Below are 72,089 nucleotides of genomic sequence, written 5' to 3'. Positions count from 1 at the left end.
GCCAGAGGAAACAGTCAGGTGTGGTACCCCTACACCTTCTGATAGGGGCTGAGAGGAGTCATTACCAGAAAACTGCTTAAATGTCTAGGATATCTGATGACAAAAGGTGAATTTTAGATGGCTGCAGTGGACAAAGAATTCCTCTCTGAGCAACCCCTCCTACCACAGTCTCACCTCTTTGAGGAACTTTCTGCTTTTCCAGGACTGCTCTCTGATGAGATACCTTGCTTTGCTTCCCTGCACTTATCAGTTGTCTCTTTATTTTCATCATGAGGTGTCTCTAGTTTTGCAAAGGAATTGTAATGGATTCCTACAATGGTCACTCTAACACTTAGGCATTCATATCATGCCCCAAAAGCTATCCAATGTGGCATGTAGTTATTTAGAAATTAGCTGTGTCTACTTTGATTTCACACATTTTCAGGGTTGTAAAGACAACAAAATCCCAACAATGTTCAGGGAGGGATCCTACACAGGGAACATTGTACAGCAGATAGCAAGTTCTGAGGTAAATGGAAACAAAGTTAAACAGCATTATGAATTGAAAAGGCATGAAACAATATCCTGCGGCTGTCAGCAAGGGAGAGAACAGGAGAAAACAAGACGAAAACATTGTTCTAAGAAAACATACCGGTTTTATGACTGGTACACAGAGAGAATTTTAACTCTGATATACTGCAGTTCATTCAGAAGCTGGAAATCTTCTACCAAGAACATATTTAAGTAAAGGCATCAGTCCTGAGGGAAAGAAGAGCATTCCCAAGTATAATGGCACCTGTGGGTGCTGACCAGCTGCACTGCCCAAGCGACAGACAACCCATCTGTTGAGATTCTGCAGAAATCTCTACCCTTGAAACCACCAGCCCAGCAGAAACTCTTGCAAATAGAGGTAAGAAAAAAAAAAAAAAAAAAAAAAAAAAAAGAAAAAAGAAAAAAGAAAAAGAAAAGAAAAGAAAAGAAACATTTCCCACCTATTTGGCCGAAAGATGAAAAATACACAGAACATGGCCATTTTGGAGAGAATTTAAATAATACATAAGGGACCTGTTAGCATTTGTAGGCAAAATGAAGGAATGAAGGAATCAGAACGGTTATAGACTGAGGCTGAATGGATCTTAAAACACATGTGGCAAACAGCAGTTTCATTGTGGGCTCCTACTAAAGCAGCCAGTGACTGCAATTGCAGTGTGATACCTGCACAGGAGGTACAGAGGGTTCAAGCAGAAAACACAGCTCCCACCACTGGCGTGTCTTTAGTGTGGGAAACAGCCCCGAACTGCTGAAAGTTGTTATTCCTACAGCAAAGCCTGTAGAAATGTCAGGAAATCAAAGCTACAGTCACCTGCAGGCAACAGCAGGAAGTTCAACACTACTTTACGATGGCAACAAAATGGACTTTCTGACTCTCCAGATAAGAATTTACAGGTTAATAGCATAGAATCTCTAAAGTATTTAATTTGGAGGAAATAAGTGAAGTATTATTTTACCCTCTTTCTTTATAAGTGGAAGAAGTAGGACTGAAAATGGAGTTATAGACAAGAACATTTTGCAACAGGATTATCACAGGCTACTTAAAAAGGTGAATTTGAGGAAAACCTCAAGGCTTTTAAAGGCGCTTACTGTAGAACTGCTGATTTCCCTGAGCAGCAATAGTGACAAAATAACTTGTAATTACTTGTGACAAGTAATACACACTACTCCTCTCAGCCATGTGGTGATAAGGTCACGCTGCCCTCAGTGGAAAACGGCTGGGAGACTTTTGGCAGCATTGACAAAGCATAAAGTGTTTCCAAGCTAGACCATATTACAGCTTCAACCCAAACCAGAAATAAACTAAGCTCCTGTACGAGGCAGTGGAGGTATTTCAGGATGGCAATAAAAGGCAGGAAAGCAGAAATTTGCTTCAGAAGAGAGCAATCCCTACATTTTGCGAGAGCACAAAATGTGCCTGTGGAGCCTGTGATTAGCAAACTGTTACATCTGCTGCTGATGCTGGGAGAGAAATTACACACCCCAGCTGCTCATACCCCTTCTTTATCTCTCTCTCATTCCCCCTCTTCCCTCTCTGTTCTGCCTCTTTCACAGCTCTCTACATAATATGGTTCTGTAAAAGGAGGCCGTTAGGGAAAATTAAAAAAAAATACTACATTAGGCAAAGAGCAGCACCTCTCTAGAGAAGGAAGGATGGAAAGACAGGTGAGCAGCATGTCAACACCATTCCCTGCCTTATCCAGTTGTACCCACGGCCACCTACTGCAGCACCTCCTAGTAATTCATTCATAAGTTGTGGCTGGATTATTTTGCAGAACCAGGCTGGGGACAGACAAACATTTTGCAGACTGCTCAGTTATTAGAATCAACAGATGGCATCTACTCATAGCTGCAGTAGGGTGGATGACAAATAGGAACATCATCCAAAATATCTGATCACCTCCAGCAGTGCATAGAAGTGGATTCTGTCCTTCTGAGCTAACTGCAGTGAATGGATTGCCTTGTTCATGGCTGTACAAAAACAGAATAGGATTGTGCATGTCTAATGGGATTGAAGGGTTGCTCAGTGTTGCCACAAAAATTCCATCTATGATACAAGAGATGATGTTCTTGCTGCCTGGCAGCTTGCACTTCTACAGAGTCAGCACTGTTTAAAACTATCATAGTGTGGGACTAGAGATGGGAATAAAGATCCTCTTGAGAGAAGCAAGGATTGGTATCTTCACATTTGGATAAATGTGTTCATTGCTATATCACCAGATATTAGTGGTGCATTTCAGGTATAAAACTCTGCAAGGGTGAAATCCCCTCTTTTTTTACTACTTTGCTTTTCTTTTATCTTTAATCACAACTATATAACACAGATAGACAAATATGTAGATCTAATTCAAATATGGAGGCATAAGCAACCAATGTCGCAGTGTCTCATGCACCAGTATTTTGATGAACTTGCTCAGAGATTCTGTTTCTTCCCTCTGACCCAGAGGAGAGTCTGTTTGCCCTAAATGCTGGTACACACTGTCTCCTACTAAGCTGACAGCTAAGCTCAGCAGTCTCTGCTGAAGGGTATCATTCCATGTTCTGTTACTCCTAATGCAGGGCTGACTTCAAGTCTGTTTTTACTTAAACCTAAGATGACTAAGTGTTTACCAAAGCCATCTGTTGTTCATAGGATAGCTTGGTAATTTTATGATGGCCCTTTTCTAATAAATCACAGAGAGAGGAGGTAATGACAAGCTAACATATGTATGCTATCTCATAAAACAAACAAAATATAAACAACATAATAGTATCATCAGCACGATTCCAGACATGCTCATGCTGCCTTTCCTAAGCCCACATGCTAGGCAAGTTCCTACCAAGTCCACTCAACATCGCCAAGAGTCTGCCTAAAAGAAAATGAATCAGTGAGGGAATTACAAATGTAGCTGCTGTTGGAAAAAAGACAGAGACTCCACTTGCTCCTCTCTTTATTGGATCCTTGTCAGTAGGCTACCTGTGTTTCCATCATGTTCAAGGCCCCTTGTCTCTAATTCCAGGTATTTTATAGCCCTGAACTCTCCATGGGGGGCACCTGCATCTCTGCCATCCTGTCTCCCCTCTGACCTGTCATGAGAACAAGCTTCTCCTGTTCTGCTACACCTGTTGGCTCCCACAAACTCACTAGCAAAGCCTGCAAGGTCCTCTCCCTTCTCCAGCCCCGTGTTTCTACTGCAGAGGGCCTTGCACCTACTCCAGTCTCCAGGAGGTGCCAGTTCATTAACATGCCAGGGCTGATTCAGTTTACATTTATAAATAGTTTAGATGAGTATGTACTTTCACTGGGATAAGTAGGTCTCTACCACAAACTGCAGTGACAGCAGCATTCCAGAGATGACCCGTGGGTCTCACTCCAATGGGGCTTTTACAACAGATGTTTTCATTGATGTTTTGAAAAGTAAAAGAAGCCCTTAACTCAGATGCTCAAAATAACTAATCTTTTCTTATCAAAGTAATCATATAAAGAAGAAAACTTCTCTCCTGTTGAAACTCCTTTTTTTAAACCAGTCCAGCCTGATGTATAAGAAGGGCCTGTAATGACAATTTTTGTTGTCAGTCTTCTCTGGCAAGGAAGGTATTTTTCTCTTCAGTTAATGATTCTCTGGAAACAAGGTTGCACAATTTATATCCTTACAAAGCGACAGATCAGTCAGTTCAGCTGACTGAGCTTTACAAGATGTTCCTCTGCTGCTACTCAGCACAGACTGATATTTTTATAGTTTCCTTTGAAGGCTCAAATGCTTCTTGTCTATCTATGAAGTGGGGTTGCCTTAGGGTAACCAAGCTGAAAAGCACATGGTTTGCTGACCAGGCCATTCTGAGTAATATTGGCCACAGTGCTTTTTTTCTTCAAGATATGCTGTTTTCAGTAACACCTTCACACGATGTTTTTCCTCCTCAAAAAATTTAGAAAAACAAACTCAAGAACTAGTCTTTAAATGAATCAAAGAGTAAAGCCTGCATGTGACTTTTTGGCAGAAAAAAAATCAAGCAAAATGGAACAAGATATGAAAAGCAGCCTTTTTGGTTCACTGTGGTGAATTAAATACCAACATACTTTGTCAGAAGAAATTCTTTAATTTCCTTCCCCAAAAAAGAATATTCAAACTACCTTACAAAAACTTATTAGAGTCAAGAGAGTCCTTCATGAGATTTTGGTGTCTTTTCATCTGAACTTTAAAGAACATGATGAAATTCTCATTATGGTAACAGAGGCATTTTTTACCCAGGGAAGTTTACACAAGTCACAGCTCCAGTTACAGTAACCCTACCTCAGATCCCAGTTTAGAAGTCCCCTAGTCCTCACCAATGGAGAGAAATACCAGATAGGAAGAGCACACTTAAGATGTTCCTTGAAATAAAGAACAAACGTATGTACATGCCCTGACCCAAGGAGGCTTTTTACCAGTTCCACTAATCTCTAGACCCTGGTGCTCATATCACGACTGCTGCAACTTGATTCCCCCAGATAATTATAAATCCAGAAAAGATCATTGTAAAATTCATGGCCAGAACCCAAGACTCCTAAAGTCTGTCAATCTTTTTTATGTTCTTAGTTGTTATGTTTTACAGCTGCAAAGTAAAAATTAGGGAAAAAAATGAATGTCTGTATAACAAGTAGATTTTTCTATATTTTTTCCACATAATTTGCTCAGCTTGTTCTTATACTTTTTGCTTTTAGAGCACATTGGTTGTTCTTTCTTAAACGTCAACAAAATGACAAAGCTGAGCATGTAGCAGAATGTATCCGTAGCTTGCAATGATTCCTGGCAAGATGAAACACAAACCTGGGCTCACCTTTTCATTTTTCTTCTTAAGCAGATCACCAGCTGTTGTCTCCGAGAAAATGTGCATCCTAAAGGGATGTCCAGCTCCTGCCTTGCAAACTTTACGTTTTTTAACATGATGTTTTACACTTGAATTATGAATTATTAATGTTTTCACCCTTTCTACCAGAGGTCCTACAAGTTTCTGTAGTCCAGAAACACTTTGTTCAAGTCCATCTAGCCTTTTAACCTGCTGCTCAGCTTTCTTGTTTATATCAGAAAGAGATTTTTTCATTTTAAGGCAAAGTCTCTTCATTTCATTATTTCTCATTTTTTTGTTTCTTTCCGTCCTTGATCCAGGTTCAGATGTTTCCACCTTTACCATCTCCATGTCTTTTTCAATGAAACAGATTTCTTGGGAAAAACTGTTAAGCTTCTTAAGGACACTGTCTTGCAGAGTCAACAGTTTATCAATTTTCTCTTCAAGGGAGGCAAACTTCACATCCATGATGTTGAAACTTTCAGATGTGCTGACATCACTTCTCTCAACGTGAAGAATTTGAGGAGGTTCCATTCCATTACCTGGCCCTTGGTTTTGCAAAGTGTTTGGATCAAATCTTTTGGCCAAGTTATTGACCATAGACGTAGAAGAGCTCTGCCTGCTGGATGTGGTCATTTTGCTGGCTTGGGTATGGGAAGGAAATGCTCTGATGATCAGCTGCTTGAGGACAATATCACTTGCAAAGGCTTTCCATCCAGGCTGCTCAGATATACAGCCAAGTTTGGCAACTCCAGCTCAACTAATTTATAAACTACTCTCATGTATTTGACTAAAACAGAGAGAAGAGACACCCAAATTATTTAGCAGAAAAAAGCCTTTCATCCATTCTTTTCTTTACATATATATTTAACTATCTATTTCCAAATGAAGTGAATATAGAGATGCATATCCTAAATGCACTCAGTTCAGTGACATCAGCCCTAGCAAGGACCAAACTATTTGCACTCCAATGGCATTTGACAGCAAAAAGGCTACACGACACATGAGAAGCCATTAAGGATAGTGAGACTTTGGCAGTGGTGTTGCTGCTTTTCAAAAGCCTAGTATGTAATGTGATCCCTGCTCTGAAGAGAATAAGGGTCCTTACAGGGAACTTAAATGTGGCTGCTTGAAATTGCTGTTTTAAGATAAACTTTTGAGATGAAAATTTCTATTCCTTGAAAAGCCTGTTATGCCAGGCAGAAAGTCAAAAGACTTGTTAGAAAACAAATACATTAAAGAAAATAAAACAAGAAGGAGATGCTGGAATGCAAATATTTTGAAAAAAAAAATAGAGCCCTATCCTATGTCTCAGCTACCACATAGCCACTATATGCACAATTAGTTCCATAGCTAATATCTTCATTTTGTTCTGTATTTAGTTCTGTACTTATCAAGACCATTCTAATTTGTCACAAATTAGGAGGCTTATGTTTTACTATGATCTGGTCATCCAAATACAAAAATAGAACAATTGATAGAGACTCAGCTCTTTTCTTTGTTTGCCTGACAGTAAAAGTCTCATGATCAGTGATTAATATTCCTAGCTCAAATAGTACATTTAAGTTTTGCTTTTGCAAAAAAACCTTTGTTTCTTTCAGAAAGACAACATTGAACAGAAAAGAAAGTTCATTACTGGGAACAGGTTTCCCCTAAGGGTAGCTCAGAATTGTTGAACATCTTTCATGTTGGTTAGAAAAATAAAAACAGAATTTAAAAGACAGTGTAAAACCAGAATTTCCCAAGTCAGCTATACTCCACAGGAGCAAGAAGTAAATCAGTATGGATCAGCTTGATGGAGACAGGCTGCCTGTGAAACAAAGAAATAGCACCTTGGACAAATGACTATCATAGATTGACCACACATAGGTCACTCTGCACTGTTGCCACATCTTTTATAGAAATAAATGCAAGAAGTTGGCCAGCTGGTTGAAAAACAGCCAGACTGTTGCTCTGCTCAAAGGATCAAGAGCTTCTTTTGTGATCCCTGTGAACTATTTCTTTTGCCAACCTCAGTTTCTCCATCCTTTAAACAGGGAGCATGAGGGATAATTAGGTAAGGGACATAGTGAGTTCTGAATACCTAACACACTAGATAGTCTTTCAAAATTGCATGGTCTTCTCTTCAATTTTAGGTGGTAAACATATCTTTTAGAGTCAGTCACAGCCGCAATTTCCAAAAGCTTCCAAAGGCATTCTCCCATAACCATTTGTGACTCAACATTTAGTCAGTGTTGATAAGGATAAGCTAATTCAGGAGCTTCTTCTCTGGTTACTGCAGGTTCATAAGCACATTTGTCACCTTCTGGGATCAGCATGTTACTGCAAGTGAAAGTGAACTGTGTTCATGCATGACCCTAAAATATGGACTGAAATCTCTTCTTTAAATAACAGACATTACCAAGAGGTGGCCATCATGTGTTACAGTGCACAGCATATTCGCTGAGAAGGTTAACTATTTTTAAAATAGGAAACAGGATTAAAAAAAAAAACCAAAAGAGTTTAAAGATCTCTATTTCATGAAAAGAATAATACAGGATAGCAGTTAAAAAAGAGGAAGTAATAACAAAACAAAGAATATCACATCAGTACCAGCAAAGTAGTTATGTTTGAAGCCCTTTTTCTTACTCTGTTCATCTCTGCTAAAAACATGAACTAAACTCTCCTGACAGTTTCATATCTGCAGAAGACACAAACTTGCAGAAGAAGCACTTGCATGTTGGTTAACTGGCCAGGTTTGAAAAGCCATTTATCTTGGATGAAACATCCTGCAGGAGTTCACGGTCAGCTTCCCCCTGTCCCCTGCCCTCCCTGCACACACAAAAAAAAAAAGGTTAAAGGTTTATTAGACCTTGCCACCCATTCAGCAAGGACTCCTGGTCTGGGGAATTTCATAGGCAAAGACAGTCAGGCACATGGATCCTATTCAAAAGGAACACTTTGCTAAAGCAAGAAATTATTAAAAGAAAAAAGAAAATGACATAGAGATAACAATGGTAAAATCATGTGTTACATTACTGTGCACAGCCACATATGTTAAACATTAAAATCTCTCCTAACAGTTGCCCAGGGAAATACTATGTGAAATACCTCAAACCAGTACTATAAACACTAATAAAAATTTTAAGCTCTGTGAGGTAAGATCCTATTATCAAGTATCATCTATAAAGTCCTACTGATTTAATATTTTACCATGACATACACTGAAAGGGTAGAAAGCAAACTATAAAAAAATGCTTCATTAAAAGCTCATCAGTATGTTAGCACTTCTGCCTGAAGCTGAAGTGGAAGAGAGAACTCCTATGCAGATGCTTGAAAATAGGAATAAATGAAAGAAAACTAATATCAGCTTGCTTTCTAGGCTCAGAAAGCTCTTGTTCAGAAAGCTCCTTCAGAGCTGGGAATCTGTGATCTCTGCCTCTTGGACTGTAAACTGCAAATAACCTTACACATCCAGATGCTTTTCAAGAGTCCAGTAAGAATTAATTACTTAAGGGAAATTGTTCTGTAAAAAGTAGTGTGATTTAAAGTATTTGAATATTTCCTTCTTAGCGCTGTGAATTATTACTGCTACATTATGAAATTCAACAATACTATATGCAAATAATTTGAGCCATTTATAATAAATACCTGAATTTAGTTTTCCTAGTAACTAAGATAATCTCTCAGAACCTGTACCTATCATTAATGCACAAAATAAGCCCATATAAAAGCACTCTTATTTTTATCTCACAAGTTTTAGTGATGACTGATTACTGGATTTGCACAGCACCAAAGATGCTTAAAAGTCTGTTCGAAATTGAGAGTATAAGCTGCAGGAATATTTACTTTTCTGTAATTGAAAAATTTCCTGTGAATTGAAAACAAAGAAACACAACTGATTGAAATACATTAGAAAGAAAGCAATTCCACTAGTTTTAAAGATTACATGATTCCCCATGTTCCCAATATTGCATAATGCTACAATTCAGAATATTAATACTAAGTCGCTTCACCATGGCAGTGACAATGTCAGCTCAAAGGCTGACACTGAACCCTGGGAATTTTTGCATACAGGTGTAACAAACACCTGCAAATCAAATGAGAAAATGTATGGTTTTATTTTACTAAATCTGCCATACAGACTAATTCCATCTATAGAATTGCTGCCCTGTTGATGATGAATTCTTTTGAGTGGCTTTTACATAAAAGGAAATTAACCTGCAGCTCTCTTTTACTTCAAGGTCAGTTGGAAAAGGCCTTAAAGCAGCATATACAATTTTCCAAGTGTCATGGCACTGAAAATTTGAAAGAAATATCAATGAAGTACCAATGGATACATTGCTGTTACTGTGACTTTCACTTTTTTAACATGTCTGTGGACATGATACAATGAGCCTGTAAGAGATGCCATAAAACTCTGTACCTTACATAGACATAGTTAAACAGGCTGTAGGTGAAGATTCGACAGACCAGAGAAGTAAATTTTTCCTTCTGATTTCTCTCTTGAACTCAAATTTCAGCCAACGTTTTTTTCTCTGCACACACATATGTGGAAAGCTGGCTACCACTAGGAGATTATCGCAGCATCAAAGCTCTATTAGCTGTCTGCTTCTGAACAGTGATCCTCTAATTCAGAGATGCCCAGACCAAGCTTTTAGCACATTCTGCTCCAGAGCCTGTAAAAGGCAGGAGTGTAGCCTCATTTCTCTTCACAGAGAAAAGCAAGGCACAATTCATCCCAGGAATATTTCTGGGTTTCACATTCTCTGAACTGCAGAGAAAGAAAAAACAAATCTGATTTGCTGTGCCTGTGTTTGTGCCAAAGTAGAATGCATATGGAGATTGTTTACCCAAAGTGATGGTGTTTTGTTTCCTTGGCCTGTCAGGGCCAAGTGTGTGTGTGTGTCAGGACTGTCGGCTGACAGTCACAAGATGCTGTGCAGTTGTGTGAAGTTAAGTGCTTAGCAGATTCAGTTTAGATGTAATGTAATATAGTGTAATATAGCATAAAATAGTACAGTATAATAAAGTAGTTAATTAGCCTTGTAACAAGATGGAGTCAGATACAACGTTCTTCCTTCGTCAGAGGCAAAAATATCCACTATACAGGAGGACCTCAGTTCCACAGTGTTCGGCTCTCAGACTCATAGGCATTGGAGAATAAAACATTTGAAAAAAAATCATAACCCACAAAAAATGTAATATTTGTGGTTCTTTTAATTTCACATGACAACTTATCAGTCCAAAGAAAGCCTGCTTTCTGCCTAACAAAGTGGTTCAGTAAGTTTTGATCAATTCTTGGTCCTCTGATCCTACAGCTGAGCTGCTATCTACCCTGTCTTATCTTATCTTGTTCTGCTAGACCCAAGTTACCGGGAGTTACCCTCTCCCTCCATGCCTTTTTAGACTGAGTCTTCTCAATTTAGTTCAGTTCAGTTCTTCATTTTTCCTAACAATTAGAGGTCCAGACAGTGCACCTCATAAATTTATGTCTGCTGACATCAAACATTATAAACAAAAACACAAGTGGAAATGTTTTACTTGTAGACTCTGATTCCAACTTTTTTGGGCTGTAAGCCATGTATCAGGGTATGGCATATTTTGTGGGAGACTGCTACAACTGAACTTCATCTGGAGAACACGGTACACCTTCAAAAATATTGACTTGTTCTAAACAAGGTATCTCCAAAACTCCCATGTCCAGTTTAATATTTTATTGCAATGGAGGATTGGGGTGTTCTTCCCTCAGAAATAACATGGGGCCACCTGACATGCATGAGTTTGCAGCACGTGTGTGATGCATGCTCCACGTTCCAGCCATTCCTCACTCATGTTCTCCTCACATTTCTGTATCTGTGTCCTGGCAAGGATTGGGTTTACACAGGGAATATATTAAGGGGAGTGGGATGCAGGTATATGAACAATTAGCTCTGACTGACTTTTTGAGTTTTCAAAAAATATGATCTAAATTTCCCTTGGTGCAACTGAAGTTGATTTCTTCCTGTGCCTAGAATATCCTGTTCTCTTCTCTTTTACAAATACATTTAATGTATTTGAAGTTTATTATTACACCTCCTTCCCAGTGTTCTCTCAAATATATAGTTACATTGAACACAAAAACGTATTGCCATTTCCTAGAAGTGATCTGTATTGAGAAAAAATGGGGGGATTTTTTTCTTGAGTATTTTTCTGGAGAAGTTGCCTTCCTAAATGAAAAGAAATCAAAGATATTCTGTGTTTGTGGATTTTTAATAAATTGATTTGTGAAATTTGTACAAGTTAACATGCTATGCTGTATCTCAAAAAAAAGCTTAAATCTTTAAAATAAAACCTCAAAACAGAGAAGAGAAAAACCTCATAAACATACAGCAGGATGCTCTTCAGGACCCTACATAAAAAAATTATTATCCATTGTTTTACATTTCAATGAGTTAAAATAAGACCCTTGTAAGATCATCTACAATTATCTTACTTTTCTGCTGATTCCTCATTTACTTCTATTCTTTTAAGCGTCTACTTCATGCCTTATATATCCCTGCCCTACATATCTGGAATTTCCATATTCTTCCCTCCTTAAAATTAATTATCTTCTGCCATCCTGACCACTGTTTCGTCTTCAGCATTTATCCTATGGTTGATCTGAATTCACATTATGAAAACCCATTCATAAATTAATCAAGGTCAGTGAATATTTGGTATCCTACTTTTATAAAGTTCTAGTTCAAATTAACTATTCTAATGATCTATCTTCTACAAATTTTAAAAACAAATACCAAACACAACCAATTAACCACTCCTTTTTCTGAAACTCTGATCAAGAGAAATGCAGACCTGGTTCTTGGATTTTCTCCAGCAATGCAGTTTGTGGCTGGACTGACTACAGCACATACCAGAGGCATTCCAATAGTATCTTTTATACCTGAATCACCAATTTTGTTTTAGAGATAAATCATATCTTTGTATTTTTCCCTGTTGTGATAGTGGTCATAAATTGTAGACATCCCTAGCAAAAAAGTCTGTCTCCTTTAATCATTTGCAAATAAGGTGTCTTGAACAAGACCCTTATATCATGCACAGAATATTTGTGTAGAAGTCTCAGTAAGATCCATATCTCAGTAAGTCTCAAAGGAGGAACAACTTGAGACTTTGGGGAACAGGAAAGCCACTGTCCCAAATACTCAAAGATTTCCATGTGCTAGTGACAAAGCTGAGAATGCCTGTACACAGTAATGCACGTGAGAGCCAAAGCACGTCTGCTCTTTCTCTAGTGCACAAAAACATCTCCCCGAGAAACAGTATAAACTTACAGCTGCCCTGCTCTGAAACAGATTAGAAAGCAAGCATGAAAGCTATGAACCAGATTCAGAAAGTCATGCTGTTTACTGAAAGTTCACAGATGCCCCTGATGGTAGAAGAGAAAAATCATTCTCTTCCCTCTGCCCCCATTTCTCCCACCCTTCCCAATCAAAAAAGATCCATCGAGATAGATGAGGAAATTTATCCAAGAGGATGCATTTCTATAATCAGCAGTCATGTTGGACTCCTTCACCATGGGGGCTGAAATAACTGCATGCCTAAGATTAAGTGACATACTGTATCATAAGTGATATACTTTTATGGCTCCTCTGGGGCCTGCCCAAAACACTTGTCTGCAGCTCTGCTCACAGTCAGCAAAAGGAAACAGCTTCATACAGTGCAGGAGCATACAGCAGGAAAAGTCTGGCTCTGAACTTCATGAGGTAGGACTAGGGAATTTACTGCTCCACAGGGCTCTCTGCATGCAACTACTCTACGACCTGTTAATTAATTATGAATTCTGACTTCCTGTACTGTAATGACTCTGGTAACTAAGTACCCTGGAATATCCTAGGGATAAATGATGAGAGCAAGCCCCTGAAACAAACTACAGAGAGATCCCAACACAGTTCAGTGATCAATCTGCAGATGTCTGGTACTGGTCTTTCAGATACACTACCACCTTCAAATTTTGAGCCTTTAATGTAAGCATTTATGTGTCCTACTTTTGCAGAAAAATAAGTGTTAATTGACCTGTATATCCTTCTGTAGAAAATATCTCTGAAGATGAAAATGATAGCAGAAGGCACAATGCATGTTCTTGAGGTGACATCTCTTGTACCCTGTAACTCTGAAGATCTCCTTCATGTGGAAAAGCATTTTCACAGGAAACGTAGTGCAACTGCAAGTTGCATGGTGCAGCATGCAACATTTATCCAGGTGAAGAACAACTAACTCATACATGGCATCCCAGTGTAATGGGTTTCTTTGGATGAATAAGAACTGCACGGCAGATAAAAAAATGCCACCAAAATCAGCATCTGTCTGCTTAGCAGCAAAAGTTCAAAGCACTTCACCATCAAAGTGCACAGTGTTCTTTCACTGAGGCTTGGTCTCCACTATCATCTCCTGCTGTCAAGATATCACATCAAGAGTCTCACCTTTGCTTAGCTGTCCCCAATTAACTACACTAAAAACAAAACAAACCTCAAAACCCAGAGTTTCTTAAGGCTGAAAAATACTGTGTGATAAATTACCCATTAATAGCCTAAAACTCTATTTCCAGGAAGCCTGTTTAAAGGAAAATTCCTGACTTTCTGAGGCTAAAGCAGAGGTGTCATAACTCTGAAACAGAGCAATGAAAGAAGTACTGTCTCCAGGTGCAGCAGGAGCTATACCTCATTTCATCTGCTGGGTAGACTGGTTAAAATCTTTGGTTTCAGTCCAAAACTTTCTGGCAGCTAGCATCCTGTATTAAAATTTATAAACTACAAAAGGCCTTTTCTTACAAAAAAGTTAATTCAAGATGGACAGGCTGAAAAGACTTGAAAGGGACAGTCATCAGAAGTGGTTATATGGAAAATTGGATGTAAGTAACACCCTGTGCTTCATCAGAACATACTAAAAATACAGTGAATGCAATTTCAGTGAAAAAGGGAAAGTGTACTGATTAAAAGATCTCTAAAAGAGCTGCAGAGAAGAGTCCCATGTGTGCCTTGGGCTGTCACGCTGTGGTCAGCTGGCTTCACAAGCTAACCCTTACAATGCAGAGGCAATCATCTTCTGATTCCCTCAGAGTTAACCCATATTCTCTGCTATAAGAACACTCCAAAAGATAACACCAGCAGCCTAGTGGAGATCCCAGTGCAGCAAAGAGGGGAACGTAGTGCTCTTCTGGCGAATGGCTACTGATACATTTTCACTCGTGGTGGTTTGTTCCCTGCTGCCTTCTCCTGTGAGACCTGCTATGGCAGTGCAAAAGTGGGAAGGAAATTTTATGGATTTTTGCTTGTTTGTATCTTTAACATAACACTAAACACTACCCACTACTACTATTAGCCCAATTCTGTATCATACACTTACTGCGCCAAAAACCAGGAATTCACTCACTCTGTGAGCAAGCCAGGGCACTCATTATTTATCCAAGCAAACTCTGCTGAAGCAAACATATTTTTACCAGTATGACTGCAGCCAGATTTTGAATTAAACAGACTTTAACTAAGTAAATCAGCATAAAAAGCTGCATGCAGAAAATGCCTTGAATCATCTCCTGAAAATCTAGCATCAGAAAAAGTGAAATAAATGACACACTCATATTAGGCATGGATTTCAGAATTCAGGACTGTGTAGAAGAAAAAAGAAAAAGCACCATAAGATGCATATAGTGGTGACCAGAGTTTTCAGGAAAAGGGCAATTTGAGCTTATTTTGTCTCTAGGGTTGGCTTATTCTGGTCAATGTTGATATTTTAACAGATTGTAACCTGATCCTGGCAAGTTTCCATAGCATTACTTTATGCTTTAGGGATGAAGAATTCAAAGGAAGGGTGTTACCTAAAATTTAACTTCTGATCTATATTAAAAAGCTCTAAAATCCAGGAAGCTAAGTATTTAAGTATTTCTCCCCTTTGATCTATTTATATCAATACAAATTACCCATTCTGCTCAATTTCAGGACAGACTGAATGAACATGAGGTAAATAAAGGTCACAGAAATCTTTTGCCTTGTCTTTCTGTCCTGCCCAGGGTGCACATGCTAATACCATTTTTCACTAGTGGATATTTTCAGCAACAGAAATGTCTTTTAGCTACATGTCTTCTTTTTTAGCTATTTTCACCCCTAAATTGTTCATTCCAAAATGAAACATGGCAAGTTCCCAGCCTTACAGCTGAACTTTGAAAGCCATCAAAATCATCACCTATTTTTGTCTCCTTTAAACCCCACATATTTTGACTAAATGATCATTCCAGATGCCTGGCCACCTGGCTGCAAAGATTAGCCACATTCAGTGCCCAACCAAAGACATTCAGCAAAATAAGAATATCAATAGCTGTTAGAGAGACCCTGTGTGTCACTTCTTCAATTTTGCATTCCTTTCTGAGTTCTAAAAGGTTCTCTGGTAGCTGGTAGGACACTGATATATAAAGCAAGATGAGATTCACCAAATATCTTATATAATTAAGCTTTTTGATTTTAATTAGTCAGGTTTTGTTCAGCTTGAGAACTACCAAATAAGAATATGAGTCTTGGCCTTATTGTTCTGAGAAATTTCAAATTAAATTATATCCAACGATAAAAATTTAAAAGATGTTTTGTGTGTACTAAATATACTCTTATGATCATTTACACAAAATCCTAGGAGAGGACTCTTGCTGCCAAGTGTTTGCCTTTGCTAACAGAGGAGGACTTTCCTGGCAGATGCAGGGAGTTTGAGCAGGATTTACCTTGCAGATGCTTCTTTCACATTCAAAACCCACAGTGGCCCTGGCAAATGCATCCCTGAGCACTGCTATTTTTTCTTCCCATGCTTTCACTTCTGTCTGTGACACCTTTCAGGCATTCTAGGGTAAGTAAAGAACCTGTTTAAATGGAGAAGAGTGGGTATCACAGGGAAGGATGCACTAAATAAGAAGAAACAAAAGTTATGAAAGTCAAGTTGTTGTAAACAGGTTTCTGTTTACCATCCAGGAAGGTCCCCAAAAAAATAGTATGCTTCCAGATGTTAAGACAGTTCCTAAGAATTGGGGGAGAAACTCTGAGGCTGCACATTTGCCATTTTTCAACTTCAAGTGCTTTTCTTGGGAAGCAGTGTTCTCTAAGGCAGGCCAGAAATAAAGTAACAGCTGTGTCATTCAGGAAAGAAGAGCTAAGGTTTTAATTTGTGGTGATGCTGCAGGAAAACTGCTTTCAAAGGTCAGTTTGGACATCTGATGAGCACAGTGACCCAAAGCAAACAGAGCTGGATCACAGTGCCCACAACTGAAATGCTATTTCCCCACCTTAATGGACAGGTTAAGTAAAATAACGTAAGAATTAAAGCACTTGGCCTTTGGGCCAACTAGCTAAGCAAAACCAGCACTTCCCTTGGCCAGCTGTAGCTTTTCCCAGACAGAAGTTTCTTTTCACAGAAGTTTTATCAACGTGTAACACTGGATAAGTCTGCTGTTTGAGTAAATAATAAAGTACACCAGTGCTACAGAACCTGGCTAATTAAACAGAAGATGGTATTACTCATTTATTAATGTTCCTGAATATTAATGTGTTTCAGCCTGTGAATGCTGAGGAAATATTTGTTTTTTTCTTTTTAGGAAAAAAATATTTTATTAGTTCTGTGCTGCCTGATGAGAAGCCTCATCTTCCTACCACATTGTATCACTTCCACACTTGCATTCCTACCTCTTAAATCCCTGATCTCATGCAACTATCAGAGTTTAGTCTTTTTTCTTCCAGAAAGTCCGATGCAGTCTTTCATTAGACTTTCAAGAGCTCAGTAGCCAGTTTATTAAGCTAGAGTCCAAAACGAAAGCCTTGTGTTAACAGAATGGCTTAAGTTAGAGCACGAGTGCTGAGGGCCAGATATTTTCTGTCAGTGAATTCAGAAGAACCACACCAATGAACTCACCCTGTCTACCAAAGCTCAGCAGTTGCATTGCTTCTTTGCCAAAATGCACACATTGTGCTTTCCTGTTGACACCTGCTCCAAATTAAAACTCTCTCACAGTGCACACCTGCAGGCCACCAAAGTGGAGGCTTTAAGCCTTTGCTTGGTCCTTGCTGTGGGATTTACAATTGGTTTTATGAGGACAATTTTAAGCTACAGACACCAGAACTGAAGTATGAACCATTTAGGAGGGGCCATCTATGCAGGTTGTCAGAACAGGTGCAAGGTAACCTTTGCTGACAGAAGCTATATTTCAGTGTTTCACCATCTGATGTCATCAGGTGCATCCAGAAGCATTTCTGACTGCTCTTTGAAAAGCCTTTGGGGAGAAGCTCTGCTTACTGTTCATACTTACTTGTATGAACTTCTGAATTCTAAAGCCTTCTGGAGTGTTCAGGTGGAAACAACTGTACTGCTGTGTGATAGGGTGGGAACCCTTCAGAAGCTGAAGAAAGGAGCATTCTGAACAATTCATGCAGGACACCAGCCACATGCACTGGTAAACAGGCCTGGCTTCTTAGTGAAGCAGATGGTCAGAGCAGTGCTCTCCTAGAAACTTGACCAGCAAAAAGAAAGACAGGTGAGGAGTTTGTACCCTTATTTTTCCCCACTTGCTCCATGTAGTTGCCCAATTACTATGTGGATTTCTTATGCTATCTGAGAACACAAAAGGGGTGATGATGTTTAGACAGCACAGTTTTCTTGCACCTGTAACTTTCCCACTTCTGCATAAGAGGGGCTATAGACTCTCTAAATTCGAATGGTTAAAATGCAAAGAAACACCAGCCAGAAAAGTTTGGGCTCTTGCTGCATTGCACAATTGACCATGGTGAACATCCTATGTTATGTAGGAGTATAATAGTTAATAAACCTCACAAATAGGAAACTCTGACTTGAAAATACAGCGGGAGTAAGAAACATCATACCTATGCACTACAAGAAAACTAACATTTCCTAGGAGCCAGACCTATTGCATTTACTGAAGTGTTTTTAGGCTAATTTGTTACGTATTTTTGTACTGAAAAAAAGGAAACATAATATTGCTTAGAATAGGTTTGTTGTATTTATGTTAATGAAAGATCAGATCTGGATTCCTGAGTGTCTAGTGACTGCTTCTGGGACAGGGAAACACGAGAAGAGCAGTCATGTTATGAAACAAACTCTCCTCTTACCTCAAAGTCACTTTCCTCTCTTCTCCTGACCTATCCTCATCTGTTCTCTGCTTCTATTTACAGAACTCCATTAACGTTACACACTCTATTTTGATCACAAGTTTTTGGGTTCCATACAGAAACCCCCTGGCCAATTTCCATGGCCTCTACACCATGGAAGGGCAGACTGAAAGATAAAAATGGTCCTTTCTCATTTCATGCAACTGATGAAAGCCTATGTTATGGGCCTTTTTACCTGTTAAACTGTAATATTTTTGGGATCACAGATACAAGTAGCATCCTTTCTCTCTCCTATTTGAAGGGAAAGCAGAGATAGATAAAGCCCTACTGATACCTTATGTGGCTTTCCTCTTCTCCTGAGCAGAATAGCCAGCTATTACACGGGTTAAAGCTGAGTATAAGCACAAGGAAAATGAAGTTATAGAACCTCTAAACCCCATAATATAACTCTAGTCATCTAAAAGATGTTCAGCCTATGTTTAGCATTTTGTACAGTCAAGGCAGAGAAAAGGTGAGCAATGTCCAAGGACAGTTCAACCCCAGATTACGATGGAGGACAAATGGAAAATGTCCTAGGTGGTATTACTCTCCTTCCTGACTAAAGGGGGAGACCTGCTACTGTTGCAAGGACTAGAGGCAGAGAAGACCAATCTCCTCTTTTGTCCTCACTTCCACAAAGCTTAGAAAAATGTCTGTCATCACAGGAACTTGAATAATGGCTTTCAGCATTGTTTAAGTTTTGTCTCTCCCTATCCTGGGCAAGAGCCAACCTTGTAATCTTCCTTCTACTGCACTGTTGTGTTAGTCTGTAATGAGAGAGCACAAAGAAACAGAACAGTCATTCTGAGTTCTCATCTCAGAACATCAAATAGTGGGGGTTTGATTTGGTGAGAAGATTGGGCAGATGGTATTTTTATCGTGACTTCTATCATGTAACTCATGAATGTTGCTTAGAAAAATGTCATTGGCGGGAATCATGGATTAACTCTTTTCCTAAGCGTAGGAAATACATGAGAACTGATCAGAAACCAAACATTAATTCATCACTTTGCCTACACAATAAAGAGCAGCACTGCAAAAAGGATTGTTCTTCTCAAAATACCAATTTTTTCTCTTTGGAAAGGCAATTTTCACAAGCAGGAAAAAATCCACAGTCTTTGGAAAGGTGGGGTAATTTCACAGAGAAATCTCACTTCACAGTTACGTTATATTGTTCAGTTTTTTTATTAGTCTGCTTAGCTGGTTTAATAGCCTCATAAAATAGTTTGTTCTTCTCTCAGTTGCTCTTTCTTACCCCCTTTTTTATTAATAAATACACAGTTTCTAACTAATCTTTATGCCTTCACCTCAGTACTCACTGAAGAGTCATACATCCACCTGTAAGAAGTACCATAGCTCTAGAAAAATCATGATTGTAGTGACAAGATGGATAGGGACTGACTGACTGCTATTTCTCCCAGTGCAAGAGGATAAAGACACTCAAAACAAGTACTGCACATCAGTTTCAAATCAGAAACAGATTCTCACACTAATTAATTGTGGAGGAGTTTACCGATGCAGGATATTGATGGGGTGGCGGAATAAGGGCAGGTAAAAAGGAATTGAATAAAATTATGGAGGACAGTTGCATTAGGGGCAATAGCAAAGATTAACTTCTGGCCATGGTCTGATGTCTGACTGAAGCTCAGAAGGTCTCCCCAGGTAAGAATTTCATCTCATGTCCCCCAGTTTTAGACACTGCTACTAGTCACCTGCAGCTGGGATGCTAGCCAACCTCTAACTCAAAAATACCCACATGAAAACCCCTGCTTTATTGCTTGTAAGCCTTTCTTTCTGCCACTAGAACATAGTGCTTGCACCTGGAAACATTTGGAAGCCTTGCCATGACCTCACTCACCTTTCTGCCTCTGGGATTCAATTTCGTGACTGCTGCATTTGTTTTTACCTAAATTTTTCATCTGACACCATGGAAAATGAAGTGTGATTACCCAGAGCACAAGCCTCTATTCCCTGACCAATTCATATGATCCAATATGAGAATTAAAAATAGTTGTCACTGGAGCTAAGCAAAGAGTTTTGAAACAAAACACTGGAATGTGTTGGAAAATGATAGCTCATGAAAACAGAAGACTGATCAACACATGATGTGCTAAGTAAAATTAACTAGGGAAGAAGGCAGAACAATACTTGGAACCCTGCTGGAATGAAGCATGTCCATTTTTCATTTCAGTGCAGCTTTTCTTTTGCAGCCTTCTCTTCAAGGGTGTGAAATTATTACAATGAAATTCAAAACCTTATGAAATGAGCCAGATTATAAATTTCTTTGCAAACTAATAGATACTGCTAGTCTGAACACAGCATACAAAGACAGAGCATGAAGCCCTGACAACAGGCAGAATTGATGAGATCAGCACTGATTTTTTAATATTTCCTCTCCATTTTCTCCTTTTAACCTGCATCACTATTTCCTGCTATTTTCCTTAAAAGATGGCATTTCTTGAAATCAAGTTTCATCCATATTATCTGCAGAGCACAGCAAAATTCTTCAATTCTTTGGTTCTGCTGTACTTGCTGGTTTGAGTTTACTTTCAGTGGTAAACATGCCACAATGGGGAACATCACCATATATCAAGTAGCTGTAATCAGGCAGATCAGGTACCAGTAATTTTCCTAATAGAGACTCAGTGTCAGGGATCAAGCACGAAGGCTCAGATGTCTGCATTGCCACCATCCAGAATCAAGTGTCAGGGATCAGAACTGTAACTGCCAAGAATGAGGAGTCATGTGTGGCGGAGCAGAGAGCAGATCCCAGCCCAGATCTCAGTGGGAAGGCTGTGTCTCCAAAGCTTCACCACTGGGAGTTGAGGACTAATGCAGCAAAGGCAAGGGAGATTAAATGTTTGTCCTCCGAGGGGAACCCAATGCTTCTTTGCCAAGCATTGATTTGTTCATGCAGGTGTCTCTCTGGGCAGGCAGCCCCTGCAATTCTGTGTGTGCAGTTAGTCTTTTCAGACACTGCTCTTTGTATGCCCAATACTTGTATGTTTTCTTAAGGAATACACCCTGAATGCATGTACTGACAGGGAAACTTCCCAAACTAGCATAGCAGTGCACCTGAAGGCATCTGAAGAGGCATGATTTCTTGAAAAGGTCCATTTTCAATCTCAAGGACCTTTCAGTGCCCTCTACTCCTCTTGAACATATTATCAGTATGCCCAGTGCTGCAGGACTTAGCCAAAACTGTAGTAGAACATGAAATAAAAAAGAAAAATAGGAAGGAAAAAAAACCTAGGACTTTTTAAAAAATAAAATATTTCCTCTCATTTTTATTATGTTTCAAGTTCAGATTTTTGAGATAAAGAGAAAATAACATGGAACTAAAATTAGTCATTACTTACTTGCTTGCATCTCCCTAAGAAAGTTGTGTAATACCTTTCTGACTCAGTTTCTCCTTTTTTTCAAACAGAAACAATAATACAGAAATGTCATTCAGAGGACTCATGTTGAGAGCTTTGAGATTGGAAGGAGCATACAGCCATGAAAATGCACAGACTGTTACTCTGAAAGTTCTCCATGGGAGGAACTTTAACTGTCATGGACATAATTAGAGCTGGAGTGGAGTGGATAAGCATCACACCAACAGAAAGAATAATTATGCCTCTTTTGAGAAATGATAGTTAAAGTAAGCAACCTCTTGACCTTTCCATTTCCTGAGAAGTGCTCACATGTTTGCCTACTACTATGGACACAAAGCAATAAGACAAAGAGACACGACTCTTCGAAATTTCAAGACATGATTCTAACTTGAATATCAAGGACCAGTCAGCCATCTGCACCTCTCAAACACATCATCACTGTGTTCGTGTTGCTGTTTAGAAGTATTTTGTGCAAACCTGTTGAATCCTGTAACCTGGGTGTTTGGACATGACAGAACATCCACCAGCAGCATGCTCCCTGCCTCTCACTAACTCCATGCACAGCAACCCTCAGGTTCTCAAAGTACACAAAAACATTCAAAGAATCATTGACTTAATCCATGTCTTAATACTAAATATATGAAGATTAAGTAGGGAGATCCTAGTAGATTCTAAATCCACATCATTTCAGCGCACTAACACATGTTCACCTGCTTGAGCACACTAATTCAAATCAAGGAAAAATTTCACTGGGCAGGGGCACTGAGGGAGCATGCAAGAAGCAATTTACATGAACCTTGAATACCCTACTCCACTGTGAGGCACAATAATTTATATGTCCCAAACAGAGACTTAGAGGTGTGTTTTAATATGAATAAACAATGCAATTTGTTCCTTGGGGTTTCAGAATTCATTAGAAATTGGAGAGACAGAGTTAAACCTGGTAGCAAAGTAAAAGTTTCAGATGTTTAATTAGTTCTGCAGTCCCTCCCACGGCACTGTAAGTTGGTCTGCCTAAGTTCAGGACAGACTATTTGAGTACAATTGTTTTAAAATTTAGTTTGGTTTTTTAAATACTTAGCAAAAGAATCTGAGGCAACAATGTGCAAAGAAGAAAGACAGGTAGAATGAGAAAAAAAAATTAAAAAAAAAATTAATCTATTCCCTCTTTACTCTCTCCCCACCTCACCTCCCTAAACTAAGGGTAAATATAATTGTCATTTGAAACATGAAACACTGCAAATGGCTTCACATTGCAAACAGCTTCAGTGGCTTGCATCCCAGCTTTCCTTTATCCAAGGTGGGATAGATACAAGTTTCTAAGGAAGACATCAGAAATTCTGTTTAGAGTGATATTGTTCATTTCTTATCTGGAAGCACAAATCTTATTTCTGCCCTGCTTCATCTTGAGCTGGGAAGTAACATTGGTGCATGCAAGCAGCTTTACCTTTTTTTTCTTAAGCTAATACACAAAGCCACAGATCTGTGGATTTTAAGATAGGATGGGCAGCTTATAATTTTGTATTTTAATTAGTTTGCATTAGTTCTTAAAGATTATCTCGTGATTCTCAAGAATCACTCTGAAAACAATTCATTGTCAAGATGCCTACCAGTGCTGAACCAAAAGAGGAAACACCTTTGTCCTCAGGAAGCACTTCTGGAAAGTACTGGCACAAGTAGGTTCATGGAGAATATCCAAAAGTATGGTTTGAAGCTATGGCACATTTTCATAGTGCTCGGTATTAAGTCCTGGGCATATGAGCCATCTGTAAATCCCATCTATTATTAGCAGGGATAAAGAAATATGACTGGAACCATTTAAGGAACAGAAACAATTGAGGAGAGGTGGACTTGTTATAGTTAACATTCACAGCACTGAACACCACAATTAGAAAGTCTCATAAGGCCACAGGATTCATCACCATCTGCAGGTACTTCAGTTCCCAATTTGTTTGATGTAAATGATTTATAAGCCAGAAGAGGAGAGCCAGCTACAGCCATTGCACCACCACATTTCATGGCATAGGTCTGAACCTTTGTCAGTGCTACACCTGCTGTTCTGCTGACAACTAAGTCTTCTAACTTTTCAAGCTGCTGTGAAACCATCAGCATCTCTTCAACAGTCCATGGTCTCTCAGGAAGGCACGAAACCTGATGTCTGTGTTCCACTGCCCAGACATTACCAGTGAAACCTTACAGGGAAAGCAGCGCATGCCTGCCACAGCAGAACTGTCCATGATTATGTCTATCACCAATTCTTCATCTCAACTCCAATCTGAGCCTTGCTTTTTTGCTGGCCTGGACAATAAGATGAATGGACTATTTTTATACATGTTTACTTCATAGCTATGAGAAATGTGCACTCCAATTCTAGGCATTTACAGGGCACATGAGGAGCAGGCTACAGGGAGATTCCCAGGAAGCTAGGAAGAACCTTGACAGCATGACACCCAACCTCCTGCCCTACATGATTTAAATATTCCCATGTACACATGGGAATATTTAAACAACATGTGCATAGTTGCCCCCTTGCAGCCCAGAGTAAGGAGTGCAGAAATGTGGTCAACACACCCTTTTCTTTTAAAATAACAACAGGATCTTTCATTGTCAGTCACTGGGGTTGTGGCAAAGGTACAGCAAACTTCTGTAAAGGAAATACAACAGCACCCAACTGATCTGTTTGGGAAGGATTTAGAAAAGACCCAGCTCAAGCACAGTTTGTAGTAGAATATTTTGTGCTCTATCTTTCAGTGACCTGCTCTGCTGTTTTATTGTTTAGTTTGTTTTCCAAATTCTATCCTATCCAGAGAAAGACAAGGAACTCCAACAACATCTCAAATACCATCTCAGAGTTCCAAAGAAAGTCCATGAGAATAAACGATCAATAATAATCAGCAAAACTTAGTTCAGAAAATCAGCAAACAAGACTGTGCAAATTCTGAAACCTGATCTTCATGCCTGTTCGGGTTTTATTCTGTTTATATAGAAATTCCCAGGAAAAAGCAACTCCCAGTATAACCATATTGGCAACTCAGAATATGTCCACTCAGTAATGTACATGTGGATTTACATTCACTGCAGCTGTCTTAGGCCTACTGCAGTGATCCTGATTTCTGATCCCTTACATGTCTGGTAGGGAGCACATTTACTTGGCATACAAAGTGCAAAAGAATGGAAATCATCTGGGAAAGGCAAGGGATTCCTGTGTCATATTAACTCTAAAAATTTCTTCCCCACCCCTGTAAAACCACAAATTACCTGATATCTTGACTGCTCTTTGTAGAATCCAGCTCCATTTTCATTCCTGAATATAGCTGTCTATTTTCTACAGCGAAAGGTCAGTAATGCTGAGAAGCAGAAGTAAAGAATTCAGGTTATTCTGTGCTGCCCATAGTACAGAAGCCGGTGTAGGCAAAGACAAATATTCCTCTATTACAATTGCTATGAGGGACTCTAAAGCAAAAAGGTATATTCTGCCTTGAAAAATATGGAAATATTTTCCCTTCACTCTCAATGGCACATTCCAGCATCATCAATTCCAAAAATCTATTCCTTCATAGTATTTGTGGGGTCTAGGCTGTCCAGATGACTAAACCTTTGCAGAATCAACTCATAACAGACCACTGAAGAAACCACCTTACGCAAAATGGAAAAAGTCCTCAATGAATAACATATGTAAATACATGGAAAAGACAGAAAGAAAGATGTAGAAGAAGCTTTAAAGAAATTAAGTGCATTGAGAAGACTATTTAAAAAATCAAGATTTCTGAGGGAAAAAAGAACAGAACTGATCTCATGCCATTATACCAGGAGATACCTAATCAAGCAAAGCTTCACAGCTCATACACAATATGGCTCCAGTAGGACCATTGTCAACTACTGTCAACCCAAAAAGTAAAAAGATTCTGAAACAAGAAAGAGAAGAAGGAAGAAAAATCCAAGGTTATTTTTTTTTTAAAGCAACAACAGAAACACTGCATAAAACATGCTAAATCAGAATTTATTATGCTGTATAGAAGTTGCATCACCTAAACCCTCTGAAGAATGACTTTCTGACAAAATTGTGCATTAGCTCTGTTCTTCTTCCAGAAGAGGGTTTTCACCACTGGAGGTCACTGTGAACTGTAGTTGCTCTTTATCAGCCTCTCAAAAGAAAAAAATACTGCAGGCAAGTTATCTAGAATGCAGGACCTGAGGAGAGACAGAAATGGAAGATCACTTGTAGAGTATTTTAAAAACACCCATAGCTAATTGGTGAGGAGGACTTGTCCTTGCTGGAAACAAACTTAGCCTTGTTTCAACTCATTCCAAGCAGAGCAACTGGCAGGCTGCTGAGAGTTTAGACATGAGCCTGCCTACACACAAGAGCCTCATTTTGCATGTCAGCTTTCCTCTCTTACTGGTCTTGCAGACACTCCCTGAACACTGGCAAGCTAATAAAAGCTATGGTGACGAGCACACAATGGGAGACCTATTACTGCAACTCATGAAAATCCCAGGATTTTTTAGAAAACAAGGGTAGGATTACCTGCATTAGGATTAGGACCTGTTAAAAAAGACAAAGGTTTGGCAAGGGCTCCTAATAAAAACAAAAGCCTCTAGGTTTGAAGGCTCACATCCTATGTAATCCATAAATCACAGCTCATCTGAATGTAATTTTCTTCTCTCACTTCATTGCATTCAGAGAACCATTACTGGGAAAAATCTTTCAAACATTTTCTAGCCCACCACATTCAATCAGATAGCAGGGCATATATACTGTATTCACTGCTGATTTTAAACTGATGTTCAGACAGTGGAGGGATGTTTGTCTGAGTTCCTGTCTCCCATACTGTAGGAGTCCTACTGATATGAATATCAGAAGGAACAGCCAATGCTCACAAAACAGTGGTGGTGGGCCACTTTTGGGGGAAATAAGTATGAAAGCACTGGAAAAGAATAAAGATAAATGAGTTCAGCTAATTCCCAATGTATTACAAAAAATTTAGCAGCTTCATAAACTAAAGAATTTACATTTCAAGTACACATCTGAAACTCCCACTTGACCACAATTTTGACAAAGAATCAGTGACAGCTGGGCAAGTTTTTTCTGAAATACACCATTTTATACACTGAAGTCAGGTTATTTTGATATGGAAGGGGATTCATCCCAATGGAGGTTTCTGTATTTTCTGGTCAGTGAAACACAGCAGACCAATTCTTGGCTTGTGTCAACCACAATAATACCAAAGGAGTTTGGCCTTGGTTGACTCAAATTGAGAACTTCTGCAAAAGACAAGTAATATAAGTGTCTGAGAAATTGAAAATAAATTGAAAAGAGACCAGCTTTTCTTCACTCCTCTGATTTATCTTTTACTTTTCTCTTCATTCTTATGCACTTTAACCTATTTCAAGGAATCAGCAACTGAAGGCTTATCAACACAATCCATGGTACAGCAAAATCCTAACAAAGACCAAACCCTGCAGAATAAAGATTGAAAAACTCCTCTGATATGATTAAAGCATCACCCTTGTCAAGCACAGGCCAGCTACAAAAACAAGTTCACTGAACAATAATGTATTGCTGTGTTTGCCATTCTTTCATTTGCCTTTACACATAGAATATGAGCTCCTTGAAAATGTAACTTTTCTCTGGGTGTATGCTCAGACAACCTCAATGTACATGAATACATGATGCAGTTTTAATAAAGCATTTCAGCACATGCTTAACTTCAAGTATGTGAAGAGACTCACTGAAAATAATGTGTAATCTGAGACCACCCACTTAGTGAAGCATCTCTGGCTTTATCCTTCAGCATGTCATTTTAGCTTACTGGAAGGTAGAAAATCCCATCTTTCCTCTGGAACAAACAGTACTTGCTTATTGGCAATTATAATTGACAAACACAGAACAGGACATTAAATGTCTTACATAGTTCAGAAATCTATGCTTTAATTTCAGTTAGTTCTTTGTAATACCGGAGGAATCTTCCAAGCTACATGGAGTACCACAAATACCTAACAAAACATGCTTTTAAAAGTTGAGGGGAAAAGAAAATAAGGACAGATACTAAATAATGGATAAACAAATGCTCCAAGCAATGATTTTTGTAGGTTTTTTTTTTGCAGAAAACATTTTTTTGGCATAAACTTCAGTGCTTCTTTGACAAATTAACTCTCATTCCAAATTTATGATGATAAAAGTTGTAACACTATAGAATCGCATTTCTCTTCTTCTTCACTTCCCTGGCATTGATGAGTCTTTATAAATTATTATGATTTCCAAGGTAAAGGATAAAATGCAGTTTCTAAAGTCAAATGTTATCAAAAGATAATGCCAAGGGGTGGTTAATTTTGAGAGTCTATTTTTTTCTTTGGTGTTCGCTAAACATTTTGGAAAATTCATAGCTCCAGACACGGCATACATTAAAAGTATGATTCCAGATGCAGTATGATCCTGGGAACTATAGGAGGATTGGCAGACATGGAAATAGAACTTAAATCATTATTACCAACCCATGTTCCTTCAATACGCATTCCACTGATTCTGGAACTCAGAGACAGCTAAGAAGCCAATACTCTCTACCGCAGTCACATGACGCTGAAATGGAGATGACTGGATAATTCCTGGGGGAAAAAAGAATCTCCCACATACTTGGCAAATGCTAGCTGACAACAGGAAGGCTTTTATACAATGCGTCTCAGAGAATACAGCTCCAGATATAAGAAACAGGTGTGATAAACAAGACATTTCTTTTATTGCAAGGGGGTCCTGCTGCAGTAGCAGCATGACTTGGTCTGCAGTCTGGAAGTCAGAAAGTCTGACTTTCGGCCCTGCCTCTGTAACAGATCTGTTGGGTGACCTTGGATGCTTATTTCCAGCCTTCTAAGCCCCTGCTTCTCCACTCAGTTTCATAACAGCCTGTCTGCTTAGACTGTTGTGCTTCTGATGTGACAACTGTCACTCACAGTGTCCATAAATAATCTCTGATACATTTAAACTTTGTGTTGTCTGGGGACATAAGGAGCAAATTCTCATCCTGAGCTGGCTTCTGAAATATCTAACCATCCATGAAGTTACTGCTAACAAAGCAGGGGGACCTTGTAAAGCACAGTGTGAGCCAGGAACAGTGCATGGCACAAGCTTTCCTTACAAGTCCCATGCTGGCCCTCACACACTTTGAATCAATCTGTTGGCAGTCAGCGGCAGATAGAATTCCAGGCTAAAGATTTTCATGCCAATTCTCTGGAGTAGCTGCCTGACGAAATAATCGTAGTGCAATTTTCATACAGCCTTTAGTATACAAGGTGTTCTCCTTAACTAAGAAAAGTGGTGTAAATACTGTGTTTAACAAGCCAAATAACTAAAAATGGCAGGAGAGGCAGTAGTTGCATGTGGAATCAGTAAAAGGAAGAGAAAATGCTTTCAAAACCTGTTCAGTTTTTGGATAAATTCATGCCTTTCCATGTTTCTCTATTTTAACAGACAGTGAATGATTCTACAACTCAAAATAAGTGCACACACAAGAGAGATTAAAGATACAGATCTTGGATATAGTGCTGGAAAGATGCATTTTAGGGGCTAGAATATTGTCTTGAAAAAAAGGACGGCTTAAAGCATTAGAAGTGACTAAAACAGAAAATAAAGTAATCATTTTAGTCAATTTTTCCTATTCCTTTGTCCTAATCTTCTGAATTTTGTTCATTCTTCTGTTTTAGTAGTGCCATATGAAATTATGTTTAGATCCCCAAGCTCTTTAAAAACTCTCATCATGGAGTTATATTTCTATTCTTATAGAACAGGTTTCTTATGAAACCATTATAAAATCCTGCTAAGATATGAGTTGGAAGAAATACATAGGGTAGGTATAAATAGGAGAATATAGGATTCCTCTATTATGGTCTAAAACATGCAGGATCAATCAAGAGGCTTTAGGCAATTGCTCCAGATTTAGAATTAGCAAACATGGGTCTACTACGAGTTTCAGAAAGCTAGCAGAATATGTTTGAGTTGATAAAAGCAGTAATTCCTTTAGTGAACACATTCTTTAAAATGTAGTTATGATAATGAGGGCTATGGCAGCATCAAAGGTCAAGAGAAAATCACCCCACAACTTGTCTCCCTGCAAAATAGTTAACTTTAAAGGCTAAGATTTTTCTCTATCATCTTCAACTACAGTACCTATTTAAGATACCAAGTAAACTACTCAGAGTCATAACTAGGTGGGATCATAACTGAAATTAAACCTATCTGCCCTCACATCAGCTCTATCACTGTTTAGTCCAGGCATGGTGTTAGAGAGATCTCACGTACCAGAATGTCTGCTTAGTTAGCCTTGAAGACAGGGAATGATGGAAAAATACTCTTTTGTTATCGTCAATAACAAAATAAATTACGTGTATTATAACCACATCCCATGCATTTTCTTTAGCATTAAGTCATATTTTAAAGCCTCATTTTCATTTCTCTGAAGAATTTAATTTGTAAATGGCAAATAAGTGCTTAAAAGTACCTGCCTACATAGTACTCAAAAAAGTTCTCCCTTACATAGTGTGCAATGCATGTTTTCAATATAAGCAATTTCTTTAACTTGGGAGAGTTAAAAAAAAAAAACATTTTCAGCAAACACAGAAGGACCAAACACCAGGAATTACGTCAGGTTGTCCATATAAGTGGAAAAATAAAGATACTGAACCCCTTAAAATGCTCCTTACATGTGAGCATTTTAAGGGGTTCAGTAGAGGCACATTTCTGTTCAAGGTAACAGAAATGTGCCTCTCCCACGCAAGGGCTCTTGTTTGGAATTCTCACGCCACATTCAGTGCTGGAAAGTCACTTTTACTGCACCGTGACTTCTGCTACATGTGTCCACAAGACATTGCACAAGGATGCCAGAAGAGAAAGGTCACAGGGACAGGCTGAATGTCTCTCCCCGGACCTCCGTATATATTACAAATTGGTTGGGTGGGTAATCTGTAACATGACACCTCTGAACGATCAAGGCCAAAAGAATCTTTGCTAAGCTGTGCACCCAGGGTCAAAAAGAAGTTTTCAAGGGAAGACAGACAAGATGCAACATCTTTTACACAGAAATAAATATGTATGCCTTTGCTGTACTGAAACTGATCTTTCAGATGTTTTAATAGTCATGTATTCCAAAGGTTCAAATAAGACTTTAACCATGATATTCATAGGATCTAAATAAAAATCAAGCAGAATTAACAGGGAGAGGACGAAGTGAATTGTACATAAATGAACACCAGAAAAATAAAGATATCTAGAAGATGCCATAGATTTTTGAAATGTCAGATCCTGGACCAAATGATGTATAGGAGCTTTGCAGAGTAATCAGCACTCACGAAATGGCTGGGATCCAGGAGGCTGAGGGTTCAGAGGCATGCCTCCCCTCAGATCTCAGCATATAGCCACGTAAAGAGGACACTGGACACTAGACAGAGAGTCAGCAATTTGATTTCCACATTGCAGATGTCTCTGCACAGATGTCACTAACTGAGAGCGTGACCTTAGCACAGTCTTCATCCATGTCTGTACCTGTTTCTCATTTCACTTCTCCCTTATCCAGCTGTTCAGACAACAAATTCTGTGGAGTAGATCCAACCTGTGCTAAGTCTCACACAGTCCCAGTTAGGGACTCTGCTTGCTCGTAATAACACACTTTGGCAATTATTACCAAAGGCCCTTCACAACCTGCTGAACAAACACAGGGTCACCAACAGTCCAGCTACCTCCCACTGGCAGTGGTGTTCTGCTTCAGTATCACACACAGAAACAAAATGGATTTGCTGCTAGTTATTTGCTATAATTCTAAACCTTATTTCTCAATTAGCACTTCTTTGGGGAAGGAGTATCATGATCAAAGGGTAGAACTGTTCCCTTAAAGTCTCTTAGGAAGCCAAACTCTTATTTTCACCAGAACTGCAGAAAAATGAGCAAGACCCATAGAGTTCTCTTGATCCAGTTCCCATTTTTCCTCATTTTGGGAGTTCCCTCTCCACAGATCTGAGTGCCACGGGACACATGTCAGCATGCACAGGCACAAGGGAGCTCGAGGAACTGCTTTCTTGCAGTTGACAACAATGCTTCTCCAGAAAGGAAGAGGGAAGGATCAGTCTGGAATGGACATGCCATGGGGTCCTGAGATGACAACACAACAGTCTTGGTTTCAGGCAGCTGTTGCCTCATTTGCTCCCAAAGCTAAGGATTCCAATTACCCAGGAATCTCTGCATGAGCACAGCCCTACTGCCAGTTCCTGGAGAGGACACTCGCCCTGCCCTTGAAATACTTGTGAGTCCATGCCACCTTTCTATGTATAAGGACTTAGGAGACAGCCTGGGAAACTTGCACTTTATGAAGGACCTTTCAACTCAAAAGAACAAATGCAACATACACAGAGCAATAATAAAACAAGGGAGGGGGAAGTCTGACAGATATTACCACTCTGAATTTCAAAAGTGAGTTAATTATGTGCAAGAAAACTGGCAAAGAGCTCTGACTTATGCAAAATTCAGGAAAATACATTTTAGTGTTAATAAGGACTAGAAAACAATCTCTGGTAGTCTTAATACAGGTTATTTTAAAATCTGTTTTCTTCACAGTGCAATGAATACAATTCTCTTGCTACCAAATACCATGTATTTTGTTGGCCTTAAGTCTTAAAAACTGAAAAATAGATCGACAGTAGCAATACAGTAGAAGTGTAATACAAATAGAAGGAAATTAACAAGAACTACATTGGAATGAAATTAATTTATTTTTAATTTCAAATTACAATTCACTCAAGAGAAAATGCAAAATTTTAATGAGCTAGGCATAAAGAAAAGAGTGGATCCTTTTCAAGCCCAGGTGCGAGTGCAGGAACAGTTTCAGACAAAATGCAAACTATGAACAACAGATTTGATTTTTTTATTTGCCAGGTGATTTCTTTGTGAATCGTATTAATCTTGCGTGCTGATATATGTAGCAATATTTCAATTATTCTCCTTATCACTATTGTGTGAGGTCCTTATACTATGTGTGAAAAATTCTGCTATAAATTCACACAATAGGTCGTGACTCTTTTGGCTGATAACACTAGAAGAACATAGAAGTGTAAGGTTGCAGACTTTTCAGACCTCAAACCTTTGTCATGAAAACACTTCTGAGATTCTGCAAGTGGCTGTCTTCAAGGAAAGAAAAAAATGTCATTTGTAGCAAACTAATCAAAATCCTGATCATTTTGGCAATCTACATCCTTGGGAATACTTTAGGAAAAAAGTGTCTTCCTTTTAGCCTTCCTAAACTCATCTATTTCTTTTAAGTAATGTTTTCTGTTAGGAATTCTAAAAACTCTCAAGTTACCACATGATGGGTAATCCTTGCATTACTTTTTGGGAAACCACAGCAAATACGCATATTACCTTTGCCGGGTGATGCCAATTCTTTGGGGATATAACGCTACATTCACTTGACCACAAATAAGGGGCTCACTAGGGATCTCTGAGTCCCTCAGGAAGAAGAGCTGGCAACCTTGCTCCCACCGTGGCCACGGACGGTAACCTTGAGGCTCTCCCTTGGGCTGCACCCAGTAGAGGTCACTAGAGGACGTTTTAATGGCAAGATAAAGCCCTCCGAATGCAAGGGAAGAAGAGATGCACCTTCCTGAAAAGCACATCATCTGCCTAGGATTTACTGCCGGCCAGACCTAGACACTGCCAGTGTGAAAGAGAGAAATAAATGCTGCTCCAGGAAAAAAAACAAAGAGGTTTAACCGGTTACATCCGAACACAAGCAGCATTCATCCAGTTAAACAATACTGAGACTGAGCAGTGAAATGTATCTAACTTATTAAAAGTATATCTACTACCTGTGCATTTCCAGGTGCAGGGATCCCTTTCTTTCTTCCACAGCTTAACACAGTCCACAAGGTGTGCCAGAGATATGAAGCCAAAAGGCAGAAATTATCTACAATCCAGGCAGCATTTCTTTGCAGGATTAGATCCATCCCTTTAATTTTAATCATCTGATTAACTTGGTTCTCCTGCTCTAGCAGATGCAATTTGGCAGGAACCCTCAAAACCCTCCCCAGCTCTCTAAGTACCACCTAGCTAGACAAAGTTCCGACACGCCGCAGGATCCCATCTCACACTTCAACGCATTCCCTGAACCTATAAGGAAAAGAAGTGATGGATCACTGACAAGCATGAAACAGGTGCAGGAATCTACACGGGATGTGTATTGCACGCACTTGAAGGCAATTACTCTGACATTCCAAAACTTCTCCAATGAAAGCAAACTCTTAGCACAATCCATTTGCAGTTAACATTTCAGGCAATTGAGAATCTTTTTTTTTCCCCTTTTAATAGGCAAGAAATGGGAAAAAAATTCAAAGCAATAACCTAACACGTGTCACGGTGCATGTGCATAGAAAGGTCAGTTTGAAATGCCATAGTTTTACTGTTTTCAGTGCCTTCTGTTCCTGTCCTTGCAGCGCATTTCCATTGCTCCCATATCCAAACCAACACTGTGCAGAAAGGGAGTCCTAGCTGTCTGCCTTTCATATCCAGCATCTGCTCACCTGCTGACCATCAATTCCTTGATCCAAAGGATGGAAGGTGCCAAATCATTTCAGTGACATGGGTGTGAAACACTCAGTATTATCATAAAAGTATCTTCTTTCCCCTAAAATTCCCAGAAGCTGATAGACTGTTTTAGTTGAATTTTCCCAAGCAATTCAAGGTGATGGAAATTCTGCATGAAAAATATTTTCTTGAGCAGAATAAACCTAGGAAATTTCTAAACAACCAAAAAGAAGGTATTAAAACTGGAAATGGTAAGTAACTTTAACAACAACAAAAAAAAAGTCCTGCTACCAGGCCCATTGTAAGCCCAGAGAGATTTATTTCTAGAGATTAAAAAATGAAAATCTGAGGAACAAAGCATGTTGTAGCTTATTGTCTAATAAATAAGGATACAAGGATATATGTAAGGATTGTGGAGAACCATTACATAACATCTCAGGTCTATATATATGGAAGGAATCCTTATATATAAGTATCATATTTATTCCATGCAATTGCTGCCCATAATTGCAGTCCACTGAGTCATTGAAAAAGTAAGAAGAAACGGTGTCATTTCTTCTCTGCTTGGGTATTTACCTGATCAGAGGTGAATAAGCAAAAAATATGAACACCGTAAATCTCAAGTGCTAAGAATTCACAAATCAACTTACAAATATCATGACATCATTTGGAAAAAAAAAAAGTAATGAGATTTAAAAAATTTAATGACTGTTGCCCTTTCCTTAGTTAGTTTCTGACTTCTGTGACTCCAGAGCGCTCTCAAGCCACTTTTGAGTTTGTACATAGCTGTTATGCTGGGAAGGGTCAGTGTAGCGATAGAGGCTTTTTCAGTCAGGAAATGTTAATATTCCCTTCTTTCTTTCTAAGAAAGACAGGAAAATACTCTAACAAGCATGGGAGCCAGGAGCATTAGGTAAAATGAAGCTGCCTGAAGTCACAGAATCACATACACATTGCCACATGACAAAACCCATGAACTTGGGACGTGAAGAGGACACCACAAAAAGGATATTCCGTAAAGCTGCGCCAGGCAGAGCTTGGCAGCGCGGTATCTCATGACAGCATTCCAAGCAAGCTGAAAAGCGGCTTGGTAAAACAAAATGGACCCAAACTTGGCTGAAGTCCACTTCCAATTTCCTGACCATACCAAGGCAAGCTTTAAATATGGTGCTGCAATTTCAAGGCTAAAGAAAGCCTTGAGGGTTTTGATTGCTTCTTCATTAGTTAAGAAGTTTTACTCCAAATGTTCTGAGCCCCTAACAGAGTTTTGTTAAAAAGCCATTCTTGACTAAAACTGTAAAATCAGAAATAGGTTTCTGTCAAAATATATAGCTCGGTATCTTGAACAGTGTTAGGTACCAGAGGAGAGTTATTTGGAGTTCATTGTGTGACAGTGATAATTTTTTTTCTGTAAAAAATATTGCTGTGAGGCCATAAAAATATGGCCTCCCCTGGAAAAAGGAACTTGTAAAAGTATCCTTACCACCACAGTCATTTCCAGCACAGAACCTGCAAGGAAAGTAACTGCTAGATAAATGGTGATGGTGGTGGAGAAGGAGGTGACAGAAGGCTCAAAGGATATAGGGAATTAGAGGACAATTAGTTATCCCCAGGCCTAGTTTACCTGAACATCAAATACCAAGGGCATCCAACAGCTCTAGCTGAACTAAATACTTATAAATGAGTCCTTAAACTGTTTACAGAATATCAGCAAAAGGATAGCTTTGCATAGAAAATGCTGTAAAATTATCTTCTTCAGGGTCAGTGACTTGTGTTTAAACCCCAGCTCCATGATTCACGAGTGCAACTTGGTTGTTTCACAATAGCGATGTTCAGAACTATAGAAGCTCCCAGGCTCCTCTTTACCCAGTTAACTCACCCACACTTGATAATAATTTCATGGCCACTTTTTGCAGATAACAATTCAAGATCAAACAATTTGAATTGCATTCTGACACCAAATATTACCCAAGTAAGAGCAGAGGGAAGAGACAGCAGGTTTGTGACTAACAGCACACAGCTTTGTCTGGGCCATCAAAAGCAGTCCATGTTGTAAAACATGGAGCTCATTGGGATCTAATACAGCTGGGTCAATTGTGTGGCAGTTTCACAATCAATTTACATTTGCATAAGCTGGTGCTATTGTCAAAAGGAATTATTGCACATTCTCACACCTGCTCGCTCCTACCCTGCACCTTGGACCAGCACCTTCAGATATTTCCATGTGTCTGTTCAGTGTGATGGGTCAAGGACGGGTCTGGATTTTCAGTCTTCTTTTAATTTGGTCCTCACACATGAAAACAAAATGTCTCTTACTTGGCAATGTCTAACCTGAAGCAAAACTTCACAAAGTTCACTGAAGACAGAACCTAGCCAAGATACAAAGACATGTGCTGCCAACAGTACAAATGGGGGACAAGTGGGCATTCTGAACAAAGCACAAGTAAAACACTAAGGGAGCAGTTTTATCACGAGCTGTTTTGCCATCCTGTCCAAGAGGGAAGTGGTCGATGGACAGCTGGAGTGGCAAAGGGTGCCATCTAGGGGACACCGACAGCAGAATTGCTCGGCAGCACCAACCACTTATCACTGATGGTCAACGACTGAGGGATTCGCTTTCTATTGAAGTCTTCTAATAGCTATGAAATTATTATTACTATTACTATTACTATTATTATTATTATTGTTGTTATTATTGTTGTTGTTATTATTACTACTACTTCTACAACTACTTCTACTACTACTACTACTACTACTACTACATTGTGCTTGGGATTGAGCTTTTTTTACAAAAACATCCTGCACCTAAAGACAAAAATTGTGTTTGTTTCTTTTATTTAAAAAAAAAAAATCTAGAGAAATAGTCGTTTTGAGGAAGTGGATAATTATCTTCTTTAGTTATAATTCAGTGGTTTCAGACAGAATTCTTTTCTCCAGCAAGTACAGGCTTGACCACTATCCTCTATTCAGTCTCTTGAGTTCCAACACACTCCCATTTAAGTGAATGGATGTGTTGTCATTGCTTTCACCTTCACCCACAGCAATTACATTCACAAGGACATACATCTGGGCAAGGTTTACCATGTGTCCTGCCAACACACTCTTCTTTCCATCCTTTCCGGATCAATATAATAAAACTGCTAATCAGGCCAGCAGACTACACTAAGACCTTTTAAGGGAAGGTCTTGGTTTCCCTTTGATCAGTATTAACATATAGTTAGGGCCCAGTTTTTTATCCCACTGAGAAATTTTTAAAAAAACAAAAACAAAAACAAATAAAAAACCCCAAAACAAACAAACCAAAAAGCTGTGTGACAGGGAAGTTTTAAAAGCCTAGGAGAAATATAACTAATGTTTATGTATCTGGAAGGTTCACTCTGGTGAGGTATATTACCAGAGTTCAATTAGATTGTCTTTTACCTTTGAAGTCTTGTTCCCAGGAGACTGACAAGCTAAAATGGGAATACAGAGCTATTTCTCCAGCTTGCAACTAGCCACCAGCTGTTCATCTTCTAAATGTATTCCTTTCTCCTCTACTGCACCACCAAAACCTCCCTACCCTTTCTTACAGCGCTCTTGACAAAGGGCCAGTTCCAACCATCAGACTAAAGAAGCAAATACCAAGACAATGAATTAAGAGACTCTGCAGCACAAACTAGCAAAAAATCCCACCACCTTCAGTTACTATCTGCAATTCAGCATCAAACTAGGATACATTAATACAGGCAAAGCAGCTCTCAGTCCTTTTGCTGTTCTTTTGGATCACTGGAAGAGCTACAGGGTAGAAACAGAAGTTTTTGCTGTCTCACTCGTGCAACTTATTTTCACACTGGAAGTATACTCTCTTAAAAGAGCCAATAACATCTTCCAAACCCCAAACATCCAATTGTAGGGGTTTTTGTAGTTCTCATTTTCACTGTAACGCTAAATGAAACTCTCTAAAATAAACACATCCTACTTATATATGATTTGTTTGTTTCAATATAAAGTCCTCTTTCTATGTCTACAAAGTAAAAAATTGCAGTACTTTCCTCAAGACTGGAATAATTTTGAACAAAAGTGACTCAACAGATTAAGGAGTTTCAAAAATTCAATTTCTTGATTTGATAATACAGATGGAAACACCATGAAATTTACTTTACACCAATGCTTCAGGGTATCATCTGAATACAAAAATATTCAGAACCCTTAAAAAACTGCTCTGCCATATCAGCACAATCAGCATACAAACAACCACAGCACAGATTTTTCAAGTATTTTCACAAACTGGTATGTAAAATTAATCTCTCATTCTTCTACTGCAAGTGGATTTTCTCAGTTCTTATCTAAATGATGTGTCAGTAAAAATACTGCTTCCTTTAGATTCTTGCATAGGAAAAACCCATAACACAAGGAAATGTGCTGTTATTTCTAAACATATTTTGGCTGATCACTGAGCCATTTTCCTACCAGAGACCCCATACCATGATGCCTAACACATTTTTACTGGAGACAGGGGGAGAAGAGAGCCACACTGATAACACTCAGCCCTGAGAGCGTGGCACACAGCATACTTGGCACGTAACCACGCTCTGCTCGCCAGGTAGCGGGGAGTAAAGCACAAAGCTGCCTCAGATCCTCTGGGGAATCTGCTCTTTCCATGGGATGCATTCAGTCCCCACTAACTCCAGAGCTGTTAGACAGGACAGATGCTTCCAAAACATGAATCCAAAAAATCCATGTTTACCTTCTGAGTTCAAAGGGTGGTAGAGCCACACAACTCTTTTACAATTTCTGAATATTAAGTCCAGTAGTAATTAAACCCCAGAATAACAACACATGCTTGCTTCTATGAACACAAAAGATTAAAAGATGCTAACCAGTCTGTAAGAACCCAAAGATCACAGCTGCCTGTCCCAAATCTGTTAGGGCCACAGAAGGACTTTGCCACAAGACAAGCACAGAACTGAGCAACAGTGTGGTGCTAACTCCAGACCTAGTGGAGGCGAGATCTGGTTAGCACACACTTGGTAATTCATCCAGACAAAAATTCCCAGTGTGGCAAACTGTGTAAAGAAGCAACTGCTTGTGCACTAATTAGTATTAGAAGTGAGACAATCATTTAACCAATCGAATAAGAGAACTGTGCGGTCAATGAACATTAATTCCTTTCTCTGCTGAGATATATAAATAGTGAAAAGTATTGAATGACCTCAGGACCTCCACCACTGAGAAGCCATAGGTAAAAAAGGACCACTCTTTCCTTTTGGGTGGGATGTCATTTGACCCACAGGTGGTGACTAGCTTCTACTCAGCCTCTCTCTTCCCCTCCTCTTTTCCATTTCTATCTCTCTACCTCAAATTAATTATTAACTAAAATCTATACTATTGACTTTGGCATGTGGCCTCATTTGCACCTTAATTTGGGCAGAGGCATCTCTCAATAATCAGATCTTAACACAGTCACTCACAGCTGCAATACATTTTTGCAGATGATAATGAAAAATTCAAGTTTACTGGGAAATAACACAAAGTAAACTCCTCAACTAGCTGAAAAAAAGAAAGAGGCAGTGCTTTTGGGAAAACAAAATTAATTATGCAGTTAGTTAGTTACCTTTTTCTCTTCTGTTCCAGGATCTGATTCACTGAATTTTTCTTCCTGAAAGCTTCTAGTCATCTTCATTTTCTCCACACTCTGAAAAAAGGCTGTTTTTTCTAGTCTGCTTGTGCTGAATTGTGTATTTATTTCTTCCAGCCTGTTAATCTTAAGTAGCTTCATACTATGTCCAGTTAATTTACTGTCTGTTCTCCTCTCCACCTTAGATTCATAAACCAGGGAACACTCGTAACTTCTGATTTCTCCTCTTTCTTGGCTGTACAAAAGAAAGACAAATAAGAAGTCTTAGTGTTATTCATGCATTTTAGCTTAGAAAATTACCATGTTGCAACACTTTATATTTCAACTCTCCTTATACTTGCTGAACCAAAACTCAGAGTATACAGAACTGCCTGTTCACAGAGACCACTCTACACTGAACACCAGAGATAGTTCAAGAAGGCTACAAGACCAATTATTGAATTTGTTCATAGAAACTATTTAGCTCAATGAAATCAACACCTGCTGCTGTTGCTGCACACCTTGCTTATGGAGCACTCCTCACTATTTAGGCATCTCAGTGGTTCCCTGCTGCTCAACATGTTCTCCTTTCTGTTGCAGTTCCAGCAAGTTGATATGCAAGGACCCTGCTATTAAGTCCAGAAAGATTTTAGATACTAAACAAAGTGGTACAGCTTGAACACAGGCCTTTTCTCTCTCTTTCCACCATCCTGTACCACAAAAATAGGTAGTTGCCAAAATGGTGGCAATTTCTGGCCCTTGGTTGAAGGCTGCAGAAGAGCACAGTCCTCAGCTGGGTTCTTCTCCTCTGCAGGCGCTTGTGATGTGCCTGGCAAGTACAGGATGTAGGATCACCGAGGCTTGTCTAACAGTAGGATTGGTTGGAAGGCCACTGCAAGTCAAGCCTTCTCTCTAGAAGGCTTTTATTCCACAGCAAGGTCATGGGTTCCCACCTCAAGTAAGCACTTGGCTACACTTGGAATATATGTCCTTCTGAACAACTAATTTTTTTTAAGAGTACTCTAAAATTTCACTTAGCATCTCTTTACACACTCAGGAAATAGAGGATCAAAACGTTTCTATTGCTGTTGTTGCAACCCTTCCTTCACTGTACTGGAAACCCAGCTACAAAAGAACAGTGCTAATGCCTTAGCTCTAGAAAGCTGAATCTGTTAAATCTCATTACACAGCTCATAGTTCAACTTAACTTGCATAAGCACCATAAATTATATGGTGTAATTAAGAACTTGTATACAACCTTACAGTCACTGGCAGCACAGAGAAACAGCTTTCAGAGTACAATCAAAGACCCAATTAAATCAGCTATTTTTACCCAAACACCTTCCAGCAGAAAATGTTCCTCAGTATTTTGACCCCACATCTGTGCACATGCAGCAGATCAAATGTGTACCTATACCAAGTAACTGCTCTGCCCACAGTTAGCCCTCCAAGCTTCCCAGATGGGAAAGATGCCACATGCTATCCCATGTGACACAAGAGATGGTTGGATAATGGTGACATTTAAAGATGATGGACAGCAAAGAACCACGTAAGCTTGTAGTTTTGAAAAGAGCCTTCCAAAGAGATTCCTGCTACCATGTTGTTGTAGACTGTGCTGTTAATATGGGAGATGCAGGCACACCATTGTGGCCCTGCAAGGCATTTGTCATCTGAAGAAGTCGTGCATCCAGTATGTAAAAATGTCCAGTCTGCTGCATCTAGCATCTCTCAACAACTTTCACAGCTCTGACATCCCTCCCTTTCCATCGCCATCAGCTGAAAGAACACTTTATGAGATTTTTTTCCTCCATTTCTCAAAAGCAGGTTTGTGGGTTTTCTGAAAGGCTCTGACAATGGTAGGTGAAATACCCAACAGCTCAGTCTGACCTTTGAGCCATTATTCCATGGATCATCTGATCTACTCCACAGCAAGGGATGATAAGATGTAATTGAAAGCTGTCAGGAAAAAACAGGACATGTTTCCAGATGCCCTTCTGCTACCTCCATGTCTACAGCTACTCAAATTCTACAGTGATTTAGAGTGGCCTGGCTGTGAAGACCCTGTGGCCTGACAGGACTTCAACCAAGGAAAGCTGATTCAGGCTCTCCATAGAGCACATCATCCTCTAAGCTTTGATCACCAAATGTGGCCATCTATCTTACGAAAATGACATGTCCTAATTAAAGGACATGTTTCTTCAAGCTAACCAGTGAGTTAGTTATCTGGGAAAATATTAATGGGATGGCAAGCTCAAATGTCTTACTGGGTTCTGTTACCAAGCAGACACTAGGATTGAGTCCAAACGTGATTGTGCTCGCCACCATTATTATCTTAATACATCCCTGAAACAAAAAGCTGAACAATAGAATGTGAAATTTGCTTGCAAGTGCCTCCTCCAAAGTCCTAGAGAAGAAATCTCACCCTGGTCATGTGTCACTGAGCAATGGGAAACTGTGACCTTCACATGGTGTGAAGTTCCATTTTCCCTCAGAGGAGGGTGAAAACCTTCCCCTAGTCATCTACATTTCCCAGCTCTGGCCTGGGAGATACTTTCTTCTACTTTCTGGGTCATCTTTGGCAAGCCAATCACTCACTCCAAGCAAAATACCTTCCTTCATGAACCACAGCTTCACTTGCACACTCAGAGACCACACATGCCATAAAAGCACTGCTTAGCTGTAAGCACAGGCAGTGCATACCTATGGTCCTGCTGCTTTTTCTACCCTACAAATGGGTAGAAAAAACAGTGCATTAGCACTGTTCTTTTGTAGCTGGGTTTCCAGTACAGTGAAGGAAGGGTTGCAAAAATAGCAATAAAAATGTTTTGGTCCTCTTACAAATGGGCAGGCAAATAGGTATTAGCTGAAAAGCGGAACCCACAAACACCTCATTTCACTTTCAACATCTGGGTTTAGATTGTAAAAACTAGGTTTACATGATGGGCAGTAAAGCACTTTGCTTCAAACTCAGTCCTTTGGTTTTCCATCATCAGTTCAAATAAAAATTTTATTTCTGACCCGCTGGCCACTTTCTAACTAGCCATTTTCAAATTTTAAGCCTGGGGGTACTGTTAGCCAGTAGCCAGGCTTGTTTACCTCCTAATACAGCTGACATTAGACTGACCTGAATTTTACAAGCTGGGAACTATTATGTCACAGTGTATAATTACACCTAAACATATACTTTAAGAAAGAAAACAAGATGTAATATGGAAAGAATTACCAATGGGTCAAGTTCGGGTCGTAAATTAGGATGCAAATGGTACCACTTACTGTGCCTATCTTTGAAATACAACCTGCCCTACATTTCTGCACAATACAAGAGTTCGGTTTTGAACTTAATTTTAAAAAAATGAGTAATTTATTGATGGTTTTTCTGCAGAGAATGACGTTTTCACATGTTTCAATGAGAAACCAGGTGGATCCCAAATCCAGAGAGAGCTCGGCGATGTTGCTCAGCAGCCGAGGGGCAGCAAAGCTCGGCTGCTGGGGCGGGGAGCGGGCCCGGGCGGACTACAGCTCCCGAAGGGCTGCGGGCGGCGCCGCTTCCTGCCCGGGCCGCGGGAACCCATGGAGCCGACGGAGGGCGCCGAGGGGGAGCGGGTGGTGCAGTGCCCGGTGTGCCTGCGGGAGCTGCCGGGCGCCGACATCAACGCGCACCTGGACCGCTGCCTGCAGGCCGGCGGCGCCGAGGCCGAGCCCCCCAGCAAGCGGCCGCGCCTCGCCGCCGCCCCGCCGGGCGGCCAGGCCGAGGAGCAGCCGGAGGAGGCCCGCCCGCCCGCCGGGTCCCCCGTCTTCTCCCTCTTCCACAAGGGCCGCGGCGGCGGGCAGAGCCCGGCAGCCGCCGGCGAGAGGAGCGGCGCGGGGCGGGACGAGGCCGCCGTGCCGGGGAGCCATGGATGCGCGGCCGCGCTGTGCGGGGAGAGCCTGGCGCAGAAGCTGGAGGGGAAGCCCCTGGCCGAGCGGCTGCGGCCGGACACGCTGGGGAACTACGTGGGGCAGGAGCGGGTGCTGGGGGCGCAGACCCTGCTGCGGTCCCTGCTGGAGTCCCACGAAATCCCCTCGCTCATCCTCTGGGGGCCGCCGGGCTGCGGGAAGGTGAGTGCGGGCGGCCCCCTCGCAGCCGGCGGGGTCGGGCCGCCGCTGCTTCACGTGGCTCTTGAGGCCGCTGTACCTAAAACCTGCTAATTTTCGGACTCTCTCTTTTCTTTGGCCTTCTGTCTTCTTGGTTTCTTTTGTAGCTTCCTTACGTTGGCTGATGTCCATTAGTTTTCACTTAAGATTACAAAAAAACACAACCTGCCTCGTGAATAAAATAGAATTGGTCCGCCCCCATCAGCCCCGCTCCATGCAGTTTGCTCTTTGGTTACACGAGGCCTCTCTTGCTTTCAGATAATTCAGATCTCATAACTCCAAAGTCCGTACCTAAAACATAAGCCGTGGTTTAGTTAATGGCTGAGAAGCTGAAAAACAGCCGCAACACAGAATCTCTAAATACGTCCAGGAAACCAGCAGGTTAATACAGCACAGTTTGCAAGTACTAGGTTTGGTTTAGCCTACGAATTCTTGCCCCTTAGAGAAGGCAGCACTGGTTTGGAAGCCAGGTAGCTTATGGCTAGGCACTCCTCGACCTTCAACCACTTTTAGGTTGGTGGGTCTTTGTGGGATCTGACCACTGCATCTTCATGTTCTGCCTCCTTTAGCATACCAGGGGCCATCATGAATCCCCAGAGACCATCTAGCACAGCAGCGAAGGGATTCACAGTTGTTGTGAGGGAAGGACCAAAGGAATGCCTCAGGTGTGGTTGAGCAGTGTTTAAGATCTCGCCTGAATTTTGTCCTGTTGTTCCACGTATTTCAGATTTGTGGTGTGGCAGGGCAAACAAAATACAGTTTTCTCTGTCAGTCTAATGTGTTCACAACATTTAGTTTCATGTATTATATATTTATATAATTTGGTGTGTTGGCTGTGTGAGAGTATGTTTGAGAAGTCTGGGATAGGGGAAGCAATTGATGCTTAGCAGAGAAGTTAAGGACAGAGCAGCAGCTTGCTCTTGTCAGCATACTTAATTGAAAATAAAAGAGACTTGCTGTGTGGTGTTTGAACAATAATGCTAGTCAATCACAGTAAATAAGGAGCAGGTGTTAGAATGAGATGAATACCATTAGCAGTGATGCAGGAGGTTTCTTAGGCTAGATAACATACACCTCAAAAGAACCAACTAGTGAACTTCAATAAATGCCACTTCCTTTAAAATAACAAAGTAATAGCAGAAAGTAAGAGCTCAGAATAGATGGGATGAAGAAGGGCTGTTTCTGAAAACTGATTAAAGGGGAGGTGGATTGACTGAAGTAAGATGGCCAGAGAGAGGAGTGGAATTCAGTTCTTTAATAAATAGGAATTCTTTCTGAATAACACATTCAGGAGCTTGCTTCTATATTTTTTGTGGTCTCCTGCCTTTTGTTTCTTGTTATCTCTGTCAACAGCATGTGCTTGCTTTTTCTTGAAGCCCTCTTTGCTCAGGAAAAAAAAGCTGTATGAGTGCAGTGGTAGCAAAGCAAAGGCTGCAGAAGAGTCTCTGCAAACTGGCACTGGCTTCAGTGGCCTTTGAGTTGGGATCTGATGAATGCACCTGGCTTTGACCATGGAAGTGCTTTTTCATGAGCTTGTGAGAGCCTAACAGTTGTGTTCCATGTCTCCTTTAGGAACCTTCTGTGGTACTGAAAGTGTCTTTGAGTAAAGGGTGATCTGTTTTATGCCTGTAATGTCACAGCTTTCGTTCTTCTTTCATACGGTGCATCGTCCTCACCCATATGCTTTATGCATAATTGTATTTAGTAAGCTTGCTTTTCACAGAGTTTAAATTCTGTTGTTCGTCAGTTGTCTGACTTGCATCATTTCTGTGCTTTTTGACCCTTCAAAGAACAGTTCCACAACTCATCTGTTACATTTTTACTCACTGAGCAAAAATACTATTGGGTAACTCTTCTGCTTTCTAGGTTATTCCTTCTCAGCAGAGTTTTGAGTCTATCTGCTTTCAGCTGGCTCCTGATGAAACACCCATTATTGGCTGAACCAGAAATTCCTTCTGCAAAAAGTTGAACTTTGCCCCTTCACCCATGTTTATCAATATTTCTACGATGGTGCTAGAGTAGAGTTTTATCTCAGGCCTTCTTCCCCATAAATCATAATGTCTGTCTGAGTTAAATAGCTAAAAGTTCTCTTCTTTTCTTGGATATATCCTTATAAAATTCCTCTCCTGACAGATTTAACATGCAAGCAAAGTAGTCGACCTGAAGTTGAAAAAGGAGATCTGTTCTTGCCTGCCTATCCCTCTCACTGTTTGAGTTGTATGTATATAATGTGTCTAAGAAGACATTCCATGAGAAAGCAGTATAGGGCTTGAAAATTTGAAACATCCTGTAGAGGAGAAGTAAGCTCACTGCCTCAGGACCTGGTTGGACTGATCAGCAAAAACTGCTTCCATTAAGTACAGTGCTTTTCAGCAGTAACAAGGCCATATGCTAAGCTCTGCCCATCAAAGAGCTAAAATAGCAGCATAATTAGATATGTTGGTCTAAATTCAGAAGTGCTGTGTAAGGTGGTCATACATTTCTTAAACCTCTACAGGCTCTTGCTACCCATGGAATCTGGTTGTTGCAGCCCATCTATGCCTTCTTCCATTTCTACAGCCAAATGCCATGGTAACTGATACTTTAGAAAGGGTAGAGCAGGACTAAGTAAAAAAAAAAAACTGAACATGGAATAAATCATTAGGGCCAAATTTCAAATCAATTTACATATTTTTCAATCTGGATGTTTATGAAAAATTGTAGTTCAACAGCCTTTTTCTAAGCAAGAAGAAAATAATCTTGCTTGTTAAAGTGCTATAAATGTAATATTTCTTATTGTAGGTCAAGAGTATTTTTGGAGAATTTTTATCATGAGACAATAAAGCTAGATACTAGAATAAAAACATGTGTGCTATGTAACTGCTCTGCCCAAGTCGATTTTGGCCTCAACTGCACTTGAATATTGAAGGAAACATCCTCAAAATTGAAAAGACAAAATTGGGGTATTTCCGTTGCGATCCTCTTTTCTTTTGAGTTTCTATCTGTACTGAGTCCTCTTACTTTAAGGGAACATGATCTTTGTACCTTGAATCTGTCATCCTAATTATGTAGGAAGCCAAGGTGCTCTGATGAAAAGACTTTGACTTTTTGTTTGCACTTTTGTCACTCTGAAGTGTTGAACACAAGAGCCAGTTTTCTTTTTTTAAGAAGCTGACCAGACTCAGGCCAGAAGAAACAGTGCTTCAAAGAGATGCCGTGGTTATTAACTTAGGAACAGTTAGCTTGTTCATACTGACTATGCAAATTTTTAAAGGCCTGTATAAATCCGAGTGTAATGTGAGTAAGCTGTGCTGTGATTTATGGCACCTTAATACAGGGATTTAGATTTTTGCATGTCTGCCATTGGGGCACCAATTTTAGTAAAGAGTTAGCGGGGGGACACAGCGTAACTTGAGCACCGAATAATTTTGCTGCCACAGATGAAGTTTAAGCCTTATAAACCTGAACATTCCGTATTTAAGTACAGTAAACATTCCCTCTTATGGCTGCTGTGTAACAAGAAAAAAATAGGTAGCAAGTGGCATGAACCCACTCCTTACAGAAGATAAGACAAAGAGCGTTCATGGATGATTTTTTGAGGTTCATGTGTGCACTCCTGTAATAAGATAAAATATGCAATGTTGGTATGAGTGCAAAACATTAAAAACCCCAGTAAGTGGTCTTTGAAGTTTCTATCAAATCTTCTCTGACATTATATTTTATTTCTAGGACTGCCTGTGTTTCTTTTCTTTCTTTGCATTCAATAAATGACCTATTGAAACACAGACAGAAAGTCCAGCACCTGTTTTGGTGCCCACGTATTTATCATCGCTTCTCAGTGCTTCCTATTTTGCTGATTCAAGTGGTTACCTAATGGGCTGTTTGATTGCTTGAGTGTATTTTGTCTTCTCTTATTCATACAGCTTGGAACCTGATTTGAACCATTTGAACTAATGAGTTCCTTCGATTGATTACCATGAAATTTTAAACTGAAAATGCATCATGTCTTTTACAGTAGTGTAAACTGAAAGTCCAGGACAGCTCTGAAAAATGGGTTAGCCATTGCAATTACCTGTGTTTGCAACACTTCCTTTGCAGGGACCAGTGTTGTAATGCAGTGTGCTTGGTTTTGCTTATGCCAATCTAAATCGGGAATAACTTGGGGTGGCTCTCTAGGAAGAGAACGCTGGAAGAGAAAATACCATTGTATCCATAAAGCAGTTGGAATTTAAGTACACGATTCAGAATACAGCAAATGGAGATACAGCTCCATTTCAACAAACGTTATGCAATGACCTTGCATCTGTTTATGCTTGGTTGGGCTTGGATTCTGGAAGTGCTGTAAAGCACATACTGTGTCTCTTGTTCAGTGACACTTACTCCTCCAGTAGTATCTCAGTGGGCTATTTGGGGTTTGAGGAACCAAACAAGATGGGTAAGAATAGCATCTGCCCTTATATAAACACCAACTGCTGCTACTTTTGATTGTGTTTATCTCTATAGACAGTGTCCCCGGGCCATGTTCACCTGCTGTGCTGCCAATTTCCTTTAGACACGGCCTGGCTTATCTCCTGTGACGCAGTGTGGCACAGAGAACATCCACAGAGCTACATCCCAGAGAGCTGCTGCCCTGTGTGGCATCCAAGGATGCTGTTGGTGTCTCCCTCAAGGCAGTGAAACAGAGCACGGCCTTTCATGATTGCTTGGCAGCCACAGTGTGGCCCTGCTGCCAGCAAAGGGAGGGTTGAAGGTGAGGGGAGACCATTGATGGCAATACCATGTAAACAAAGATTTGGAAATCCTGGCCAGAATAAAGGAAGAGCAAAAGATAGCTGCAAAGTTATGGTCAAACAGCAGCAAAGAAAATCGAGGTGCTAGTTCAGCACTCTGATAACATGGCTTAGACCCTACAAGTCGGTAGGTGTAACTAGCCTGTTGTGTTTTGCACTAGGCTTATCAGTCTCTTGTCATCCCTGCCACAAACATAATATACATTGTGGTTTGCTCTGGAACAAACCAGCAAAGTCACTTGTTGGGGAAACCTACATGCCAACTGGATTATCCCTGCTCAGGAATAATCCATGCTGTGCTGCACTTGTGCCAGTCTGTGCCAGATCTGCTTTGGTCACCTAAACATGGCCTGGCAGAGCCTACAGCCTTCCAGACTTCCTGGGAGACTGTGTAGGACCTTAGATTTCACAGTATTCTTCATACAGTCTAATCCTGTGTTCTGATCCCTTCCCAGGTTTTTCCAATTCCACTTCCTGAAGTGAGTTTGGCAGTACCACTCTTCATTCTTGTAAGGAGCTTTGGTGAGCTAATGTGGTGAGCATAGTTTAATGGCCTGGTGCAGGGCTGCAAAAATCTATAAGACCATCTTACTTCTGACCAGGTAGTCCTTGAACATCAGCATCAATAAGACTGGCTTAACTTGTATGAACTTTTAACTCTTTCTTCCAGCCATGGATGTGAGGGAGCTTTGACTAGTGGCAGTGCAGAGAGGAGAGAAATACTTCATACTTAGGAGTGTTGCCCAGTCAGGGAAACTTCTGAGTATACAGAAATTTGTTGTCTCCTAGTACAAACACCCAGCTTACCAAACAGCAAATCTGATTGACTTTTCTGCTCTGACAGTGGGAGGTGTGTGGAGCCAAGCATGCTTTGTGGGTTGCTTTTGTTTCATCCATACCTTGTATCAAAGCCTTGAAAAACGAGTGGCAAAGTTGCTGTGAGTGAGCTTGCTTGTTTGGGGGTTTTTTTTGGTTGGTTGGTTGCTGGCTGTTTGTAAATCTGAGACAGTTTCAGCTGCTGGGAAAGGATATTCTCAATTGGGCTGACACAAAGCAATAGGTACAGGATGGTGAAGAACCGTTTCAGTAGTTAAGTGTTTTTTCTGTGTGCAATGGGTCTGGAAATAAATGGGCTGAAGTTAAGTGTTATTCATTGGTGAATAGCGGTTCGGAAGTTTCTTGGTAAATCTGTTTCTGTTTCAGAACAGCTTTTTATGATGTCGCTGCTTTAGCTTGTCTAAACAGGTAGGTCAGTAAAGTCTCACAATATTCAGCATAAAAGTTGAGGTAATAGGTATGAGTTTGAATAGTTTGGTGTCATAGTAGAAGAGAACGAGGAATGGTTTCTAGAAGGGGCAAGGAGCTGTGAGCTCCTTGTAAGGTGTTATTTTTAGTGAAGTTAGCAAAAGGTTAGTTTGCAGGATCACTGGATCACTCCTATTCTTAATTTGTGGGAAACAGTATTCCTGCTCCTGCCCATAAAGAAAGAAACATGAACTAAGTAAGAAACACCTGTATAATAAAAGGAGCATTACCAACTTGTTTGAATTTTTCTTTTGTGCCTGTTACGCAGGTTCTGATTCAGGGGTACTCACAGTAAATTGCAACATCAGTGTCACTATTTTAAAAGATTTGTTTTCCAGTGTAAGAATCAAACATCAAAATTTATTTTAGGTTATGAAGGATAATCAGTGTATTTTGTACTGCCTTATTCCATATCAGATTTCTAATTTTCTTCTTGTTCCTTAAATACATTGCCCATGGGGGAAAACTAGGAAATTAGCATGTGAGTTATAGGTGTTTTGTGCTACTGCCTTCATACTTAAGCTACTTTGCTTACATGAATTCTCTACTAGGTTTTGTGTTCCTTAAGGTTGTAACCTGAAGTAACAAAGAGGGAGAAAACTGTAGCTTGTTACTGACTTTTGCTTGAGATGGTAGGACAAAAAGCAGCATAAAAATCCTGAACTCATGGGAAGTCTTTCAGAGGACCCGGGAAAGTTTTACATCTGTGTGATAGGCAGTTTGACTTGCTGAATGATTGATTGTGCAGAAGAGAAGGAAGAGGCTGTGAACATGCCTGTCCTTGTCAAGCATTGCATTTGAAAGGCAATGTATGTTATTCTTATTGCAACCTTTGGTGACCCACAAGTTGGCAGAGGGAGAGAGGTATCTGCTGGCTGAGATCCATGCAGCAGATTTCAAGTAGATTCTTGGTCTAACAGTAACTTTCAAACAAATCTCTTTGATTTTTTCCCCTAAATTAGAGATAAAAATATGGACTCCTGTGCATGTGTGTAAAACAAAGTCTTTACTGCTTTTTTTATAAATAACAAAACTCTCTGAGTTACAGGCAGGGTACAATGTGAGCTACCAGTCCAGGTGAAGCTACAAGAAGAATAGCTGCTTTATTTTTTTTTCTTTGTCGTCTCACCACTGCCACTTTTAGAGAAGGAAAAGGTACATTTTCCTTTTTCATCCTCAAATTTGATGTATTGGATGTTTGTGTGCTTTCAGAGATTTTTAAGGCATGGATATATCCTCTGAAGTTACATTTTGATTCAAGGCCCTTTTGTAAGGAAACATGAATTTTGGTTTTAACTTGATAACTCAGTTTCAAAGATATTTTTCTTTTGGTTTTGATGGGGTGGGGGTGGAATCTGCTTGTTTATTTTCTCAGATCTTGCTAATATCTGTAGGCTTTGCTGCAAACACTTTCCAAGTGTTTTTCCAGTCTTGTCCTCTGCAATGATACAGCTTGGGGATGGGCTGGTGGATTGAGCTCCAGGAAGCGAGGAAGGATCTGACGTGGGATGCGAGTCTTGTGTCAGGACCTGAAATGACACTGCTTCTGAAGGCAATCAGGAAGCCCTTACTAAAACTGAAGCAAGAATAAATAACAATATATCCTTCTCCTTAGCCTCCCATTTTCTAACTTGGGCTGGTTGCAGTTTCAGGGACAAGGAAATCCGTTAAATTGACAGAGCAGGGTACTGCAACACCGTTGGTGGCCAAGTGGTAGGTGCTTGTTTCTGCAGCCTCCCTGCAAGAGGATCAGGTTGACACCACCTGCTGCTTTAACCTCAGCACTTAGAATATCTTCTGAGGTGGTTTTGTTGGCACCTGTCCCTGTCCTCATCTGCTGAGGCTCTCCTGTCTTCGGTCTGCTTTGGATCCTTCTCTAATAGAGCAGTGAGCTTGATGGAAGAATCACCTGTTTTCTCTAGCAGTACTTTCAAGTAGAGATACACACTCTTTGGGGCATACACCTGTGTTAACTAAGGGTTGTGAAGGAAAGTCTCAAAACCATGTCTGTGATATGTTCTGGTGTAGTAAATCTACCCAGGTTGGTGGAGGTCGTGTCTGTGCTTTGGTAGGCTAAGTGAAATTATAAATAAATTTAGATTTTAAGGGGTTGTTAATAAGGACAGAAAAACAACATAGCTGCTTACTAAAAACAGCCAGTTTGTTCAGTCAGCTACCTTTTGCTTCTCTGGGTCAGCATTTAATTACTGTTAACTATTTAGATTTAAGAGTTACATTTTTTGAAGTACTCATGTCAATTTCTAATGCTAATGTTCTCATGCTTTTGTAGAAACTGCAGTCTGATTAATTTCATTTTTATGTGTATTTGAAATATAAAAGGGTTTAGTTAATAACATTGTAGCTTTTTATTTCTCACATGCAGTTGCACTGTAAGCTCTTAGGCAGGTGTCTTGGGGTAGTCCAGCTCTTTATCCATTAACATGCTCCACAAAATAACTGCACAGGGAATTGCAGTCAGCCCGTCTTCTGTGACAGAAATGTATTTGGCAGAGAGTTCTTCCGTGACAAAGGAGACAGCTGTCAGTGCTGTCCTTTTCAGTACTGAGGCTCACGGGGTCTGGTATGGAAAAGTGCAAGCATTGGAAATGCAGCAGAGGAATTGGCAGCTACCTCTAGCAGGAAGTTTTTAAGTCTTCTGTGCCCTAGAATAACGTGAGCTAAAAGCTAAATATTAACTCTGTAAACTGTCAACACTGCCCCTATGTCCAAAATCTATAGCTTTGTTCTTGACATATTTCCTTTAAATTGGTACTTTCTGTGTCTGAAATTATTTTTACAAAGCTTTCTCCTATTGCTGTTTCAGACTACACTGGCACACATCATAGCCAACAGCAGCAAAAAGAATGGCATGAGGTTTGTGACACTGTCAGCCACAAGTGCCAAGACAAATGATGTTCGAGATGTCATCAGCCAAGCCCAGAATGAAAAAAGACTCTTCAAGAGAAAAACTATCCTCTTTATTGATGAGATCCATCGTTTCAATAAATCTCAGCAGGTATTGTACTACACTGCTTTTTTAAAAGAGCCTTTGTCAGCACTTCTGTAAAATCTGCCACTTTGCCTTAAGGTCATACTTTCCTCTGGGCTTTTGATTTCAGTATTAATACTTGTAGTAGATGAATTTGGCAGAAACATAAAAATTAAATTCTTTAGCTGACTTCCAACCAACATTTAATTATTGTGATTCAGAGATTGAAATAAAAGACTGAGGTATATATATATGCCAGTCTTTATATGATACTTTTATGAAATTTTATTTTTTGCAAAGTCATGTTAGTAGTGTTTGCTGCACAAATCTTCATTTTAGCCTCCATCTGGGGGGGTAGCATTCTGTATTACCTTTACAAAGGTCTGGAATGTGAATGTGCCAAAGGTGGGTATTTTAATGTCCTCTCTTCTGTGTAAGAAAAAAATAAGTCATGGCATGGTACTTCAGGATAACACTGCAGCCCTCACTTGGGCTTTTTTTCTTTTTTCTTTCCTAGGTATAAGGTTTTTTCAGTTGTGCCATGGAAAGCTTGAATTCTGTATGCTTGAATACTACAGGTTGCAGTTATTAAATTGACCTGTTCTGTAATCTTCCTGTAGTTTGCTGCATACAGAATTAAGCAGGGAATTGTAGCCCTAAAGGTTGATTCAAAGTATTTAGGAGTAGCGTCACTATTTGTTATCCTTGATAAGGCAATTTCACGATTTCTTGTGTTGCCATGCAATAAACCAAAGTCACACAAACCCAAAATTTGCAGATTTCTTTACCCTATTTCTTTTCAGCTGGTAGGGTCATTCTCAGTGCAGTCATTTATTATTAAGGTGTTGTGTGCATGAAATTAAATAATTTCAATATCTGTGCAGATTAACTGCGTTGTCAGTGTGGTCATTTGTCATATCAACAGGGAACCCAAAGTCTCACAAGACGCAAAAAAAAAAAAAGGTAGCCTACTCACATGGGATGTTTCAGGTTGTCATTGATCGAGATCAGCTTTTTCTGCTTCCCTCCCATGCTCAGGACACTTTCCTTCCGCACGTCGAGTGTGGGACGGTGACCCTGATAGGAGCGACCACAGAAAACCCTTCCTTCCAAGTGAACGCCGCTCTCCTGAGCCGGTGCCGGGTGATCGTCCTGGAGAAGCTCTCGGCTGAAGCGATGGAGGCAATTCTGATGAGGGCTGTCAGGTTCTTAGGGCTCCAGGTTGTGGGCCAGGGCGACCAGCTCGGCACCCCTGCTACTGGCAGCAGCAGCAAGAGCTTGGAGTGAGTACTTTATGGGCTGCGGGGTGTTAACATGCACAGCCCGAGGAGCTGACTGCCTGCCAGGGAGAGAATGAAGCAGTTGGGGGTGGGAAGAGAAACCCTAGCCACTTCTGATAGTAAAGAAAAGAAGTGGCAGCATATGGCAGGGGCGGGGGTGACAGGAGAGAGAGAATTCAGAGCATTGGCTCTCTCCATCCAAAACATAATCTCACCGTCTGGATTAGGACAGAATTTTATACTTGGATCCATAACTCCTGACTCACCCTCTCAGGATATTTAAATCTGTTCTGCTGCTGAGGATTTGCTGTGGAAGCCTGTATCTGGGTCTTTGTCATGTCTTAACGTGTGTTACTTCTTGCTACTGATTGTAAAAGCATCATGTTACCGTTAAGTGCTGAATGGGCTATCCCCTCTTAATTTGGAAGTGCCTGCCAGAAGTTTGTTGTTTTCCGAGAATTTGTTTTTAATGAGATCAGGGAGGGTGATGCTGCTTCTGTTCTTTGGTTGCAGGATAAATCCTGTGCTGTGTTTTAGGATATCCAGTGACGAGAGGAGACTGTTGCTGTGTGACGTTAATAGATTGTTTTAAGAGAGACTTTGTTTTTCTCTGCCCCTTGATGTCCAGACAGATAAATTCATATTAAACACTTTCTAAAGTTTTGGAAAAAACAACATCCAGATTTGTCTACAAGAGATGTTATCTGCCTTCTGAAACAGGAGGCTGGCAAATAAGAGTAATGCATGGTACTGTGGTACTCACATGCAAGCTATTACACTTCCTTCGTGTTGGTTCTTGGCTGCACTCCTGGTAATTTACAGTGCATTGGCGTGGTGGTGATTGACAGACTGTATGAAATACATGAGAGAGAGCCCACTTGAACTTTGTCACAGAATGTAAGCACAAAGAATTGCCAACCTGAATGCTGAGGTCAGGACAGGTAAGGAAAGGTATTCCTTTTTTATTTTTAGGTTACCCGCCTCATGGTTTATTCATTTGTAGCTTTTATGTGTTGTAGTAATGTGAATTTTAGAAGAGAAGGCAGTACTGCATGTCAGCATTAATGTAGTGGCACAGCTGTGGTTGTGGCTACACCCTGACTGGGGTTCAGAGGCTTTCCTTTCTGTACAGGATTAAAGTACAAGGCATAGTTTCAGCTGCAGTTGTTTGGGTTTGGGTTTCGCTGGACTCTCCATGTCTGTAACCTTCCAATAGCTATGGATGATTTAAACAGCGCGGTGCTTCATCAAACTGAAAGAAGTTTGGCAGGCAGACTGTCAGACTAACACAGTTTCAGAAATCTCTCCCTGGGGAGAGAGGGCCACACTCCAAAGGCAGTCATGGGAGCCAAGCCTTTAAAAGTAAAAATGGGGGTTTGAATTGAGGAGGTTTTGTTGCAGTTGTGTCTTTCTTATCTTTCATTATGCAGTCTGGTGCTGAGCTACAATTCCTACACTCTGCTGCTGCTAAGTTCAGATTTTTATAAGCCATCCACCCTTCCGTGGTTCTGGTTTGGATTTCTCATTGATTCCTGCTTCTTGCTTCAGTGTCCATATCATTTCTGCTTCTTCATTTCCTCTGCACTGCTCTGCAGGAGCAGCTGTCTCAGCTTTTTATGCCCTTGCCTCTGTGGAACAGGACTGTCATTAGATGCAGGCAGATAACTGTTCATGCTGTCCTGAAGAATAAATGGAAATCACCAATTACAATTTATTTGATTGTTAATGGTGCTCACCTTTATACCAGAGTGAGAAAAGGAGCTGTAAGGCAGCACGTCCCCAAACCATGGGGTGTACCCACTTTGAAAATGCTGCAGAGGTCTAGCAGGAAGGCACAAGAGATGTGTACATTGAATTTTGGGTTTCATTTCCCATGTTAGTCTCCCTTTCCAAGCCACAGCAGTGTAGTAGGAAGTACTGCATGTGCTACTTGGCCTCAGTTAATCAGATGGTTTTGTATCACATCAGTTGTCTGACAGGATGGCTTACCTAGGAGATTTTGAAGGAGAGGATGATTCTTGTTACCTTGAGGAATATGGTGAGGGTGAATCTTCCTTAGCCTTTACAAGCATCTTATGTGCTTGGCAAGGATGCAGCCATCCCCAAGTGATTCAATGGATTTCATCATCTGCACTCCACAAGGAAAGTGTGCTCTATCCAAAACTGTTTCCTTAGATTTTCTTTGTGGATTTTTCTTATCTTACTTCCACCATTGGGGCAGGTTTCTGATAAGGTTAGATCACCTGGATTCTCTTTCACTCCACTGTGGCCTTTTCTTGCTCTAAAGCTGGAGCAACTAGCAGTGAGTTTTACTTCTTGGATATCTTTCTGTTTGTTGTGTCATCATGGCTCACAAAGGTTCTTTGACAGTTTTTATGTTAATTACTGGATTTCTTTAGGATAATATGTGCTTTTTGTTATATTTGCATCAGCATTACTGCCATCAAACTGTGCCTCTGAAGTCTTGAGTAAATCTGAAGACCGTACTTTACTGAAGTCTTTACAGTCTGAAGACTGTACTGAAGTATAGTCTTCAGTATACTGAAGATGGAGAAACGAGAAAGGAAGAAACATACTCATGATGAAGAAAAGTAAGAAGTCAATGTTAAAGATGTTTTTTATTGCTGCAACTGCTTGTGCTTTCTGCAGTTTATGCTGTGTCAGTAGTAGCACCAGCTGTTCCAGGTGTGCACTGATACATTACACTTGTACTGTGTCAGTGGTGGAAGAAACCAAATTCCTCTCTTGGCTTTTTATTTTTGCCATTCAAGTGCTGCCCTCAGAATGGTATCTCTAATTGAAGTCAGACAGTAAACTGGATGGTTGATTAATGTGTCTGAGGCTAGATAGCACAGAAGGCACACAGCTGAGGGAAATGGAAGGAACCCCAGGTTCCTGTTGGCAAGCCCAGACATCATGCAGTTCAGCTTGCTACTGGCTGTATTACAAAGTTCTGGCGTGTTTCGAATTCACTGGTTCGTAAATCACAACACTGAAGGTGGAATTCCTTTGGATCTTTAGTGTTCAATACTTTCTTGAAAATTTTTCCTTAGTTGAAATATCCATTCAATTTCCTTGCAGGAAATGAGTTGCTGAGGTGAGACAATGCTGTGAGGTAGTGAGCAGTGCATATCACACTGCAGTAGTTCAGTTGAAGAACTGTGTTTGCCTGTAAAAGTGTTGCAATCTGCCAAGGAGCGAACATAGTTTGAATAATTGCACTGAGAAAGTAAGAAAGTACTGATCTATGTGGGAAAGAAGCAGTGAGTGCTTTATCTCATTTTGCTCAGTAATTTAAATCTTTGATCACACAGGTTCTCCTTGCTTGGGCTTCCTTATATTTACTCCCTGATACTGCTTATTCTCTCTTGTCATTGGCTCAAGTGCAGTGGTGCTGTGTAGGTTTAATGGGTTGTTCATCAGACATTTCATGTTGGTTCTTGGCACAAACTGTCTCAAGGGAATGGTGATAAAGAGGACCTGGAAGAAGGATTTATTATCCTGTAGTGGTAGTTTTCCATTCCTTGAGCTAGTATATCACCTTCAGCCCAGTGAGTGATGGATCCCAGCACGTCCCTTTTGGCTTGTTTATGTTTTGGTCTCCGTATCATTGGTTACAAGGTACCAACATTGACCATTGGCATCCAGTGGGTGTTCGGTGTTAATTTTGGAAGTTGAATAAAATATGGGATTGCCCATCTGCAAGCATATCAGGAGCTTGGAAAGAAGTCAGAAAGCGTGGCAGTTATTCTGCCTTGTGGTTCTGATGGGTGCAGAAGTTGGATAGACCGGAGGGAGTAGGGCACTTGAGCTTCTGAAGACAGGATGGGCTTAAAAATGTAAAACACAACAGTGGTTTTTGGAAGCCAAGGTATTGAAATAATTGCCATCCTGATTTTGAAATTAGACTCCTGCCTAGTGAAGTTAAATCATCGGAAAATGGAATTTAATTGCTCAGAAAAAAAATCTCAATTCACTTGTTCTGAGTATAACATTTTATTATTTTGAAATACCAAATGTGTATGGAGCTGAGATTATGCAACAGGAAAGCATTGTGTTATTTCCAATCAGTGATTCTCATCAATGTGCTGTGCAAGAAGCTTGTATGTGGAAGTTTCCTCCATTTATTTTTGTTCTTTATCATATCCTGCATGTCATGCTATTGTAGGCATGGGCTGGATCAGCTAATACATCATGCATTATTTGGATTGGAATTGCCATTACCCTTAGGTTACAACTGAAATTTCACCATGGAAATGGACAGAGCCATTGCTTGTAACAGCGTTTTCATACTTTCTTGTATGAATATTTGTTTCACTTCCTGTAATATAAATTGCTTACGTTGAGCCAACAGGGCAGTTAGAATCCTATAGTGAAACAAAAGACAGGAATACAACTCAGATTTAAATTAGCAGATAAATTGCAAAAGTGCTCTGAGGCCTCAACTTTTTTTGGGAAAAACTGTACTTAGCTTCTTCCAAGGTAGTGCCTGCCTTTTAGTGCTCTCAGTGCTTCCCCTTTACTTGCAGTCACTGCCTGCAGTTGTGGTATCTGTGCGAGGAGGCCTCAAGCACAGGATGTGCTTCTCTGCATGCAGCAGGCAACGAGCATAGTCCTTGAAGGTGAAACCTTCTCTCAAGTATGCCCTGCTGGTGTGTGAGAAGTGTTTGCTCATCATGTTGTATATTTAAGGTCACTTCTGTAGAAGGAGGCCTTAGCAGCAGGATGTCTGTGTGTAGTGCCTGCTGGTTTTTTGAAAAGAACTTTTGCTTTCCTTGCTGGCTTTTTTAATTTAAAGCTTATGAAAGATCTGGTACCCGTCTGTAGTGCTGAGGGATGAATGTTGCTTCCTGATTTTAAAATAATTTGATGCTTGAGATAATTGACTAAGTCTCTGTGCACTTGCATTGTTCTGCTTCCTTGTTCAAAGATGGTGTTTGAAACACCCTGGCAAAAGTGCCACTCTATGTGTGTTAATATTTTTTACTAGATTCATCAAATGCATGGGAAATAAGGAGGTGGAAAAAAGTCATGACGAGATGCATGTGATGCATCTGTTTTTGCCAGGATGTCATTCCTACTGTCTACTCTCTGCAGCATGGGATTTGCCCCTAGAAGACATTTATCAGCTTTCATTTGCAGTGGTTGATTAGGATTGCAGCTCTACTAGTTCTTCCTTTTTATGTGTGGCCATGAGAGGACTCAAATATGAACTGCTAAATTTTTTTCAGAACCTACAATATCTTTCTTTTGTGTGACAAGTACAGAGTGGGTTTGCAAGGAGGAAGAGATGACAAGTAAAGAAAATCAATGGACACATCTGTCTGGGAATCCTGATGCTGCCTTTTTCTACACCACTGGTAGTAATAGTAACACATCTTTTGGTAAATGAAGTGCAGGGCTGAATCCTTAATTATTTGACACACAAGAGCTTCATAAGAAATGGCCTCTCACACCAAGCCCTATGTGCTAATCCTTACTGATACCTGTCACTCTTGATTTACAGTGCAGCTACTAGAAGTGACTCAGGGCCATTAATGTCATGTTTTAATTCCATTAGCTGCTGTCTCCAAATCAGATCAGTTACACCTTCTGCCTTAGATGTTACCTTTTCTACATAACTGAGGTTTGAGGGTTAATTCCCCAACAGGGTGCCTGTGAAACATGCAGAGGTGAACTGGTTTGGATGTGTCCCAACAGTGAGGACTGCAGCCTAGCGGGTGAAAACCTAGAGACAAAACTTGAGGACTTTGTTATTCTCACAGATTTTTCATGGACTCATTGGAAGATCTCAGGAGATCCTGCTGCTGCATTTCCCATCTTCATAGAATCACTGAATATTCTGAGCTGGAAGGGACCCACAAGGATCATGAAGTCCAACTCTTAAGTGAATGGCCCGTACAGGGATCAAACCCTTGTTGTTATCAACAGTGACTTGTTAATTTAGATTGCGATTCCACTAGAATTTGGCCTTTTTCATGTTTGTACAGTTGGGGCACACTTAGAGCAGTAGATGGCAAGAAGAGTGATGGACATGTATTGGGATGCAGCTTCGTTCTAGTAAGACATTTTTTTGTACCCCAGTGACTAAGTTGTAATACCAAAAAAGTAGGATGCATGTGTTTTACATTGTAAACAATCTTTCCAATTGTTGTTTTCTAAAGAACAACTGATAGCACCTCTTGGTGTTGTTAGTAGTTCAAAACATTATGCTAATGACTTTATAACTCACTATATTCTCTCACTTGCATTTGGATAGCTTGCTGCCTTTTCACTGTTCTTCCACCAAAGAGTTTGAAGTGCTATCAGGGAAATGCTGATGGAGTTAAACTTTGTAAAGTTCAGCTGGCTGTATCAGGATTGGACTGTGGTGAAAACCTAACCCTAGTTTTTGTTGAATTTATTGAGGTGAGGAAAAATAAGGGGGTTAAATAGACGAGAGCTCCTGCCCTACATTTTTCATGTGCAATTGTATTTAGCAGGCACTGGAGCAGGAGGAAGGGTCTGGGCCCCTGGTTCTGCAAGACAAGTTAAGGCAGCTCTTAAACCCAGCTGTGCATCAAGAATCTTTGTAAAGAAACATCATTTCCCCAGCACAACAGGCAGGGAGAGGAGTGCGATGGGAGCTAAGGGTGTGTGGTTATTCTGTTGCAGATTCCCGGTGTACATAGAGGAGAAAGCTCTGAACACACTTGCCTATCTTTGCGATGGGGATGCCAGGACTGGGCTGAACGGACTCCAGCTGGCAGTTCAGGCCAGAGTAGCAGCGGGAAGGAACGCTCCTTTGAACACCTCTGCCAAAGGTGGTGCTGCACATGGCATTCTGGTAACAGAAGAGCATGTAAAGGAGGGGCTCCAGCGGTCTCACATCCTGTATGACCGAGCAGGTGAGTAACAGATGCAGTTTCTGAGATGGATGCTCCAAATGTGATAGCTTCTCTAATTCCTCTTTCTTCTCCCTTTTTTGTACCAGCTGCTCTACTGAAACAGTGGTTGTACTGAAGTTTGTCCCAAAAGTTACTTTTCCTCTACAGTGCAGTTCAGCTTGAAATTACCTCCCAACCAGGAAGTGTAGATTAGCTGAAAGACCCATTTGCTGTCCTGAGAAGAGTTGCATGGTGAAATTATTTGTTATTTAAGGTCTATGAGGGTTTCAGTGAAAGGGGCAGAAGAATTTGATGAGGACATTTTTCTTGAAGGGTTGGATATCTTTCATTGCACTTTTACTCCTTTGAAAGTCTTGAGAGTGCTCACATCCACAGCAATATGTTATGTCAAACCTGAGCAGTTTGCTTTATTTTTAGAGTTACTTTTTAAGGTAATGAATTCTGTAGCTTGCTTAGGGCAGGCCACATAAATCGCATTGCACTTAATGCTTCCTAGAGTGATAACCACTCTTGCTAAATTTGTGACTTGGCAATCTTAGGCATCACAGTAGTTGGCCACTAAACCATTTTATGTTAGAGGGTTAAAAATCAGTGAGTGTCAGGTGAATCCCCTTGAATGAATATGCTGGTTCTTCAGCAACACTTGAATGACTGTGCAGAATAGTATGAAATTATTATGCCAAGCAGTATTTGAAGAACTCATTTATTTTCTTTTTTATTTTTTTTTAGGCCATTGTTTCTGATATGCTGCATTAACTGCTACTGTTCAAAATCTGTGATGAGGGCTTTCTTGAGGCTGGTTATAACATATGCCCGCTTGCAGCGTTCTTGCTACAAAGAAATAATGATGACTCACTGTCAGGGGAAAGGCAGCTGGGCAGATACTGATCTAATGGCAGCTGAGAAGTCGAGGGCAGGCAGGGGGAGGGAGAAGAAACATTTTATGGGGTCTGTGGCAGGAAGAGGTCATGATTAGAAGGAAGTGGAAAATCTGACTGGTTCACTGGTACGAGTCTCTTGCACAGCGTAGGTCCCTTGTGTGTTTGCTGTCGCCTTGTGGCCACTGTCACACAGAACTCTTGGCTGTGTCACCTTCTTGCTCTGGTAGAGATGGCACAGAGTGCCTCTTCCCGAGGCTTGCATCAAGTCTGGGTAGAGTGTGTCAGGCCCTTCTCTCTCAAAGTAATCTTTGTTGTGGTTTATTGTGGGGTTTTTGGTTAGAGATTTTCAGAATGGTGAAAGCAGTGAAAACTGTTTTTCTGGGTTGTATAAATGCCAGAAAGCCTGACACAGATATTGTCACAGTAGCAGGTTGCCCAAGTACATGTCTTTTCAGAATTTCTTCTGTGGAATGGTCTGTGTTGTCCACTGACTGTTGGCTGCAGGTTGACCACTTTTGTCCATAGTAGAGGTGGCCGTTTGTCCTAAATACAAAGGACTTTCAGATGGCGGCTACTGCATAAATTTTATATTTTTTTTGGTAGCATGTTTTAGCTAACACCTTTTGAATCACAGCTGTGGTGGTGGGATCTACAATCCTTTAAAATAAAATGCTTCAGTCTTTTAAAGTGGAGGGTCTAATCATGATAGAAACAACACACATGTGTTGCATGTTCATGTAGAAAACACAAAATAATTTATTAGTGTTCAAAGTGTAAATATGGACTTTTTATTTTACATTCTTTTTTGTTAACCTTCTGCAAAATTTGCCAAAGACGTGTAATTCGGCATTCTCTTCTGTATTTTCATCAAGTAATCTAGGAAAGAAATCATTCATAATGCAGTTGTTATGCTGTCATTCTAATCTATGTGCAGACATGTAAAGAATAGGTTTTTGTGCAGATAGTTTATGCATTTTAGCTGGAAGGACAAAGAAACAACTTTAATCAAATTTCACTGCCAGCAGCTGCCTGAAACCCTTGCAGTTGGAGAGGAGACAAAAACTGTCAGTAATATTTTAGCTTTTAATTGCAGTTGGTAAAATTTTGATCCTTTTAGGAAAATGATGTAGCAACCAAATTCATTGAAGTTTACCAGCAGATGGGCAGTGACTAGATCTTTAAAATAGAGTTGTACTGTTGCCCCTTCCTTTTACAGATTGTATCACTCTGCTAGCACTGATTTAATAAGATAAATCAGTAATTTCACTGCCTCTGTGGTGACATAACTTCATGTATGGTAAAGACTGGGAATGTGTTATGCTGAAGTTAATTTATTCTGCAGTCTGAACACAGTTTTTCCTTTACCTTCTCAGGAGGAGAAAAGAGAAGGTATCTCACTCTCCTGGGTTTGCTGTCAGAGCAGAGCTTAGAGCCATGTGGGCAGGAATAAGTTGCTATTCCATGCCATGCACATCATTACTGGGGTAGGGGAGTGGCTTATTTGGAGTTGGATTCCTAACTGGTGTTAAATCACCTCACTTGCACCATAATGGTTTTTTCCAGCTCAGTTTTTTTCTGCTGGATCAGAATGAGAAGTCTTCTCATCCATGCTCTTGGTCTATTCTTACTTCCAAGGCTTTATTCTTTCCTTTATCAGTGAGCAGTTTGATGTTTACCTTTGCCTAAGATAAGAAATAATTTGAGATGGGGACTGATTTTAGTTTTGCCCACTGCTTTGTGAATAGAAATGGTTTAAGAAGCTCAAATATTAATTATGGTCAGTGAACAAGACCTTTTCCCATATCTTCTACCAATATGACTTGAGTTAAATCAGCACTTTAAACTAGCCTGAAAACTCCTCATGAGCACATAAAGCAATCTGTGGGCATATGTCAACAAGATTTATATATCTGTATATGTCAGACACTAGAAAAGCTCTCTCTTCCATAAAGCCTCTTGTGCAGTGTCTTGTTTCAGAGAGGTATTTGCCTTTGTGGGAACTGCATAGAGAAAATTTATTTTGATTCCAAAAATTCTTCATAGTTTTGATTTCAAGAGGCATCTGAGATACAGCAGAGATAGATAAACTGGTATGTGAATGTCTCTCAACTGAATTGATAAGGCCCAAAGCTATATGTTAGCTAACCAGCATGAGAAGGCTAATAAATAAAGGTCTACTAAAAGTTCTAGGTTTTTTTAAGCTGCTTTTGGTATCTCAGGCTATCTATAAACTGTATTTTTAGACAGTTTAGAAATGTATTTTTAGACATTTTAGAAATGAAAAATCTCTCTCCAATGCACATCACTGTATTTTGTCTTTAATTGATAGTGCAACGTGACTATACTGAAGTATTGTCATTGTAGCTCTGTCACCAACACGAATTTTGTAAGGAAGGAAATAAAAAGCAAAAACTAATTCCCTTCTCAGCCTGAAGTCTGAAGTTCCTTGCAGGTTTATATATCTAGACCAAACCTATCTGCTGGATTCCTTCTGCCTCTCCAGCTGAAATCCTCACATATGACACTTTACAGTAGCCCAAACAGCACATAAAAGCCTCCAGCAGAAAACTCTGGATGAGTGCAACCTCTGGAGATATTTAAAGGCCATCTTCCTTGCTTTTAAGAGACCAAGAGACGCCTCTTGCAAGAGGATGATGCGAGTTCAGCTGCTCGGGGTTACTGCTCCTGACTCAAGTGTTTTGGTGGAGCACGGACGTGCTGTTTGTGTTGGCTCCAGTGAGGGCTGCATACCAGGGCTCTTTGTGTGGAGTCCTAGCAAAAATAGCTGTCTGACTGCCTGTGCTCACCAGCAGCCTCTTGAATTCCCCACAGAATCACAGTCCAGCAGGAGCAGAGAGGAGGCAATGAACCTGGGAGGTGGAGGTCTTGCTGCCTACAAAAGGAACAATTGCAGCATCGTGGTGATGTTGGTTCCCAAACTCACTCAGGCAGCCCTTTTATTTTTCAGGGCCTACAAGTCACTGGTGTGTTCTGATTTGGCCCTCAGGCTGTAAATCCTTTTAGCCTTAGGAAGAAGAGGAATATTAACAGATGGCTGTGCATGCAGCCAGTTGCCTTTACAACACATACTTAGCTGTGAGCCAAGGAATGCCAGGCACTTGAAAAAATAAAAAAAGCAGATAACATGGAAAGTTTAACAATATTGCAGCAAAATACTCTTACAGGTTTGATTAAAAGACATGCATAAGAATCAAAACCAGTTGAACAGAGGAAAATTGTAAGCAGGAAGGGTCTCATTCAGTGTTTGTAATACTGACTCCCTATTTTTAATTGTAGCCGTAGAAGATCTGTGGAATAGCTCTGTTTCTCCTTGGAGTCCAAATCTAATAATAAATTAAGCTTAAATATTAAAAAAAAAATCCTTGTATTTCTTTCAGTCTTCCCACTTTTTACTTAGAAGCCTGGCATTTCAAGTGTTGTTGCAGTAGGGCAAGTGTCCACACTTGAACTCAGCATTTCTTAGGGGTTTCCCAGGGTTGTGCACTGCAATTCTGTTTTTTCTAAACTGTATGGTGTTCCATCATTGTATATCCATGGCATTTCCTTTTTTCTCACCCCTATAGAGCACATCAAACTCGTGTTTTACTGCACACTTCATTTTCAAGTTTTAGATGATATGAAATGTCGCTTTTCTAAAATATCACTACTGTATTACTGTATCCAGTGCTATCTTGTATCTCTGGATTTCTCTGATTCTTGTGTTGTCTTCTCAGAGCTCTGTGTGTGTCCAAAAGCAATGATCAGCTATTTCTATGAGCTTGTACTTTTTGGCAATTACAAACTATTTATGTAGAATTTTCTTCCTAACTGCATAAGATATCTGGGGTTATCTTTTTTTTTTCTTTTGAAGGGAAGGCACTTAGTTTACAAAACCCAAATTGTTTGCCTAGCAATGTTTACAAAAAACCAACTTCCTTTTCATCAGCAGTTGCTCTGATTTGCTTATGTAGTTAGGGAATGATTCACATGGGAAACCATGAAGGCACTGAAAACAATAATGAACGCTGTAACCACATATCCCTAAAAAGAGCTTGAAAAAGCACCTTATGTTTACTGATGTAATCTATTAAAATATATTCTGTTCCCTTAAAGGCATTTCACTTAATTTCCTCCTAACAGCTTTGTATATTGCTTCTCCCCCATCCTGAACAGGAGAAGAACATTACAACTGCATCTCTGCCCTGCACAAGTCTATGAGAGGCTCTGATGAAAACGCCTCCCTTTACTGGCTTGCTCGAATGCTTGAGGGCGGTGAGGATCCACTCTATGTGGCAAGGAGGCTGGTGAGGTTTGCAAGTGAAGATATAGGTCAGTATTTGCAATTTTTCACATGGGAAAATCATGTTGAATGAAGATCTGCCAGGCTTCTCTGGTTTCTGAAAGTTGGCTTTTGAAAAACGAACGCAAAATATGCAGAATAGGTACAAAATACTGAAATGCTGCACATGGCATAAAAACTCTGTACATGCAGGCAGAGACCTACATGAGGTATCATTGTGATGATTACCTATTTCAGGAAAGACAAATGTTTTTGAGGTCAGGGTTGGTGTGTATTAATATGGATTCTTTTAAGCCTTGCTGGTTGGTAGGTCACCAGTAAACTTGTGCCAGCACAGAGTGTGTATTTCAGGGATATCTGATTTTCTAATAACTCTGGCACTTGAATACCTGCCATGACCTGCATTCCTTAGGTTTAATAGCTGTAAGGCATGTTTATTTACTTATCCAAAGTACTAGATCCAGGAACACTTTTAACACATATGTGATGGGTGAAGAGTTAGGAGACCTGTGAAGCTATGTCTGTATAGCAATATTTCCCAATATTTCCCCATTTCTTTATTAATTTCAAAAGGTAGGAGAATCATATGTGGTCAGCTACTGCTCAGGCTGCCACTGTGTGGCAGCAGATTCAGTCTAAATCATACACACAGCTTAGACTTTTTTTTCCTTTTTCTTTTTTTTTTTCCCTTTTTTCTTTTTTTTTCCTTTTTTTTTTTTTTTTTTTTATGTGGGAGGAGGAAAGCTTTTGGAAGGAGGGAGTGTATCTTATGTATGATTTGGTATTGTACCAGGAATTCCAATATCTGAGAAAACAACTCTGAAATGTGCATGGATACCTTACAGGAAAGGGAAAAAATAGTTAAAAAAAAAAAAGACATTAAGTGAAGTAAATAGACTCTAACCTGCTTTTATCTGATCCCTTTCTCTAGGACTGGCAGATCCTCTGGCTTTAACACAAGCAGTTGCTGCTTATCAAGGCTGTCACTTCATTGGAATGCCTGAGTGTGAGGTAAATGCTTCATTAATTCACTGATTTGAAAGTTCTGCAATCTGTAAAACCTATCTGTAACTATAAAAAGAAGCAGATTGCAAGGACAGGACAGGCTTAGTTACTTGTTCATTCTGCATGTCCCTTCTTTGACAAGAGAACATTGTAGCTCTTAAAATAGATGCTGTAGTTTAAAAAAGAAGTCACTGCATATTTATTGTTAAAATGTGATGCATGGACATATATAATTTTTCTTTTTTTTTTCTATGATAGATAAAGTAGCTGTTATTTTCTAGTAGTGAAAACCACGGAGCTATGGTATTGTTAAATAATACATCTGGTTTTAAGTATTCATATTATAGTAGCAGGCAGAGGTCAGTTTAAAAACAATCCCTGCCATGCTGTACAGCCAACCTGAATAGCAGACCTTTTCCCAAAGAGCTGAAAAGAAGTCATTTAACATTTCCCTCTGCTTGTTTGCAGGTGATTCTAGCACAGTGTGTAGTGTACTTTGCCAGAGCCCCAAAGTCTATAGAGGTGTACAGGGCATATGGCAACGTCAAGGAATGCCTGAGGATGCACACGGGACCACTGCCCCCTGTTCCCCTGCACCTGAGAAACGCCCCAACAAGGCTCATGAAGAACCTGGGCTATGGAAAAGGCTACAAATACAACCCCATGTACAAGGGACCTGTGGAGCAGGACTATCTACCAGAAGAGTTGAAAGGAACAGACTTCTTCAAGGAACGAAAAACGTGACCGCTGTGCTCAGAATGGGTTTTGATTTTATGACTCATACATTTCTACTGGGATCAAAATTCCCCTTACAGTGTCAGCTGCCTGTTACCCTAGTTAAAAGGATTAAACCACCAAGCCTTCTAGATACTTTTTTATCCTTCTGCTTTTATTGCTGTTGTTCAGAAGGTATTTTGTAAAGGATTGCAGTTAGGCAGTGTAGAGATGCAAAATAAGCTTTATCCATATAGTGCTGTCACTGGTTTAAATGAAATTAAGAAAACAACGAGACTTGTGTTTCTGGCTCTTGCTGTGAGACAAGAAATATTACTGTGCTGCTTTTTAAAATCAGTGTCTATTTCAGATTTTGAGAACATTATTTTCCAGAAAAATAGTAAATTGTACCTCCTCTGCTAAAATACTGTACAAAATATAATTACAGAGTAATTTTTGCTGTTATGATCTTTCAGAGACCAATTTTGTACGACAGTTATTAAACCAATAAAGCTGTTACAAATAGTGTCAATGCATTTGTTTAAATACTCCTATGACAGCAGTGTGGTTTTGAAAGTTTGATCTCCCTTTAATTTTATTATCCCTTCCTTCCAGAGCAAGTTAAATTCATTTTGTAAGCAGAATAGTCATGAAAATGACCACTGGAGTGATACCAAACTCTTTGCACCTCTCTCCAGCTGTGATATGACCCAGCCACCTGCAGGTCAGCTGTCTGGACCACACCAGTTGCAGGTGAGTGTTTCTTGACGCAGAGGTATTTGTGCTGTGTGGTGTTGAGATCAGAGGGGTTGCCACAGCCGCGTGTCTGGAGCTCATTCAGGGCAATGTTCACAAGCCAGGAAGCCTGTGGGCTGAGAACGCAGTGCGAAGTCCAGAAGCCAACTTTATTCTGCTTATTGCTCTTAATTCTCAAGACAGATTCTGACCTTTGGCCCTGATCAAAAGTTTTGGATATACAGCCTCCAAAACTTTGTGATTTGCATTGGAGATTAATTTTGTTGTGAGACTCCCTTCATACGAAGTTCTGCATAATGTAGGTCAAGCCAAAGATCCTGGTGCAACTGAAATGTTTCAGAAACTGAACTTTTTGCATGACTGAGGGTTTCACTCATATTCTTTAAACATTTCTATGTTCTCCTACTTAAATAAATAGTTTTTGAATGGGCAAAATGTTGTTCTAAAGACAAGCAAGTATTTCAACAAGCTTTATGTATGTACATTTGCATGCTTTTCTTTTTAACACAATTCACTTTGTTTTTGTTTGGTTGGAACTTCTTGTTGCATAAATTAAGGGGTTGATTAATTAGATTAGTATTTTTATCCTGATGGTCCTCCAAAATGCCTTTGGAGGGATAAACAAGGTGTGGTATTTTCCAATGCTGAACCAGCATGTGCTCACCTTCAGAGGGCAGCACAGGTTGGCAAAGGGTTCAGCCGTGGTGCTTCATTCTTCAGCCTCCTATGGAGGCAGAAATCGTGTCCCTCAAGGCAGATCCATCAGACAGTGCTGTTTAATTGGCTACCAAAATATTGGTAACAAGAAGTTAATGTTTCAAAGCCATTGTGTTGCATGGCTGCTCTTCAAGCCAAGGATTATTTACCTTTTCCCTTCCTGCCTGTGATAATTAGCAGCACTGGAGAGTGGCTGCTTCCTGCTCTCTCCGTGCTGCTGATGTGCATCTCTTTTATATCCCCTTATGAAGGGTCATCTCCTCTCTTTGAAGAACTCCACACTCCATTAGAAAGTCCATCAGGACCAGATGTACTCAGAGATGAACATTTCCCATCCCTCCAAAACAGACCCAAGGCAAAAACATCCCTTTCTGCTCTCGGCAATTTATGCAGTCTCCATACAGGATTGAAAATGCTGCTTTCAACAAGCTAATCTAGTGAAACTGCTTCAAAAGCACAAGATGAAAGAATGAAATTAAAATATCACAGAACACATTTTCTTTTTTGTTTTCTGGCTTTTGACTACCTGAAGTTTACCCTGAGAAGCTTGCTGAAGGGCAAAAATGGATATGAATTATATGCTGGTATAGTGGTGTATTTATTTCCTCTTCAGAGTGTAGAGCTTTAAGGAAATGCCAAACATTGCAGTGTCACTAGAAAATTTGGATTCCATCAGGCAACAGTTGCTTCTGCTGTAAGGAACACCATCAAAATCTACCATGCCACAGCCTCTTTTTCTCTCACGTAAGTTGTGCCACTAAGAAATAATGTAGATCATGAGAAAGACCATGCTGTATCCATTCCGTGTTGGGGAATTCAGTACTCTGAGAAACAAATTGTACTGATATAAGTTGTTTCTTCCAGCAGTAACATGCTCATGTGAGAGATATGGATAACCGTGACAGAAATATCAATTAAATAATTCCCCAAATTAGTTCCATTGCAAGATTTTTTTAGAAAATTACCTAATGAATATTGTTTCCAGCATTTAGCTTGTTTGACTCTCACAGATAAAAATTTGGATGATACAGCTGGCAAGGAGTTGTTTTATACTAAATATTTATCTGAAATCATTACTTGAATTTTATTTTTCTTGTCCTGTTTTCTCTGCACAAAAAGTCGAAACCCTCAGTTTAACCTCTGGACTGCATTTTTTTCCCTTTTCTGTGAGCATTTTCTCTCATGTTGAAAGAAAAGCACTTGACCAAAATGACTGCATACCATTTTCCATGAAATTACCTTAAAATATAAGTGTTTATACAAGCTGGTTGTTTGAATTCCCATCTATCCTGAAGATACATTTTCTGGCTGCTGTGATGAGTTCATTATCTGAATTGCCAGCAGCTACCCTGCATGTTCAGCATGTTTCCAGACAGGCTGTGCTCTCCAGGATTTTGCCTGTGGTTTTTGTCTTCTATTGTTGCTAAGTAGTCTGGGGTTGTGTAGGCCTCTTAATGAATGTGGCTAATAGCCTGCATTTAGATGGTACCACAAGATAATGGGACAGAACTAGCGGTTCACTACAGTAAAAAAAAACACAAAAAAAAAAAAAGGAAACCCAAACCAAAAGTGAGGTTCTGATTTCAATTGTACCTTTTTATCTCGATAGGTGCAAGACAAATGAACTGGTCTTATTTGTGTACTAAACCATAGTACAGTCAAATCAACTCAACCATCTATCTCCAAGACTTGATCAGGTTTATGAACTTTACAAGGATTTTGGTCATATGTAGACGTGTACAAACATTTAATAGCAAAAGTATAGCTACACATGCTCTGAATTAACTCATCTGTGTAAATTTATCATGTAAATTTATCTGTACTATAAAGTGACGTAAAATGCAGAGATAACTGTCTTCCTTATCCACACTATGGTATGTACTTCCTAGGATGAGCAATTTCAACTGTATGAATCAGACAAAAAGCAGACAGACAATTTGTGGTGGGTGGTGGTGGTTTTTCTGTTTAAATGACAAAACCAAAAAGCTTTCCTAGGAGGTCTGTTAGCAGAAGTACAAAGTCTGGATTACTCATCACAGCACAGTGAGCAAATATTTCTCAGAGTTTTGTCTTGTTATATAAAGGCTGGTCTGCTTGGGAGAGGCCAAATTGGAGGGGCAAATCCAGCTACTGTAATCCTCTGTTTCACTGGAAGAAACTCACATGTTGTCTACTCAAACCAGAAGCCTGTTGCATATTGGTTTTGAACAGGGTACCCAAGTACTCAACGTGCTCAAGAATTTAGCAATACCCTCCTATGAAGTTTAACTGCAGGCAGGCTGACTTTTAATGTTGCATTCCTAAGGGTAATATAAACCAAAGATTTTGCAAGCAG

General features: G+C 40.1%; 1 protein-coding gene across 1 annotated transcript; it reads left to right on the top strand.

The window, feature by feature from the left end:
* Window positions 1-43,402: 43,402 nt before the first annotated feature.
* On the top strand, window positions 43,403-69,323 carry WRNIP1 (WRN helicase interacting protein 1). Its single transcript, XM_054285266.1, is given in 8 exon segments — window positions 43,403-43,450; window positions 43,453-44,115; window positions 53,050-53,241; window positions 54,253-54,497; window positions 61,149-61,381; window positions 66,436-66,591; window positions 67,494-67,573; window positions 68,036-69,323. Coding segments are annotated over 8 exon segments (1,893 nt in total). The 3' UTR covers window positions 68,312-69,323.
* The last annotated feature ends 2,766 nt before the right edge of the window (window positions 69,324-72,089 follow it).

This window comes from Melozone crissalis, unplaced genomic scaffold, assembly GCF_028551555.1.
Source record: "Melozone crissalis strain CALT ecotype California unplaced genomic scaffold, PUWL_Pcris_2 ptg000042l_1, whole genome shotgun sequence".
NCBI classification, from domain to species: Eukaryota; Metazoa; Chordata; class Aves; order Passeriformes; family Passerellidae; genus Melozone; species Melozone crissalis.
The sequence above is the reverse complement of the archived record's forward strand: the minus strand, read 5'-3'. Positions and strand labels throughout refer to the sequence as shown.